Genomic DNA, 72,089 nt, shown 5'->3' with positions numbered 1-72,089 from the left:
AGAAGGAATCTCAAGTTCAACATACATACAGAAGGTATCTCAAATTCAACATACATAGAGAATGTGTCTCAAGTTCAACATACATACAGAAGGTATCTCAAGTTCAACATGCATACAGAAGGAATCTCAAGTTCAACCTACATACAGAAGGTATCTCAAGTTCAACATACATACAGAAGGTATCTCAAGTTCAACATACATAGAGAAGGTATCTCAAGTTCAACATACATACAGAAGGTATCTCAAGTTCAACATACATACAGAAGGTATCTCAAGTTCAACATACATACAGAAGGAATCTCAAGTTCAACCTACATACAGAAGGTATCTCAAGTTCAACATACATACAGAAGGTATCTCAAGTTCAACCTACATACAGAAGGTGTCTCAAGTTCAACATGCATACAGAAGGAATCTCAAGTTCAACCTACATACAGAAGGTATCTCAAGTTCAACATACATACAGAAGGTATCTCAAGTTCAACATACATAGAGAAGGTATCTCAAGTTCAACCTAGGTGTCTCAAGTTCAACATGCATACAGAAGGAATCTCAAGTTCAACCTACATACAGAAGGTATCTCAAGTTCAACATACATACAGAAGGTATCTCAAGTTCAACATACATACAGAAGGTATCTCAAGTTCAACATACATACAGAAGGTATCTCAAGTTCAACATACATACAGAAGGTATCTCAAGTTCAACATACATACAGAAGGTATCTCAAGTTCAACATACATACAGAAGGTATCTCAAGTTCAACATACATACAGAAGGTATCTCAAGTTCAACATACATAGAGAAGGTATCTCAAATTCAACATACATAGAGAAGGTATCTCAAGTTCAACCTACATACAGAAGGTATCTCAAGTTCAACATACATACAGAAGGTATCTCAAGTTCAACCTACATACAGAAGGAATCTCAAGTTCAACCTACATACAGAAGGTATCTCAAGTTCAACCTACATACAGAAGGAATCTCAAGTTCAACCTACATACAGAAGGTATCTCAAGTTCAACATACATACAGAAGGTGTCTCAAGTTCAACCTACATACAGAAGGTATCTCAAGTTCAACATACATACAGAAGGTGTCTCAAGTTCAACATACATACAGGTGTCTCAGGTTCAACCTACATACAGAAGGTATCTCAAGTTCAACCTACATACAGAAGGTATCTCAAGTTCAACATACATACAGAAGGTGTCTCAAGTTCAACCTACATAGAGAAGGTATCTCAAGTTCAACATACATACAGAATGTATCTCAAGTTCAACATACATACAGAAGGTGTCTCAAGTTCAACATACATACAGAAGGTATCTCAAGTTCAACATACATACAGAAGGTGTCTCAAGTTCAACATACATAGAGAAGGTAAAAGCGCAGCCCTGTGACTACATCCTCTTGCCCACTGCTTTCAGAAGTGCCACCAATAGCGGAAGCCCTGAAGAGCCCGCCCCACCCCCTCCCCACCACCTCCAGAGGCATTTTTGGCCCACTTGGCCCCGACCCCCTTGAAAGCATCAGAGAAATGAAAGTGCAAGCACACTCTAAAAGCATTTCGGACAAAGTCTAGTAGGAGTGTCGATGAATTCAATGACGCCTGATGGTTGTAAAATAACGACAGTTTTTGGCAATGACTGCACTTGACAAGAGCTTGAAAACAAAGCAGCCATCCCTGAACATCGACTCATTTAGAAATGCGCGTATAGAGTATTTGGCTGTGATACATTTCCACATGATGATAAGCCACTTCGTTGAACTATCATTTGTGACCAGGTCGCTTTTGAAAAATAACTATGTAGCTTAGTGGGCCTTACCTGGTAAAATAAAAATATGTTTATAGTTTCTTTCATGTAGTTTACTAAGAGTTTGCAGATAATTTCCTGACATTTTTGTTTAAGTAGACACAAAACTACTTTCTTCCATGAATAGTAACATTGTTGTTATTTTTGTTGTTATTTCTGACGGAAATACTAATGTTGAATTCAATAATATTGTGCACAAAATCTTCTTGGCCATTTTACTTTGATGACTGCAAACGTGAAGTTAATATACTGCTGTTATTTTGCTTTAATAGTTTTGATATTTTCTTTAACCTCTACTCGTTTAGGGGAATTAATATTCAGCCAATGTAGATCGCATGATGTTTTTTGGTCTCATATTACACCCTGAACTTTTTCAAACACTCAGGATTAGGTGCAAATGATTTGGTGACGCTGCTTTGGCAGTGGTTCACAAGCACAGTTTTTAAAATAATCTCAACAAAATTGGTGACGTTTTGGGCAATGGACCTTCATCATGTTTGCAGTAATTAATAATTATATAGCTCTTTTCATGAAGGATCTCAAAGGACTGTAAAGTAAATGGGCAAGAAGATATTTGCACATTAAAGGATGTGTTTTGAAGAAGGCCCATTGCACAAAAATGTTGCCAATTTTATATATATTTGTTTTCCTTTTAAGCTGTTGTTGTTGACAAACGTTTTGAGTTATTTGTCAATGAACTGCAGTGTGCTTATTTTACGTACACAAAAGTAGACGTATTTTTTTTATCATCAGCCACCATTATAATAAATGAAGTGTCTCATTTGCTACTTTTTTGACACGACTATTCAGAAACTCTTAGAATATTGCATAAAACGGACTCGAAATCCGGAATTTGTTTAACTTTTTCATTAAAATAAAATGGGAGGTCATCCAATGGGGAAGAATGGTTCCTGCCATGGGAACATGGAATTTACACCAGAGATGAGCATCACCCTATTGCTTATTTCAACAGGGAGACGCTGTAACTTGCGCTGAACAATTTTATTTTTAAAAATCTCTTCTTGATAAACCCTGTGAGCTGATGCCACTGCCTAACGTCCAGTACAAAAGCGATCTTCTACCCCACTCCTATCTATCTCCTCCATGAATTGTTCCACTCCCGCCCCCCCTTTATTTATCCCAATGTTCCTCTTTTTGTTATGACTGCCACTCTGACGGTAGCTTGATCCACACAATATCCATCCCTTGCCAGCAACATGAGATCAGACTGGGAATAAACGGGAACAAAACAAATCACGGACAGAACGTTTTGAATGACAATTACTATTGCTCGTGGAGACACACAAATAGGTGACACAAGAGCAAATTATTTCACATTATGTAGGAAAATATATATATACATTTCTTTAAACCACAAGCAATATATTAATTCAGTAATACACAGATAACCATGGGAATTTGCTGAACCCAATTTGGCCTCTGTAACAGGTGAACATGAACGGTATTGTTTTTCTGAGCACACACACTCACTAAAAAAATCCAAATTGTACCCTCCGCACTCTGTGAGCTGCCAAGCGTGCTTAGTTACCCGACATCAAGGCTGGCACAGCGCACGAGCTGGTGATGGGCTCAGAAACGCACCCAGCCCGTGCCCATGTCGACACGCCATAGGCGGCTTACGCACCGTGAATCGATGTGAGCAAGACCCAGGTGAGGGCTCAGTTATCCGGTGGCTAAGAGATGTTAACTACCTTGCCTTGTATGCAGGAAGTCTTCGGTTAGATCCCGACCCTGATGCCTGTTATATATTTGGAGTTTGTGTGTCTCTCCCAGTGGTCACGTGGATTTTTCTCCAGGTCCTCCAGTTTTTTTTCTCCACATTTAGAAACAACATGCATTTAGAGTATTGGGCTGCTATACATTTACGCATGATAAGCCACTTTGTTGAGCGATCATTTGTAGCATGTCGCTTCTGAAAAAGAGCTACATGGCTCGGTGGGTTTTACCTGGTCAAAATAAAATATAGTTGAATCCATATGAACTCCTGTTGTAGGCCCAACGAAGGAATGGCCGGTCAGGTTTCTCTCTCTGCTCCCACGGTAGTAGGGACCGCTCTCAACCGCGTCCCAACAACCGCACACGGAAGACGGTGTGGGGCTATTTCCTCCAAACATGGAAGAACAGGGACTCCACCAAACTGTGAATGCGGTGATGTGCAAACCATCAGGGCGCACATCACTGATGACTGCCACAATACAACCGCGCGCACTCTGGTGAAACAAGTGGACGACTCCACTCAGCTCCCATCCCGCGTGCCGTGGAATGGCTCACCGCATTAACAATACAACTGTGGCCCCGCTGTTGCTTCTTTACAAACGACAAATGGGAGAAATAAAATTCATTTGAAGTGGTTTTGTGCAAGGCTGGCAACCAACGCAGGCTGTTCGGTCAGCAGTGAGGCACACTAACCGGCAATGCATTCTGGCAGCCAGAGTAGGCACAGATCTGCCCCGACGGTCGCGCTGACCCCAAGATTTAAGAAGAAAATTGCACCAAGCACTGCGCCACAATCTTTGGCTCGTACACGGGCACGTTTACACTTAATTAATCAATTAATGACTTCCGTTCACATCACCCTTTTGATTTTTTTTCGTAATTATGCGCAACATACAGCTTGCAAGCGTGGATTCAGATGTGACCGCCTTCAGCCACGATCTATCTGCTGCCCGATGAGGTCCTCCCCCTCCCCATGCTGTTGTCACCCCTAACTGCCCCCGATGCCATAATCCGTCTCACTCCAGCACGTGAACCGATCTAATCGCTCCATCTCCGGGGCGATGACCCTCTTGGGCACATTTTCTCCGTTGGTCACCATTCAATCACCAGCCTCATCCGTCAGTCATCTTTCCTCCTAATGGTTTGTCCTACGCAAGCCTGCTTACTTTCGTTAACAGTCAATACGATGTCGACGATTTGGGTGCAGACCTCCATCCGTGTGTTCTCCTTTGAGTTCCAATATTAATTCCCTTGTCCACTCATTATAAAAAAATTAAGCGAAATGTCAACTGGGGAGTGAATGTGCGTAGGCAGGTGCTTGACAACGGTAGCAATGTTCTGCATGGGAGTGTTGCCTTTGCAAGTGGACACACAGTGAGTGAAAGGACGAACACACGTGATGGCACAGTGAGTGTAAGGACGAATACACGTGTGTGTAGAATTGAGCTAATAAGCGTTTTAGTGAGTTTTGGCTTTTGGTGGACATGTTAGGTATAAGCGCCACATATTATCTCTAGAAATGTTTAAGTTAAAAGAATGCATGCATAGAAGATAAAGTCATCTATAATAATAAATGTAAATTATAACCAGGTGACACCCTATTTACACGTGACTTTTCCAGTAAAAACTTGCAACTCACAATCAGTGCCTTTCAACGGCTTCAGAACCCAGAAGTCAGTTTATAACAATTAGTTGCTGTTCCAAAATATCGGTTCCCCGAAACGTCGTCTCTTAGATACTTTTTATTTCTCAGACCGCACACTGTTTATTGACGATTGTGCTGCTATGTTTTTGTTTTACCAACACAGCAGCAGCAGGAGCAGCAGCGTCAAATAATGTTTCCAAAATCAGCAGCTTATCTTTGCCACGTGCCGCAAAAAAGCAGGATATGAGAAAAGTTTCTGCAAAATACAGAATGCAGAATATAATGAAGAATGCGAATACAACAAATACGTCATCTTACCTATAAAAGTCTGAGGTTAAAATAATTAAATATTTCCCCTGCGCTAACAATGAATCGCAAAAAAATCGAAATGGTATGGAAGCAATTTTTTTACATTTTAAAAATTAAAATATATGGCACAAAACACGTAGCTTATAGCAATCTAAGTACGATACCACGTCGTCTGACCATCTGTCGGTCCATCTGTCCCTTCATTCCTCGATGAATCAAAACAAGGTTGCGTAAGTTTGAACGTCGCTCGTGCGCAAAACGCCAACAACGACCCTGATTGAAGAATGTGGTAGTGGTGGGTCCATTGGATTTTAATTTTTAAAAGGCAACAACGATAAACGTTCTGGGTTTTACGGCGGTCTCGCGACAGGAAGAGGAGCGAAAGTAAACTGTGTCGTTTTACGGGGCAATACCGAGTGGATTTAATTCCGTGACTATTCTCAAAAAAACAAATGATAGCTAAAGTTTCAACATAGGACTGAATCACGAACAGCATTGCCAATAACTAACCAAAACATAGCTTGAAAGCACAACACGTTATACATTTTTCTGTGCGTAAGCTACGAAAGTGTGGAAACTTTCCACGAACCAGTTGCCGTGATTCTGTGGCTGAAATCTTGACCCATGGGTTCGTGGCCACAGCAGCAGAGCCACAACGGACACAGCCTTCATAGGCGCTTGCTTAAAACACGTGTCCCCAACGTCTGTTAAAGGCTATACACGGGGGATAGTTTTTTCTTTTATGTGCAGAAGATGAGTCAGAACCTGATTGGTCAACTTCATCCACACTCATTATTTTAAATAACATTTTCCCGCAAGTTTGTGCCGATGGAATTTCAGTAAAAAAATAAATCAAACTGTTTGTGAAATGGGACCCAGAAGTTGATCGTGTTACATAGGAAACGTGTAGTTATGAAGGTCTGAAAAGTCAATCAAAAGTCTAAACTGGTGAAGGCAAATAGTAAAATCACATACTGTGAGCACAGGAGGCTCGTCGTAGACATAATCTGTTATACAACAATGTCACGTATTGGAAACAAGAACACGTTCATAAAACTAGCATACATGCAAACTGATATTGTCTAAGTTATAGAAAGAGTTAACAATGAGAAGCAAATGTAAATGGTCTGATTCTGTCTGGAACAAAATGAAGAATGTAGGAATTAACTTTAAGGACGCCCCTGGGTTGCTTATGGATGAGTAAGGCCATTGGAATTTAATCAGTTTTCAGAAAATGTTGAAAACCTTCATTCTAGTCGCAACCCATCTGTTCAGAGCAATCAGAGAAAGGGAGATGCGAAGCCGAACATGTAATTTGTGCCCTTTGCAGAAAGGACATTCTTAGCTTCAGGATATGATTGTATTTAGCTGCATAGGCTACACACACACGTCAGGGATATCCATTGGTCTACAAGCAAGCTCGCATGCTCAACGTGGGCCTCACTTGAAAGCGATGACACGTCGTGCGTGCGAGAGAGTGTCACGCGCAGAGAGAGAGAGAGGGCCCTGACTCGGGGGTTTGCTACTGCAGGGGAGGTGGCAGTCCTCCCGAGTGAGAATGTCAGAAGGAACTGGACCTTCACGTTGCATGGGAAGAGTTGGGCGCTGGAAAGTCGCCACAGGGATTCACTCACTCCTGGGCAGCGTGGCATCGTGGCTGAGGACAGTTGGACCATGACATTTCACGGTTGGCCCTCAACACATTTGCTCACATCTACATCAAAACAATTCCACGTCAATGTTTCATATAATACGCGTAAAAATAATGCTTAAAATATATACATTTTTATATTAAACAAATGGGCGGGTGCAGCTGTGCTCCTCTCACACGTGTGTCTGTGTATATATCAAGGGGGAGGTCGAGAAGCCATTGGCCCTCACTTTCTTCCCCCTGCCAGGTCCCACAGCTGTCGCATACCCAGCGTTCTGGCAGAAACGGTGACAGTCCCTCCCAGCTCCGCTACTCGAGTCTCACACACGGGACTTCCCTGTAAGATACTAGACTCTGGGTGCCACTCCCAACGCCGCCTGCCTCTGTTACGTGGCTTCCTCTATCCCGCACACACGTGTCCCACCCATTACCATCAGTGGGTGGGATACCTGCGACAAAGTAATCCCACTCATGTTGTGAACCAAGAAGAGATGATGCCAATCATGAGTGAAGATAGCCCCCTACTGGGGTTCGAACTCGTAACCTTAACTCATGCGAGGATGAGCCCTCTAGCCAGATCTATCTGATTAGTATGGTTCCAAAGTTGTTGAAATAGTTACGACAATTGTGATGATGAGGTCAGCCAAACCCTTCTTCAGGAGTGTTTGGCGTGTATCAAACTGTTTTAGCATTTTAGACCGTGTGTTTTTTCAGAATGCACGCGTCAGTAAATGTGTCGCTGGACCCATCCCACACTCACTTGAGTGGAACTGTGAAGGAAGTGCAGAGGTCCACGTGTAGCGATTGGGGGCAGCGTGCCATGACCCCGGCACGCTTACAGAACACACAAACGTAGACGTGCGCCGGTGGGCGCAGCAAGACGATGCAATCCGTGCCAGCACACGGCAGCTGGGCACATCCGATCGCCAACACCACAACGCGAACAGGTGTAATCACGCACGTGTGCATGCAGTGCAATGCGAGTGCACGCAACACGTGCGAATGCCACGGCCGGCTCTGGATCCTCTCGGATGGGGTTTGGGGGTGGGGGGGCAGTCGAGCTGCTTTGTAGGGGTCCACCATGGCATGTATTTACCACCAAGGAGAGTGAACCTGGGTAGTGCCAAAGGGACATTTGGTGGTGCAGGGTCCCACAGAAGCACCACCCAAGCACGGCCGCCGCTGAGTGTTCTTATTTGACATGTGCAATAATACCGGAGTGATACAGTTCTTCAGGACTGATTCCTGTGTTTAGTTTCTTCTCCTTCCCCCGCACCTCCAATTAGCACGGTTGGCTACGTACGGTGCGAAAGAAGTTCAACATACGTACATACGGCCGACTTACCATGACGCTCGATGCACTTTGCTGCCCATAGAATTATATTCATGTCATCCAAAGACTACGAGCACAATATCTCCACCATAAATACTATTTTTCAGCAGTTAAATATAAGGCCATGATATCGATGAAAGCACAATATATTTTAAAAGGCAAGTGTTAATTAACCGGATATTACCGTTATTAAAATATAGCCCTTTGTCCTGAATTATTCCCTTTCATATACTTGGGTAATGTGTGCATAATTAATGCGAAATAAAATTAGAAAATGTACTTGCTTGCTCAAACACATATATGCGTAACATCGTGAGTAAAGACATAAAGCATTTTTACTTTTACAAGTTGATTAAAATGCTCCATGGTCACGAAAGACAGATAGAAAATACCATGCTGAATGCAATATATTTCTTATAATTTTGGTTGCTACAACACATTTACTTTAAAAAACTAAACCAAAAGTGGATTTTGTATCGGAATATAATACCGATGTCTGATATAGCTCGCCGTACGTTATCCGTCAATTGCGTATCACGTGGGAACTTGTGATGGATGTCTGAACGTATGCAACCCTCAACCCTCTGCTCGAGTTCTATACAGAACGTGTCCACGCGTTATCCTGTCCACACGTTCTCCCGTCTTACATTCCCAGAATGCTGCCATCGGCACGAGCAAGACTCGCGCACACATTTGTACCACGAAGTCCACGTTCGTACCCGTGGATATCTCTGCACTCGGGTGCAGCAGAGGGCGGTGTCAAACCTGGGCCTCCATAGACACTGCGGGCGGTTGGTGACACTGCGTGCCAATGTATCCAGATTTGTTGTTGTTGTGACGCACGCTCGGAATCCCGTGACCGGGAGGCAGCGTTGATAGGGCACGCGTTTGTTGTCTGTGGGACCCACCTGAGGCAAGGCGAGGGAATGTTTGCTGGAGGCAGCACAGTAAGTAGGTTGCTGACGCGGCTGTGGAGAGGAGAGTTGAATGCCCTGAGTGGAGCTTCTCCACGCACTCAGACTTCTTTCCACATGTAATGATACGAAAACAAGATATCACAATTAACCAAATGTGCAGCAGGACCCTGTTGAAAAATGTAGCGATATACTCGGTGAGCTTTCCCCTATTTGAGTAAAAAAAAAAATTACCAAGATTTTTATTTTATTTACAAACATGATCAGCGGCATTCTCTGAGCTGAAACGTTGGAGTACTGAACGCTGCGTCGTGTAAGAGGAACGACACGTACCGCGTATGCGCACGTGCAAGCCACGTGCACAACATAAGATAGGCTTTCAAACAACACTGTTACTGAATTCACCTGAGTGCGACATTGCACTCGCTCAACCCTAAGCCCATGCATTAGCCGCAAATGTTGCGTGTGGAAATGCTTTGAGGAAATGTTGATACTACATGCAGGAATAAAAACGAAAAGTTGAATGCATACGCGTTCAAACAATTTTGAATAATTTTAGTTGTAATAATTTTATACTTGTGTTTTGTATAGCACAGTATATAAAACAAAATAATGCTTCTTAAATTAATCAAATAAAACACAACGTTTAATACCACATACTAATGTTCCGCCTTACTGTATTTAATGAATGTGTATCATTTTATACACGAACCAAGATAAAGATTCCCGTATGAACTGTTCAGATAGTTGTGGCACGTGCTGTCAGCGCCCAGCTATTTAGCACGTAGAGTGGCCAGCACGACACCTTGGCTGTCTTTGTCTCTCCCGTGCTGACGTTGTCACATGACACTGGGTCTATATATCTCAACGCTGAGGGCCAGGACAAGGGCAGATCCCACTGCTGGTGAGCACCAAGGCCACAACCACTGAACCCCAGGCTTCCTGGCCTGAACAAATCATTCGCCACTCTGGCGAGATGTTAACTACCTCGCCTGGTATACAGGAGGTTGTGGATTCGATCCCGACCCTGATGCCTGTTGTATATTTGGAGTGTGCGTGTTCTCCCCGTGGTCATGTGGATTTTTCCCCGGGTCCTCCGGTTTTTCCCTCCAAATTAAGAAACTTGTGTTTAAACAGTGTTCGGCTGCGATAACTTTCCACATTATAAACTACTTTCTTGAGCTATCATTTTGTGGCCAGGTCGCTTCTGAAAATAAGCTTACCTGATAAAATAAAAATAGTTTTAGTTTATACTCAGTCACCACTCAAGAAAGTTTAAATGTATACATAAAATAAGCATACCTCCTGTCTAGTATAATCAACTGTATGGGCAAGTGCTGTTTTTGAGCACACACATGTATATATGTATACTAGCTTTACTACCCGGCTTCGCCCGGGACTTGGATTCACCACGCCCGGCCGCCTTTGTCTCCCCAGTGGCGATGTTCACACACCACACCAGTTACTCGTTTGAGGCTGAGACGACCTAGGGGAGGCCCAGGACCGGTTCAAATAATCGTCACCGGTGGTGGCCGTGAAGCGGGAATCGAACTCGGGTCGCCGGGTTCGTAGCACGGCGCGCTAACCACTACAGTACAATGCGTTATGCTTCCACATGCGCGGGTCATATGATTTGATGTCACAGTTCACTTGCCGTGCAAAAAATATAAGCATTATTGAGCTCCCCCCCCCCCAAAAAAACACAAATGTGTATTTTTATAATTTTTGCATGGTGTACAGTCTGGAATGTACCCACATGGCAAATTTCAAGTTTGTTGCATGTCGGGAAGTACGCTAAAAATTTTGAACAGGACACACATAATCACAACTTTGCCTTTTATATATATGGAGATCTGCATGTAGTGTAAAAATAAAACCTACAAAAGTTACGGTATAAATGTATCCACTGGCTACTGCCTAAATATTACCATCATTACACTGCTGAGACTTTGGCGGTTGAACAATTTTGAGGAAAAAGCTGCATTGTAATTCAAAAAAACTAAAAGTTTTCTTGCTCTCGCAGAATTTTTTTCATCTGGAACCCAGCAGCGAGGAAAACATCAAGTCGAGAGAATAAAAAAGGTTTTTACCATCATAAAAAAAAGATTGGTGCAAATTTAGTGTGATGGATTTGTCATCGAGTCTCATTAAAAAAAAAGATACAAATATTTCCCATCGTAAAATGACTGCGCTCATGAAAAATGAACGCACCGTATTTACTAAGTTAAAGGGTGCATGATAGCAGCACATTCATGGAAATAATAAATATGCCTTAATCATGTCTGTCTTTTTTATGGGAGAGACAAGGGGTCTCTCTCTGCCCATAATTTATCCGTTTTCCGTGATAGTACAGTGCTGTAATATGATTACCAAAAGAGTGAAAAAAATTACAATTGACTGCAAGTCACAGACGAGGCACACACACGCGCAACGCGCGCGCACACCTCAACACCTCAACATATCTTCAGTGGGAAGATCGCAGCAGCAGCGGCAGCGGTGGTAGCAGCGGCGGCAATGGTAACGTAATTAAGCTCCATGCTAAAACGGGATGAGCGTGGCCGGCGCGCTGCCGCGCTGCGGGGCATCGCGCGCTAATGTAACGTTAACCAGCGTCGCGGATGCGAGACGGTCGACGGTAGCGGTGGCAGCACCGGGGTCACGGCATGCAGCCCCGACGCCTCCCTCCATCCCTGCCTTCCCCCCGATCCTTCTCCTCCAAATCACCATGGTGATGCCTGAAGGACACCGACGTCTCGTCTGGTCATCCCTGTCACAACTGGATTCTGTAGCAAAAAAGCGATTCAAGTGGCGCGTTTGTACGTCCCATTAATGCCGGGCATCACTGCCTCCGCTGCTGCGGCCTTTGTTCAGCTGCCGCTTGCCACCACCGCGATCGCCGCGACGTGCCGGGGCCGATTGGACCGCGGGAGGAGGAGGCGGAGGAGAATGGGGGGGCGCCACGGGAAATGTTGGCTACAGGTCGTTTCTTGAAAACGCGCGTACCGCTCCCTCCCTTTCCGCAAATGTCGGCTTCGCAAACGGCGCACATGAGGGAGACGTACGTGGCGCTGGGGGGGGGGAGGGAGCCGACGTGATTGTCGGGGCGCAGGGAATGTGGAGTGCCTATCCCGGGAAGGAATGTAACGTGCTCGGAGCCATCCGTTTTTCTGTTCCATGCGGAGCGATAAAAACATCTTTTGTCTGCTAGACAAGAGGCCACGGTTTCCGCGTATCAAATGCGCAGAAAATGAAGCTGTTAATCGTGCAAAAGCACGTACAAATTAAATAACACGGCGCTAAATCGATGCAAAAAAACATGTCTCGACAAGCATTAACTTAGGATGATGATGATCACACTTAATCAATAAGGTATAAAACATAGGCCTACACTCTGTTAATTCCCATTATACCACATGCAGCACTTATCCCTAAAATATTTCACACGAGGAACGAAAGAGTGGTGGTAATCATCCGTCGGTTTTCTTAAAACTCATTTAAAATGCGTTTGCGTAAGATGCCGAGTCGTTCCACCGAGCAATGGTGTGAGCCTGTGTCATAATAGTACGATTTTAATGCTATCATCATTCACAGTCATTATCATCGCCATCATTGAACGTGCAATTCACAACAAAAGTCTTAGAGCTGAAACTACAAAACACATTTTCAGATGTATTTTATGCTTTGGAACCTTTTTTTGTGATTTAAGAGATGAATATTGTTTCAAACCACTACCAGTGGCTGAAGCAAAACAAAACGAGAATAAAAAAAATTAATGCAAGAAACAGGAAAATAGAAAACCCTGCAGCAATATATCTTGTTGGGGATCTGATAGAGAGACAGGGATACTTATAGCCACGTGGACTATGTACGTTGAACTTCTTTCGCACCGTACATAGCTAACCGTGCTAATCGCAGGTGCGGACCAGCACTGCTCCCCCCACGTATTTCAGCCGTTTTGAGGACGGGCAAGGAAGCTGCTGCACCCAACAGGACATGTTGCGCTCCACCCGCGTGGCATGATGAGAGACATGTGCAGAGAGGAGTCGCAGGACTTCCGCATGGCACAGGAAAGCACCGCTACCACGCAGTGGGGAGAGAGAGAGACACCGATATTGACAGACAGCTGAACACCACAGTGGTCAGCACACTCGGAGACACGCCAGTCTTCATCAGCGCAAACACTTCCGATTCCCTCTCAGCTGCCCAGTAACTTCTGCTGGGAATTACCAAACCGGCGCCATTACGACTTGCAGTGAACGTCAGAGGCGATATCATTTTAATAAGTTAGGCAAATGTGCGTTCCCGTGCATTTGTCAAGCTGGAGAATCACATGCAATAACCGACTCATAAATAAAGACCCTTGCCTCCTGGGGTTGCTGAACATCCTGCGAATGAATGTAATACCGCTGTGGGATCTACGCAGCACAGACACGTTGGAGTGGAAATCAAATAAATAGTTCGTGCATCCATCGAGGAAGAACCGAATGAGATCGTGTGTGTTTTATATATATGTACTTTCAGCCTGGGCAACTGCGCTTTTTACAAAACTCTGATTAGCAACGCGAAGTATGGTTTATGAAAGAGATACGTTTGGAAGAGGAGTTGACGCCCACCAACACCAGATTTACATTACACATTAATCCCACAGAGCCAGTAAACTCACCAGGGATGTGTTGCCATTGAGAGAGGGTGTGGGGGCGGTGTGAATTTGATAATTTTGCAGGTAAAAACATTGGGGCCAAAACCAACGTGAATATTATTGCTCGGAACTCACGGTGGGGCGTTGCTTTGTGCATCTGCTCAACGCAACAATTAAACCAAAACGTCCTTAAACTCCACGGGTCTCTTTGCCCTATTTCTTCTATATATTTTGATGCATTTTTACAAACAACTTGAGGTCTTTAAACGTATTACTGTGTTAGACAATATATATAATGAAAGAACGTCGGATATTTAATAAAATTTACACCGAGTTTATACGCAGAGCCGTGTGGGAGATATACGTATGTATTTGTGAAATATTCCCCCCCCCCCCCCCACCAAAAAGACATTAGCAATACAAGCATTGAATAACAATAGGGCACCCATGTCTCCCCTGAAAGAAAAAAAATCGTGCAAATGCTACAAAATGTATTAAACGGTCGGCAGTCCATAACGTAGCACCGAGACAACATAACCTGCTGTATACTGAACATAGCAAACTATTATTTAGGTGTAAGTCAGGTAGACGGTGTAATTTATGTTGTTTATTAAACATCTCTGTTTATATAGAGAGAGAGTTATTTAGGATGCATTGACTTCTTATTTATTTGGACGTACGTACACCCAGTGCTGAAAATGCTTTCTTAATGTGAACGCTACAAATGACATACAGCCGATAAGCCAAACAAACTGGACATCTCCCTGTGTGTCCTATATCCAAATGACATTTATTAGTTATTTCAACCTATTGATGCCATATATATATTTATTTGTACACTTACTATTTTTTTTACAATATTCATCCACGTTACGAAACATCCACCTTGAGGTCCGACATGATGTCGGCCCTCAAGTGACAGCTTCAGAGAACATCCCAGAATTTAATGGCTCCAGCCCTAACAAACGCAGAGACAAGACAAAGATCCCCCTCATAGCCTTGACAGACGGTAGGGGCAAGTGCTGTTAGCAAGCGCCTATGAAGGCTGGCATGGCACATAAGGGGGTGGGTGGCCAGCACCATGCCCGGCCGCCTTTGTCTCCCCAGTGGCGATGTTTACACACCGCACCAGGTACTTGTTTGAGGCTGAGTCGGCCTAGGGGAGGCCCAGGACCGGTTCAGATAATCATCACTGGCGTTGCCCGCGCGCAGGAACCGAACTCGGGTTGTTGGGTTTGTAGCGTAGATACGCTACCGCTCCCCACACATACACGCACATGCCCTTGACAGATACCTAACCGTGCAGCTGCCACGGCCAAAGCACACACAATTGGCGCCTTCATTTCTGCACATGGAGACAAGAGGCCACTCGCACATTTCGTGACTTTCCAACGAAGGCACTGCTCTGACCCGGTATACGTGGCATGTGCTGTGTTTTGATTTTTATTCATGTCAGAGCCACCCCATTCTTGGCAATTCGGATTTTGACGGCGCACACTGTAGGCCCACAGCAGCGAGCGCACCGCCGGCTGCGAACGACGGTGACCGTGCGGGCGCGCGCGTCCCCGCGCGTCCCCGCGCATGCGTAACGCGCGCTTGCGAGCTCGTGCACGCGCGTGTGCGAGCTCGCGCGTGTACGAGCTCATGCGTGTGCGCGTGCGCGCATGTGCCACACTCGAAAAATGCACGCATGCGCACCGCAAGCACGTGTTGGCCACGCACAAATCAGGGCTGGAGAAGCTGTGGGTCCTGCAGATTTATGATAAATTCATGGGTTCAGCTTGCGCCTGAGTGGATTTTCCTTATTATTATCATTCGCTGTGCGGGACAAGAGATAGTGGAATAATTCTGCCTGCGTGGGACGAGGAGGCTGCAAGAAAAACAGCATGGGTAACAGTAAGCGTGACACGTTAAGAGAAAATGATTGCGGGAACGCGCGATGCTTCACACGACGCAAAATGGAATTGGAAAGTACAGAAATAATTTGTTAGCTTAATGTGATATTACAATAAAGAGAAAATCACTATGTTACAAGCGACCCGTGGGATGTTGTCATGTTTATATATATATAAAATAGCATTTCATTCTCTTCCTATGACAGAGGGGGCTTTTAACAGTATAAATCAGTATAAATCTGGCATCTATTGTTTCGTTTGTTGTTATTGTTTTTAAATTTTCTCACACTACCCCACTCAATCTGGTTTCCACTGCCATCTCTGGCCAAATCGCAGTGACCCGGTCAAAAAGCGGCTGCTCCTCGGTCACTCGCCGTGGCGGTACCGCCGTGGACTGGTGTCATTTGCAGGCTGCCATTGTCATAACCCCATCTCATTCGCCACAGAGCCGTGGTCCCCTCACCCCGCTCGTATATACGACCGCTATTCGTGATACCCTGAACGGTCTATCCCCTAAAACCCATCTTTCTCCACCCCCCACCATCACCCTCCACTGCATCCACCCTCCCCATCTCAACACTCACCACAAACGCACACCCTCCTCCCCTTACTTAACCATGGTGCAATCTTGCTCCAGAATTCACCTCTATCCGTTACTAAGCAGCCGGTTTTCGCTCCCTGGATCACGGCCAGTACTGCTTCACCAGCCGAGCACCGGCTCCCACGTGAACGCCGCAGTTACAAAATACGGTTGCTGGAGGTTTCGGCTAAATCGTTTCCCACTGAAAATCCTCGGAAATGAAAGGGCGCGCATTTTATTTCTGGCGAACCTACATCCCGACCAAACCGCTCGCCCGAATGAACGCCGTCGCTCCTCCGAGTTTTCCGAACGAAGCCGGCAGCAGCAGGGCCTCGTGCCGCTTACCTGCACAGGAATTGCTCAGCCCCGGAGAAAAAAACGGAAGAAAAAAAATATCGGTCGTTTCTCGACCACGGCAGGTCCAATCAGCTGGCGAAGGTGGGCCGGTCGACCACTCTCCCGAAGAAGCAACTTGGGCCAAGCAGGGGCGGACGGCTGGTGGAACGAGGTGCAGGGGAAAGCGGGCGGTATTTCGGCCACGAACACAGAGTAGAGACTCGTGCAGAGAGAGAGAGACAGCGAGCGAGAGAGAGAAGCGCGCGTCTGGATTTCTATGCTACTCTGTAATACGCCGGCCCCCCTATTTCTCCTGCCCGAGTTATTATGGCTTAATATGCTGACGTCACGTGCGTGCACTTGATGATGAAGGCTTCGCGGCCGCAAGGGGCTGGCGGGTTAACTAAGTAGCCAGCTTCTACTGAGGGATTGGAGCCATCGGTAGTTTAGTTTTTTTTGTATTTTTCACCGGGATACAATTTTTTGGGTCGGTGAGGGTGACTGAAGGAGTGGGGAGTGGGGGGGCGCGCTGAAACCTTGCGTTGTTATCTACGAGGGTGATCCACACCGAGGGGGGGAGGGATTCACTCCGTCACTCATCTTCTGATTAAAATGAAGAAATACACACCGCTTCGAGGCGCGTTCTGGTATCAACAACTAAAATGTGCACGTTTGAATTGACGGACGGGGAGAAAAAAACCGAAATAAGGCAATCTCTTCACCACCAGGTTTGAATGTACACAGTGCACGCATTTAATTTTTGCGTTTGCAGCTGTTTGGGCGAGCGTTTGTTTGGGTGTAAAAATATCACGACGGACCTCCACCGTGCGTTTGGCGCTGTGCCGGAGCGGTTTGTGCCGGAGCAGTTTGCGCCGAATGCTCCTCTTGAACGCATCTCCGCTTCCACGGCCGCTCTTTCTGGGACAGGTGGAGCGCAAAAGTCTTAAACGTCGTTACGGCGAGAACATCGCTTGCTGTGGCTACCGCGCTCATGCAGGGGGCTGCTTCGCCGTGTGTTTGTGAATGATCCGTATTTTTTAATTAGGAATATTTCCGTATTTCCACGTTTTGTAATTTTACATGCCATACTGCCTTTACCTATTTTTTTTACGAAATTACTTTGTTTTAATGTTCACAAAAAAAGTATACAGTCTATATATGTTTTTAAATTATCATACAAATCTGGTTATATTCATGGCCATAATTTATTTTATTGTATATCTCTGTCTATAAAACATATACACTAAAGAATGTATGAGTAAATGCAAAACCACGGTACGTATATAAACATATTTGACGTTGCACCCATGTACACACTAACGCATTGCCATTCTGAGAATAAGAAACTGCGAACATTTTGAGATTGACCAGCAAAGGCATCCACGTGTTTGCTCGCTCTCCGGTTTCTCAACCTGAACCCAGTGACAGGAGAAACCTCCGTGTAATTGCCAACGCACCTACTGAAAGTGTTTACAGAACCTGCGCCGTCATACTACATATCGGCGATACACACAAATGTATCTTTTTTGTTGTTTACATTTTTAACACCTCCGAGATGCGCTTCAATTTGTATTTTTTCTTACGGTACGTTACGTGCACGTTCAATGTGTATATTGATATCATATAATGATGTCGATAATGGAATAAAATTGCATCGAGCTGATGCTGCCTGCTGCGTGATTCAATCTGGGCTTTCAGATTTCAGGCTGGTTTTGCCACGCAGTTTGAGTTTGAATCCCTCATCTGGGCGCTGTCAGCCTGCCTTGGCCGGTACGCGCACGGCCACCAGGGTGACAGTCCTCTTTTTCCTCTCCGGCGACACATTTTTTGTTTATTTTCTTTCTTTCTCTCCCTCTGCACGTGACTGGAATCTTCCAAAGCCTCCGGAGGCTCCTCAGACAGCGGTGGCTGGAACTGAGATGTAGACGTTTGTGTTTATTTTGCGGTGCGCGAGAGAAGGGGTGCCCCGATGGTTGTGCGGAGTGTGAGGCCGGTGGGCTGAAGCGTGGGGGCAGGGGGGGCAGGGGGGGTGGGGGCAAAGGCGCAGCATGGGCGGCATAGCCTCTGCGTCCCACCAACCCTGCGGCTCTTCCAGGCGCGACACAAATAAATTAAAGATCATCGTAAAACCTCGAGCAGCTTACGATGCATCGCGCGTTGTAACAGAAAGAAAACATTTTAAACCGATTTACACTATGAAAAACGGTCTAATCCACGGAATTCATCAATAATTAAAGACATTATTACCTGCGATTTTTTTTTTCTCTCTTATAACATTAATATTAAATGTCTTAAACTTTGGAAGGGGCGTGCGTGCGTGTGCGCGCAATATTTATTTTGCAACACGCGTTATCAAAAGCAATGCGATCGTTGCCGGCGGGAAGAAACCCCCCCCCCCCCCCCAAAAAGAAGACGGAGAGAGAGAGAGAACGCCTCGCAAAATACGTCAGGCCGGGGGTACAACGCCGCTGAGCACGCCATCACCCCAGGAATAGCGTCGCAGCACCGCTGCCCGTCACCGTGTAAGGAATATGCACGCGTGACAAGGAACACCAACATTAAACAAAAGCAGCGCTAATTGATTTGAATTGCACGGTGCTCGCCATAGCAGACCCCCACCCCCCCGCCCCCCCCCCGTACCTTCATAGAGCCCAGAGTGATTGGCTGTTAGAATATAATTACAAGGTGCCTGGTTATGGCAGACAACCCCTAGCACCGCATAAAGGCCATTACTGCCCGAATGTATGGCCTTACTGATCCCGTTAGGCAGCACACACCGTGACAGGGAGAAAAAAAAAATGAGCGGCTCGTTTCCGCGTTGTGAAATGCCAGGGTTGTTGTTCCCACCGATGCGCGCTGGTCGAGTGTCCGCGGGTGACACAACACAAGGGTACGGGTAAGGGTGCATTGCTTGGTGTGGCCATTTGTGTTCGCATCGGAATAAACTGGTCTGCATAAACAACGAGGTCCTCACTGGTGCAAGCGGACAATTTCGTGGGGTTACTGCATCGCCCAGCTGCAATATTCGTACATACTGCTGTCTCGGCTCACGCGCGGATTGACCGCCAGGGTGGTGGCAAACGGTGGGGAAGGAATGCTGAGTGAACCCATCCTCGAGTGGACGGCTGTCACTAGGAGGACAGGAGTGGTTCTATTTGGGCCAGGTGAGGGGACGGCAGTTATACCGGCGAACTCTTACCTGTGGCAATTGTGGGGGGGCTGACATCACAGATCCCATTATCCACGGGGCTATCTGTGAACACACCCAAGGGGATGTCTGCCGAGGAGATGGAGCGATGAGGTCAGCTCATCCGTGCGCAGGAGCTGCAAGAGATGGAAACAGCTTAATGGTCCATCGTTCAGTAGCAGATAGATCATGGCTGCCAACATAATAAAGTAGTAACAAATTAAAATATTCAGCGTGATCCTGATGGTTCGGTATCAGATTTCCTGTTCGATTGTGCTCAAAACTGAACTGCGCACCCCAAGTTGCCACTCTCTGACATCTCCCAGAAAAGAAAAAAAAGTATCTGATTGCAACTTACAGTGATGTTAATTCCAATTCTGTCATAAACATTAACTCGATAAACCGCCTCACTCACAATCTCCTAAACAGGATTCTGAAATCGAATTACAGGCCGCGTGGCTTTCAGCTTGCTTTCTTTCCCAGCGCTGCCGTCCCCCCCGCACCCCTTCCCCTCTCCATCGGCCCCCACCATAACCTGTAACGGCAAACGACCCGGACGCGTGCCGTGGGCTCCGCTCAGAGTCACCACGCGGCAGCAGCGAACGCTGCCCCGCACGTTTGTTTGTGGCGCTAATCGTGAGCGGCAGAAAGGGCTCCCCACCCACATTACACCCGTGCGTAACGTGGCGATGTAAACGTTTTGTAATTAGTGCTGTGCGAAGCACCCGCAATCCGCAAATCCGTATAAATCATTCAAAATTGATGAGAATTAAGCATTCACGTGAGCGTCAATGAAAAGGGCTAGTGCAGACATTCAATAGGTCTTGCTGGTACGTGTGTACACGTGCATAGTTAATTTAAAAGCTACAAGAGGCGGTGTTTTGTAATCCTACGAAATGCTCCTGGAGCCAAATATAACCACGTTTCAGTTCAGACATGACCGCAGCCGGGATGAGTCACGTGCATCCATCGTAGGTGTGGGACGAACGCACGAGTTTGTGAAGGTGTCCCCGAGCCATCCCACGCACCCTCCAAGCTCACTCCAGGCTCTCTCCTCACGGGAACCATTCCCTTACAGTCTGTCTCTGCTTGCACCCTTTCGCCCAATCTCCTTCCCTTTGACCTCCTTGACCAATGGACGGTAAAACCTCTTCACGGTGGACGAATGGAGGTGAGAGACTTTCCAGTTATTGGGGGATGTTGAGCGTACTGCAAATAATGAAATAGATTTTAATTAGCACCTGTGGAAAAGTAAAATTTTAGCCGCTACGACACGTCATGTTCAATAGGCAGGTTTATATTTGCGGGGTGATGCTGGTCACACGTCGAGCGTTGCTGATCGCGGAGCAAGAGACGGACAGAAGTGCTCGTGACTGTGAACAGAGCTTTGTCATTACGTTTGTGGTATAATTTTCGTGGTTGCACTTGGAGTTGATATCGAGGAGTTGTATCTGTTGTGAAACCCTCCTGAGTGAGGTAGCCACAGGGAATAAATTACACAACACACCTAACAAATTTCATTTGCACAGCTTCATGACAATAAACTAAGTATTTACAATTTTATAACATTTAATGTGACTCACCTTCCACCGTGAAGCTGAGGTTAAAGGCCAAGGTTCACTGGAAATGATAGGCTATGCGATTTTCTGATGGGCGTAAATTATTTACTTAAAATTTGAAATAGAGGACCTTATGCATTGCAACTTCTATTTACTGTGATTTTGTAGTGGATAAGTGGAATTGTGCAGCAAATCCATCCTATTACTGGAAATTATCTAAGGGTATCGAGCACCCTTACATCCTCACTCCTATGATTCACGAAAAGTGGACTAACACCGCAGATAATAGGAGTCGCGAAATGGGCCGCCCACATTGCCATGGACAACAGAAGTTCTCCTGGTACTCTCGGCACAGCGATTCATTTAAAAAACGTCTTTTGGGAGCAAGACCTTAAAAGCGATCCAAAGTATTTGATAAACAAAGAATGAACATCTTCAATCGCGTCGGGCATTGGACAAAGCCACATGTTGTTGTTGCTGTTGCTGGGAGATGGGTTAAGCCTTTTGCAGTGGCATCACTCTCGGTACAGACGTTGAGCGCAACGTAGCCGAGCAGCAATTCTATAAAAAGGAAAGCACTAGAACGCTTTGACGAGGCGCTGTTGTCGATCCGTGCCTCAGAAGGCGTAGGAGCGGCGGCGCCGGGACGAGCTGGGGAGGGGAGCCCTGCCCCTCATCGCCTTTCTTCCCCCCCTCATGCCTGTCCAGGGAAAAAGCCTCGCTCTCATTTGCATTTCACTTGTAGGTGATATTGCGCCGTGTTTACCATTCTACAAAGAGGCTTGCGGCCTTCTAAAGTGAGGCTCATCCACATGATGGCAGCCCGAGGCAATGCCGTTGCGTGTCAGTTTAAACACGGCGTCGGCTTCGTAGCTGCACGCTGCATGTTAGTGTTAACTCACCGCATGCGATCAATCGTACGGTTGTTATATATATATTATATATATATAAATATATCTTTTCATGGATTTACTTTCCATGCTGTCACACAACAAAATACAGAATTTAAAATATATATATATTTTTTGCATTCCAGTTGCATTTTCCAGGCAATATCCGCAGCGGCCGGCACAATGAGAAGGAAAAAAGGAACATTTCTGAGACTCTGAACTTGGCTAAAAGTCACAACATTTATGCAAAGCTGACCTCAGTTACATAAGATATTCATTAAGCTGTCATGCGTCAGGAGAGAACCAAATTTAACATCCAAGAGAAAAGGTGGTTAGTCTGTGTCTCGCCTCAGGCCCAAAGCATAAGTTAAAAGAGCCATTTTTAAAATGCAATTTGCTTTAATTTCAAATATTACTTCTCAAACCATGACAGGACCACTACAGCAACATATATCTTTGTGTTGAACCCTTATGTCTGTGTTCCTCTCTTCCCCGGCAGGTTAAGGCAATTAATTGGCTCCCGTGAGAGGTGATTAGGCCTACAAAATCCAAAATATCCAGAAGCTGTTGCCATGCTGCTGGTTTAGGCATTTCGGACACTTCTAAGATGTGCATCACACCAAACCAGGGCAGTGCGTTCAAGGCCCCTTTCCAGCAGCACCTTTTGCGTCGCTGCAGCCGCGTTCGTGCGGTTTATTAGGTTTACTTGACAATTGCTGCGAGGACAAATGCCACTGCCGGCAGAGAGAGATAGAGAGAGTACAGTGTGGGTTTCATGAAGACCACAGCAGAGGACACTTTTAAGTCACTGAGAATTAACCTGATTCAAACCCTACTGCAGACCTGACCTTGTCAAACTAGCCTTTGTGCCAGTGCCATCTGGTTTATGAGGAAAGGAGGTGTAAAGGAAGGGGGCTGGGCGATGAATAACAGGCCAGGCTTGGGTTGGGGTGGGGGCGCTGCAAGACAGCATATGACAGAGTGTGACAGTGAGGGACAGTGCACGGCAAACGGTTAGGGAGGTCAAGGGAATCATTGTATTTAATTTTTATTGGCCTCTCTGTCCCACGGCAAGCCTACTCTATTGTCAAGAACGGGGGCCAAGGTCTGTTGAATTATAGTGGGCGTGGTCATTAGTTGATTTATAAACAAAGCAACTGGATTAGATTCTTTTCTTTCAATTGGTGCATACAAATGTTTCATTAACTCACGTTGAGTTATCAGATTATGGGGTAGGCCGCAGATGTTAGTCTTATATTCTTATTTAAAATGTGCGCTCTGATTTATCCTCTCAAATCTGTATCCATTTATCTTATTAAGAATCAAATCCAAGATGAAAAAAATTGAAAAACTGAAAAAGGCAAATGCAGTTTACTGCATCATTGTAACAAGCTACGAATTGCCGTGTTATTTTACTGTTAGCAGCAGTAGGGTGGTGCATGAAGCTCGATCACGGCCGTGTTAGGTGAACAATAGGAAGCCTCTCGCAGGATGTGTAAGGCCTCTTGGTTTTATTTGCAAAATGAGATGACTCCATTGGCAGTATCCGATAAATTGCATATACGTGTTATTCTCATTCCCAGTTCCTTGTCAACAAGTGTGCTTTAGACCAGTGTACTGAGTACAGAGTCATTGCACTGGAGATCCATTCTACATTTTTGAATATTAATCAAAACATAAAAAAACTGAACCTAGATACTTGTGATCTAGAAAAATATATTTTGGACTGATCCGAAAATGTGACATCACAGGAATTGGCATTATCCCCACTGTGCCTCTCCCCCTGCTTTCGACATTAAAAGTGCTGTCACGTCATTCTGAAGATACGACTTGCCACGTTCATTTAAATTATTGTAAGAATACAATGTTTACGTGAAAATATTTTTTTTTACGAGTGGAACTATGTAAATAAAAATACGTTAACATTACTACACTAATTAAAATAACTTAAATTAATAGTCTGCACAAACATGGACAGCGATTGAAATATCATATATTTAAAATCCCAAAAATAAGAAAGTAATCTAAATATATGAAAATTTCATATCCCAAAAAAATTAAATCCAAAATGTATCCCCTTACAATGTGCAGTCGAATGCACATTTAAATGTGTGGAATATGCATCCCATGTGAAAATAAGTATAACCCGTAAAAACAAAGTTTTTCACTATAAATCCTTTATATGCGTGGCAGCGAACTTAATATAAAGGATTTAAAAATATATTCGCCTGTGGAGGACGCGGGGATCGATCCCGCGACCTTTGGCATGGGAAGCGAGGGCGCTACCAACTGCGCTACTCCGCCACGGCCTGTGGAGGGGTTACGCTCTGGGCTCTTATACTGTGACGTTCAGCCAAAGCGATGAATGAGTTCTATTTGAATATAAAAAAAAAAAATTTGCCTAAAAAGTGTAAAATTTTGGGAATTTGTTTTCACGAACATTAATTGTCTGGCACGAGTCTGTGTGGAAAATGTCAGCTCGATTGGATCACGGGAAGTGGGTTAATAAACGAGCGAAAGATGTGCACGGTCCTAAGCAAGCAAGCAAGCACGCAAGCAAGCAAGCACGCAAGCAAGCAAGCAAGCGAACTTAATATAAAGGATTTAAAAATATATTCGCCTGTGGAGGACGCGGGGATCGATCCCGCGACCTTTGGCATGGGAAGCGAGGGCGCTACCAACTGCGCTACTCCGCCACGGCCTGTGGAGGGGTTACGCTCTGGGCTCTTACACTCTGACGTTCAGCCAAAGCCATGAATGCGTTCTATTTGAATATATGTAAAATACATTTTTTTGCCTAAAAAGTGTAAAATTTTGGGATTTTTTTTTCATGAACAATAATTGTCTGGCACAACGAGTCTGTGTGGAAAATGTCAGCTCGATTGGATCACGGGAAGTGGGTTAAAAAACGACCGAAAGATTTGCATGGTCCTAAGCAAGCAAGCAAGCACGCGAACTTAATATAAAGGATTTAAAAATAGCGAACGTGCCAGTGGCCCCATCTGTAGAGCTGCAGGTAAACGAGGCCCTCACCAGTTTCTGGAGCGTCCTTTCCCTTTCCTTGCCTCGCTCCTTCGCCCGCTACATTTTTGCTGGGCAGCAGCAATAGGCCACCAGCCGGGCTGCATCTGCGGCCTCCGCTTGGGAAGGCGAGATGCCCGCGAAAGGTAATTTGCGGCTCAGTCTGCAATGCAAATTAGTCTCAAAAGAACAAAAAAACACAGCCACCTGGCAAAGTAAAACTGAGCGGCGGGGAATCTGCTGAAACACCATTAACAACTGCCCGGTGCTAATTGCTAAAATTTCTGGGTGTTGTTTAGCGCAATAAATAAGTGAGAAATTTAATTTTCTAACAGCGGTAGCTCGCATTGGGACCAACACACTTCACACACCTCCTTATTAATTATCGGATTAAGCAGGATAACTATGTGGAGTAACACGTTTCATAATGGTTGTTTAAACGTATTGAGAATAAACAAAATTTTTTCGTTGAGTTTGTTTGCCTGCTCACATACATATTTATTTACTTACTGCCCATTCTTTCACGGTGCGCTTTGTATATTAATATAGGCCGTACTTTACCAGTTGTTTATCAATCCTCTGCTGGATGAAGGCCTGCCCATGGCCTGTCAGTCAAGGTGGCATTGTGACCGTGATTCACAAACGGTACAGTTGGTGTAGGGGTGCCCCAGGATCGGTTCAGATATGGCTTGCCACTGGTGTTAGCTGCTGTTATGAATCAATCTAAAGTCACTGGCTTGACAATGCAGCAAGCTAACCACCGTCACCGAGATTTAAATCATGTTCAAACTTTAATTAAACAAAGAAAACGCATACGTACTAAATGTTCCGCTGATGAATGTTGTTTGTCGTGATTAGGCAATGTCTGCAACATGAACTTCAAAATCCATGTCCACCGGCCCCTCCAGTCTTCAGAGAGTGGCATCCTGAGAAACACCGGGTGAGACATTTATAGATACCCCATTAAATCAATAGGAGGAAATGAAGGAGAAAACAACATTATATTTAAGAGCCTCTACCATCTCCCACCGATCTCAATGTATTTATTACACATTTTAACACTACCCTGTGAGATATGAAGCCATCAGTTTCACAGAACTGTGTTCAATTACCATGTTGTGTGTGTGTGGGGGGGGATATTTGACCATACCTCACTATGCTGGTCAGTGCAAAATTGGTGAATGTGGGGAGTAGTATTAACAACGCGTAAATATGTGCGTAACCACCAGTTCTTAAGAATCGGTGATTGGTTTGTCATTAAGTTTATTTATTTGCGTGCTGTTAATTCTATTCATTTTCCAGCCTGCGGTAAATTTTCTGTCGCGACAACACGTGTGTGCATCGTACGTTCAATCGCTATCCTGGCCAACATTCATCGCAGATGTAACAGCACCGTGAGGTCGGATATTTGGAATTGAATGCAGAGGACAAACCGTGCAGTGTCAAGGGTTTGTTCCTTTTTTCAGAGCTAATCAATTTAAAGTGTGCAACACACCCGGGCACCAGGAAAATAGATGCTGTTTACAAAAATGTAGCTGAATTCACCTTCACCCTTTAAAAAATTGCACTTTTACGTGTACGTACACTACACTCCTGTAATATACGTTTACCATCGATACCTGTTAACACCGAGTAATGTATTGTCTTTTCACTGCTGGATGACGACCACCCCCTCCCCATCCCTCATGGTTCTGCGACGCTGCCGTCTGTTACTCCTGCTCTATGGTGGACACCCTCGAAGGCACATTCTCTTCTTTGGCTCCCGTTCCATCATAAGGGGCACCACTGTGGAGAGATGTTAACTAACTCGACTGGTATACAGGAGGTCATGGGTTCGATCCCAACCCTGACGCATGTTGTATATTTGGAGTGGTCACGTGGATTTTCTTCTCCAGGTCCTCCGGTTTCTCCCTCCACATTTAGAAACATGTTTTTAGAGTATTTGGCTGCTATACATTTCCACATGATAAGCCACTTCATTGAGCGATCATTTGTGGCCAGGTCGCTTCTGAAAAAGAGCTATATAGCTCAGTGGGCCTTATTTGGTTAAACACATTTTTTTTTATAGTAAACCGTTTTATTTATAAGTCTTGTGCATTGGCAATCGCCGCCGCTAGCGATGATGTCCCCTGCTCCAGCGCATTTGCTTTCCTTACCACTGCATTCAAACACGACGCCCCTGATTTGTGTTTTTTGCGTGATCGACGAATTTCCTCGCCGGTGTAATTCTGAGCACGCGTCTCAACACGTCTTTGCCTGCTACGCCTCCTGTATGCATCCAGCTCGCCTTTCATTTTATTTGTGCCAGTGTGTCGGATACACACGGATTGTGACAGTTGGCAATGTTTATTGATTTCACACTTGCGTTTTCAGGTTCCTGTTCGTGATCAAGCTTTGAATTAAAATAACAGTTACAGGTGACAAGCCTTCTTCAATTGCATGCAGTTATAACTCAATGACTCACTGCTGCACAACCAAGACGTGCATCACAGTACACGACGCCAGGACTGGCTATTACAGGGAATTTGTTCTGTTTTGTAAATTAATAGGCAATTAAACTTATCATGCTGCGATTAAAAATAATCTACGCTTCGAGTTTCCTGTCTCACTGCTGGCTGGGCTCCTGTCACCCCAACAATAACGTTGTGGCATTCGGCTGTGGGCCATTACCACCCAAGCTAGCTGCTAAATATGTAACAAATAAACATTTATATTCTTGGTTCTTTCGGTAAAGTCACATAGAAGGGAAATAATAAAATTATAAAAATAAACAAATACCTTCTCACGACGTTTCGATTGCAACACAAGCAATCATCATCAGGTGTGAAAAACCACAGCAAGAAAATTTGAAAAAAGTGGCGGTTTTTCTAAATTTTCTTGCCTGTGGGTTTTCACACCTGATGATGATTGCTTGTGTTGCAATCGAAACGTCGTGAGAATTTAATTGGTTTCTTTTTATTATTTCCCTTCTACGTGACTTTACCAAAAGAACCAAGAATATGAATCCCTGCAGTCACGAAAGCTTTAAATCGAAAAATAAACATTCAATTGATTTCAAGGTTGGAGCACCGGATACAGACGACAGACAACGATTCATGTAAAATATCTCTAACTTTTTTACATTTGGCCTCATATTAATGTAATTATTTCACCAGAATGTTCTTTACATCCTAAAGAATATAAAAAAACAACCTCACAATACATATGCGCTTGACATTGTATTATTAGGGAGTGAAGCAGATTACTTTTAGCGTTCCGAGTACAGGAGGACTGTGCAAAGAGTATGCCAATGACAGCTGTCACTTAGTTTCAGTTGCAGAGCAACAATGGCTTCTCTCTACTCATTTGAATAAGAAAACTAAAATGTTGATTCAAATAAGTTGGATTATTTTTTCTACTTTATAATGGGAAGCCAGTGCGTGGGGGGTTTGGCTTCTGTGCGTATGTAGGCCCCCGTGCATGTATAACTTGCATGCAGCCCATACCTGTAACATCTCCTGTATGAACAGGAGAGTCCATGAGTTAGTAGAGCCGTTAGATGAATTTTAGCCGATTCGTTTGTAAAAACCCTTGCTTTGTTTTTTCCAAAAAGTGGAAATCCCATGTGTAAAGTGAAGCTCTAATAGATTAGAAAATGTAAAAAAACGTAATGAAACGGAAACATTTAGTTAACCATGTTTAAGCAAAATTAAATAGTTCTCATCTCCGTCGACAGAAGTTATTCACATCTCGCGTTGAACAAATGAAATGTATCTCTTATTGATTTTTTGTTACAAGCTGAAGACTGAGGTGCCCAAGATTCCAAATATGGCATTCTCCCATTTTCAAATGACATGCAATTTATTTGTATTGATTTTGTAGCTGCACTGTAATAGCGTTTTCATGTATATGGTGTTGAATAGTCGAGCCGTATGAGGCATGTATCTGGAAAAAAACACAGCACTCTTTGTTTTCAATAAAAGTAGCTTCATGTTCAGATACGTCCAAAGATGTGTGAACTCGTGTTCTGTACTCTGTAAAATATATAATACATTCTTTAAAACCTCTCACATCTGTGAACAAGCACGAATAGACTTGAGGATTATACAATACAGAAAGATAATCCATACTCTAACCAGCTTAGCAAATGTATAGAAATACTGTAACCCTTACTCAGGGACTGTTCTACACTCCCTTGGTTTTGGTTTCGTCATTAATTTAACTTGCCTCTTTGCAACATGCTTTTTTCCCTAAAAGCCACAGATCACACCAATATTTCTCTCAGTCCTGCGAGATAGAATACGCTTAACGTGAGCTCCCGTCTCACCTTTAATGGTGAAGTGTGGCAGGGCACGACTCAACAAGTGTGCCACCTGAGTCAAGAAGAGAGGCGGCCCTATGAATTTCCAATCACACAATAACCTTTTGACATATACACATAATTATTTGTGCAGGATAACAACGCTTGACGAACGTTACACAAACAGTACGAATATAAAGGACACTATGCTTTGATAACAGTACGAGAAAGACTAAAGGATGGTTTAAAATGCACGTTTTTCACAGCCGCTTGTAATCCAAGTGCGGATTTTCTCATTGGGCTATGCGTGGAGCATTTCATCTCTCGAGCTTTCGCCACGCACTAATGACTACGAGCATCTCTTCGAATTCAACACGTTGGTGGTCAAAACTTCAGAAGAAATTATCAACGCCCAGGCCAAACTGGAAAATCATACTGGGACAAGACGCCGTAGTTTCAGCACGCAGAATATAAATTGCTTCTCACATCAACTGCTTTATGTGTTTAGTTTGTTGTCCTTCCCCCTGCAGCTACGATATAGCACGGTTGGCTACGTACGGTGCGAAAGAAGTTCAACACACATACATACAACATACATACTTCATCTATATACTTCACACAGTTCACCGTGGGGTAGTTTATGGTTTTTTAATGTAACACGTTGCCTCAAGTGATGGCAGCACAATATGGATATGGTTGCAGACCACTGCATTGGCCACGCAGGCGATTCTCTCCTGGCCAGCTGTGTAAGTTACGATAAATAATCCTTCGTTCAATGGGACCCCGAAATAGAACAACGCTCAAGCGTTGTGCAAACTTAAAAGAGAACATTCCACCAAATGAAACTCCACTAAACTCTTTGACACGGAGTCCAATGGGTTTATTATTTTTACGATATATAATTAACCTCAGGCTCGATTCATGCGGAGTGTTTGGCAATCATTCCACCACATTCTGTGAGAATGACGGGCCGCTTTTTCGGCAAAAACTTTGCCCCACTTGCAACCGATTGCGCAATAGGGAGTAGCTCGCTGACGTCACTCCACTCCATTGGAACGACTCAAAGTGGGCAGGGTGAGGACAGAGCTGAGGCAGAGCCAAGTCACTGCGGGAAGGTCTTCACCACCGGCGGAGTTGCATCAATTATTATTTGGGGTGTGGCCTCTGACAGGAGTGACTCTCGTTGTGCCCAGTTCTGGCCGCTCACGTACCAAGTTTTAACCAACATTCCAAAAATCTGCGCCAACTGTCATCGTTGTTGGATCGTCTAGATCAGTGTTCTTCATTGCAAGGTCCCGTGGGCCACTGGCAGCCCCTGGTGGCCTTTAGTGCGGCCCCTGACGTGCGGACCCCGACAATACACGAATGTGAAAACACCCCATCATGCTGTCAAACCTAGTAGTTTCAAATGGCTGGCGGCCCTCACACTGATGTCTTATCGGCGAAAGTGGCCCCCCTCTGAAAATTAGTGAACACTGATATTAATTTTGGGGTTTTTGGTTCATGAAGAGATTAAGGTTGGTGGATCACATAGAGATTCGGAGTCGGTGTATTACAAAGAGATTGGGCTTGGTGGATCACATAGAATCCTGTTGGGACAAATTATCATCAGCATTGTCGTTTTTTGTGTGTGAAGCTGTAGATAACGTCTGCATCTGTGCACATGCCCCTCCAATTAGCACGGTTGGCTGTGTACGGAACGAAAGAAGTTCAACATGCATAAATACACAGGAGCTTGATTGGTCACTTTGGGTCTGTGAGCAAGGCTAGTGGGCATGACACCATGATGCCGTGGCATTAGGCCGCTGATTGGCTGCCAGCGCTTGTGCCAAATAGGGCTTTGCCCATCCTGTCTGCCAATATTGCACTGAAAACACGAGCCAACCATGGAGGGATGACTTTGCTTGGAATGTTGCGGGTGCAAACATTTTACGAGTATGCATGCAGCACGGTCCCTTATGCCTTCATATTACGCTGTTACTGGCCAGTGTTATGTTGATTATACAGAACACATCTAGACAAATTCGGTGGATGATTATGGCCATGTGACATTGTATTGGTGTTATTGACACGTGCAAACAATTACAATTGTTAATGCGTAACTATCGTTATGCATGTATGTATGTTGAATTTCTTTCGCACCGTATGTTGACAACCATACTAATCAGAGGTGCAAGAGAAAGACAACCAACTAAACACAAAAAAGCAGTCACGAATAAATTAGTTTTCAATCTAAATTTAAAAGTGCATAGCTCTAGCGGGTTCCTAATATCGGAACGTTATGCGTGTCTCTCTTGCGCAAAGTCCATTCACAAAATGTGTGCTTGCTGCACAGACGCAAAAACAATCACTGAAACATGTATTCTGCGATATTTACTTTAAAACGCGATGGGAGGTCATTCGTCAAAGAACCGATGACGACGTGGTTTCAGCAGACACCGGCATATTTTGTTTAACACGTAGCAGGCTTTCGCGACCAATATTATTCACAATAAAGGTTTTTGGGTTAGATGGCGTGAGTATAAATGTGTAGTAACCCTCTACCACCCAACATGCAAATCCCCCGATGATCCTGGATGTAATTACCAGCGAAACGTCGTATTCAAATTGTAAATGTTGTAGATTTACTCTCCAACACACCGGTGGGCTCAAGTAGTAACTAACTGGCGCGTTGTTAACGTGACAAACCTTACCGGCTGTGTCAGGTGGTGGAGGGTTACGACACATTTATACTTGCGCGCTATCACCCAAAAACCTTTATTATGCACCGGAATATTTTCATTGCTAGGAAATTGTGGTCATGGGTATTGATCAGAAAAGTTAATAAATTTAAATAAAACAATACCTGTGAATGTTCCAAGAATGGTATATAGCTATCTCACATAGTAGAACTCCACATGTCCACTTGACGTCCTTTCATATCTGCAGTTGAGGGCGCGTGTAGTTCCCTAAATTATTCACACACTGCCCTGTATTTTGTTGCACTATCTGCTATATCACAGATAGTAACAAGTCCTGGATTATCAGTGGAATACATGGTGTACATACCAACATTTTCATCTTGTCCATGATATTGAAAAAAAGATAACATCACTCCTCTAGCATTATCTCGCTCATCATCTCAATGCAACCACAGATGATTTCATTGCTTTCAGGAGTCCCATTTGCGACGTTAGACGACACAAAGTGCCGCGCCACATATTACACGACATTATAAGATAACATTGGTCGATGTGCGGTTAATATATTTGAAGTTACCTCTTTTAGCGCAGAATTTCGCAGAGTAGACGATAAATGTGTTTCTGTACACACAGATTTCCCTTCATGCCACAAGCTCATCTGAGAAAGAAATGACAAAGAAAGTTTGGCTCACTTTATGCAACGATACCAAAAATGTTCAACCATGTAGTGCACACTTTCAGTTTTTTCTCAACGTTTTTTGTCACTTGACCCCAATTTCATCCTGATTGTACTATCATCTGTTTGGAACTCTCGCTGAACAGCACAACCTTTCCGTGTTAGGAAATGGATATCAGAGAGCTACCTCTAAGATCCCCCCGAGTGACCTCTGGTCCACACATTTGACACCTGGCAGTCACACCGATTTTTAAATCCTCAAAGCTAGAATTACGCCATCTAATTAACATAGGAACACGTGTAATGTGATGGGTTTCTATGCATAGCCATTGGTGACGAGGCTGAGAGCATAAACTGCACTTGAAACTACGTACTATTTTTATTTTACCAGCTAAAGCCCACTGAGTTATATAGCTCTTTTTCAGAGGCGACCCGGCTACAAATGACTGCTCAACGAAGTGGCTTATGATGTGGAAATTTATCGCAACCAAATACTCTAAATGCATGTTTATAAATGTGGGAGAAAAATCCACGCGACTATGGGAAGAACATGCAAACTCCAGATATACAGTGTCAGGATCGAACCCATGAACTCCTCCATACAAGGCGAGGAAGCTAACATCTCACCACCACTGATTATAACATCATGCCACCACTGATTATGCTGAAAATCAGTATGTATGAACTTCTTTCGCGCCATTCGAAACCAACCATGCTAATCGGAGGTGCAGGGGAAGGACAACAAACTAAACACAAAAAACAGTTTGAAAGAAATTAGTTTAACATTTACTGGTGTGGTCTGGATTTGAACCAAGATTCTCAGCGGTGTCAGCTCAACGCTCTTTGACTTCTTAGCTACGAAGTAGCCCACTTACACCACGCAGTGTACAACAAGCTCATCCAGAGCCTTTTTGATGCTGCAGAACTACACAGATATGTGACACACACTCGTCTCGCGATGCACAATTCCGTATTTTAGAACTAACTTAATTACTATTGTATTTCATTAAGCCTCAACACATGAAGTGCTAATAAACAATCAGTAAATGCACATGAATTGGACACTTCTGTTTTTAATCACACTCACATGCTCTGGTGTTCAGTAAATTAAACGACTTCCAAACATCAAAACAATAAAACAACACACCCGTGCAAATTAGTCGTTCACATTAAGTAACAGCTTCGTTTCCACTGGCACACCGTGGCCAACGCACACCTCCCACGTTCATGTCGCACAACAGTAGCACTTCGGGAGGCGCTTCCGCTCACCTCCAGCCTTGCCGGCGCGCTCGGCGAAGTCCGGCACTGCACACACCTGAGGGCCTGTCAAGGTTTGTGGAGGGCCAGGGCCCCCCCTCACCAGGGCCCCCCTCACCAGGACCCCCCCTCACCAGGGCCCCCCTCACCAGGGCCCCCCCTCACCAGGGCCCTCCCTCACCAGGACCCCCCCCTCACCAGGGCCCCCCCTCACCAGGGCCCCCCCCTCACCAGGGCCCCCCCTCACCAGGGCCCCCCCTCACCAGGGCCCCTCTCACCAGGACCCCCCCTCACCAGGGCCCCCCTCACCAGGGCACCCCCTCACCAGGGCCCCCCCTCACCAGGACCCCCCCTCACCAGGACCCTCCCTCACCAGGACCCTCCCTCACCAGGGCCCCCCTCACCAGGGCCCCCCCCTCACCAGGACCCCCCCTCACCAGGGCACCCCCTCACCAGGGCCCCCCCTCACCAGGACCCCCCCTCACCAGGACCCTCCCTCACCAGGACCCTCCCTCACCAGGGCCCCCCTCACCAGGGCCCCCCCTCACCAGGACCCCCCCTCACCAGGGCCCCCCCTCACCAGGGCCCCCCCTCACCAGGGCCCCCCCTCACCAGGGCCCTCCCTCCCCATGAGCCGTTTGCTGCCAGCACTCATGCTCCAACAGAGGTTGCCAATGTATCCCGATAACCCAGCTTACCGCAATCAGAATCTTTATTTAGACTGCATAGGGAATCCAATGAGCTATAAATCTCTTTTTGTTTTACAAATGCGCAGTATGGATGGGTCAGCAAGCTTATATAAAGTTCAACACAGCGATTGAGTTCAACACTCCGGTAGTGGTGCCAGATGTCAATAAAGTTCAACGCAGCAGTAGCGGTGCCATATCACGTTACAAACTCATTTCTGCCACCCCCAACATGCAGATGACAATGCCCAAACCGTCCGTGCCTCGATCGCGGAAAGGTGGCAAACCCACGCTCTAACCACTCCACGCACTGAAATACATTTCGTAAGAAAAATCCTCCACGTTGATGAATGGCACGCGCAAACCTGCATACGTGGTGTGAGCAGGGCCAGCTGTGCCAGCGTATGACAATTCAGACATAGCTCTTTGGGCACAAAGCATTCTCAGTGTGCCTGCCCTTTTGCGATGAAATGTAGTGAAGATGATCCTCGGAGAATAAAATAAATAAGTAGACAATACATCTCCTTCCCATATCTACTCAAAACATTTATATATATTTGCGCACATCGCAAAGTTGCTTGTATGTATGTTCAACTTCTTTCACCACCATATGTAGTCAACCGCACTAATCAGAGTTGCGACCTTCTGGAAGACCATAATTATGGCGGCATTAGTCCACTCCAAGCAAGAACTCTGGACCGGTTTCAACAAATTCAGTGTCTCATCAGCAGTAATACTTGGTATGAACCTTTTATGATGTTTGCTGCTTTGATAAGGGCTAACACAATACCCTTTCCTGACGGGACTTTCCCTTGACGGCCTTTTGCACAAAATAGAGCCTCGCCAGATGACAAACGGGCTCGATGCCGGTAATTGAGACCAACGTGCACAGTTACAATTGCATCTCAATCAATTAATCCAACAAACGGTAGTGAAAGGACACTGACAAAGAAAACACCATGACGTTGACGTAGTGCTTTAATTTTGAGGTTTTTAAAAGAAATAAACAAATAAATAAGCTCGTAATCACGCTCGCGATTGCAGCCATTTGGCAAGCAAAACAGCAGGGTGGCTGTTGGAGTGGCACCATCGGAGGAGAGTGACTGCTGATGCTGCTGCTGCAGTGCCTCTGGCTCAAACTCGATATCCAGAGCTGGAAAAAAATCTAAAATAAACGACAACATGGATTGCATTGATGTACGGGCAACCGCTCTTTGTTAGGATTTAACCCATTGTCAATTATTGGCCACACAGGAGTAACGTGACAACAATAATACAACCGTGCCTGTACACGGAGCCAGGAGCGCCTCGTACATCAGGCTGAAGCATTTTGCACGACTGCGCTGCGGAACACAGCTACACGCGAGCGAGATATGAAATTCCAGATTTTCCATCGCTCAAAGAGAGCACAACAAAGACAATCGGGGATCAGCTGATGTATGTTGAACTTCTTTCGCACCGTACGTAGGCAACCGTGCCAATCTAGGTGCTGTAGGAGACACGTGTAGTAGAACGGTCAGGCGTAATGTTTAACAGACATTGCCAGCGGTCAAGTGGCCGGTAGTCCATGAGCCCACACCAGATATACAGTGTCACTCGTCGGCCCTCATCCGAGGTAGCATCAATGTCGTCAGTGGTTCTAGTTTCTTTAATGTGGCCAACAACTGTGAGTGATGTGAGGGGGTTATCGAATAATCAACCCGTATTCACCGTGTAAATAGATCGCTACGTCGAAAGAGTTTTGCCGTCTTGGCCCATGGACTGACGAGTTGCTAAGGTGAGATATGCGTGGGGTTCCAGCGTTCCGCAAATTACTAGCTCTAAATATACGCCGTAATTAATCGTTCATAACACCCAACCAATTAGCAGAGAAATTCCATGAACATTGTAAATAAAACCATACAAATAACAATGACTGTGTCGCACATAACTGTACCCATATTCCAACCCCCCGTGCGTGTCTAACCTAAAACAGTGTAAACACTTAACCCTCGGGATTTCGTATGTCCCATTGAGCAGCACAATTTATACCAAGAGAGGATGGCAATTTGAGACAGAGCACGAGTGTGTTTTCTCTATTTGGCTCAAAATGATGATGATATTTGGTCAAATGACGGCGGACGTAATTTTGCAAAAATTTATCATGAAAACAATAATGTACTGTCTTTAAGACAAAGTACTTCAAAGCATTTTGTGGGAAATAGCCCTAGGATTGTGCCACATCAGCATGTAAATGCAATTGAGTTATCCCTCTAAAGTGTTAATTTGATTTCTACGCTAAATTGGCCACTGTTGGATCATCTAGATAAAGGTTTAATTTATTTAATTTTTATATTAGAAAATGAAAAAGGGTGGGAGTGCCAGGAGTGGCTTGTGGGCCTGGGGCTGCACGTTGGGCTGGTCTGCTGCTGTGGGCTAGGGCTGCACATTGGGATGCACTGCTGCTGTGAGCTAGGGCTGCACATTGGGATGCACTGCTGCTGTGAGCTAGGGCTGCACATTGGGATGCACTGCTGCTGTGAGCTTGGGCTGCACATTGGGATGCACTGCTGCTGTGAGCTAGGGCTGCACATTGGGATGCACTGCTGCTGTGGGCTAGGGCTGCACGTTGGGCTGCTCTGCTGCTGTGGGCTAGGGCTGCACGTTGGGCTGCGTGTGCTGGGTAGCACCTAGAGAGCCTCTAAGATATGGCCCAAGAAGATCAAATGTCCATACAGCCTGTTCTCCTATAAACGCATGTTGTTTTCATAACGCCAATTGGATATAACACGATGAATGTAATCGGGAACACGTTTCTTTACAACGCCGATGCGAAATGGATAGAACGCGATTGAGTGATCAGAACTATGTCGCGTGGGTAGGAATAAGCGGTTGTGCGGCTGTGAAACATCCTCGGACAAGGCGGGATGCTGCTGGATGCTTCTAGATGCTTCTAGATGCTACCTTCGTGCCTCAGTCTTTGTTCAGCCTGCATACGCATCTTACGTGTTATCGGGGACTGTGCTTGACCCTATAATATACATATTATTTATTAGAACGCAATTTTTACATAACGCTGTGTTCTTCAGGAACACAACTACCACGTTGTAGGAGAACAGACTGTATGTATGTTGAACTTCTTTCGCACTGTAGTCAACCGTGCTAATCGGAGATGTGGGAGAACAACAAACTAAACACAAAAAACAAACCAATGATTGTGTCGCATATAACTGTACCCGTATCAAAACCCCCGTGCGTGTCTAACTCTTTGGATTTTATATGCCACATTGAGAAGCACAATTCATATCAAATGGCATGGAGGGATGCAGAGAGTAGGTCATTTCCCAGCAGTCTGTGAGAGCTGATTCAACAGTGAAATCAAGTGAAGTCACCTATTACTCGAGGACACCTTTGGGTTGAATTCTTACCTCCTTGAAAAGGTACGCGTGGAGTGTGCTATTGGTGCAAATGCTCGCCCGAGAGCTCGGGTGCAGATTGCCAGCATGAACTAAGTCACCAGGGTAATGGGCAGAAATTAGCCTTGAACCTTAATGTTATTGAATGAAAATGTGTAAGGCTTAGGTAGTCACACTGACGTATACTTACACATAGGCGGAAAATATAAGGGACTTATGGTATTGCATAGCAATGCAATTTCGTACGTAATGAAAAACTGTTAGGATTTTAAATTAAATAAAATCTCTTGCTTAATATTCCCTCAAGTGAGTGATTACACTGTACCTGTCACATATAGACTCACACAAAGATCCACACACTCACAGAGACCCATAGACTCACACATAGGCTCACAAAGACAACTACAGACTCACACAGTGACCAATAGATGCACACAGAAACCCACAGATTCACAGTGGACATGAGTTCACGCTGCACTCCACTTTTTGTAGCGGTGCAACGCAGTCGCATTTGGCGATTTTGCGGCTGCTTGTGTTGTGGCCGAAACGTCGTGAGAATTTTTTTTAGAATGTTTTATTGTTATTATATTATTATTTCCCTTCTACGTGACTTTACCGAAAGAACCAAGAAGACTTTTCGATTTAAAGCTTTCGTGACTGCAAGGATTCATCTTCTTGGTTCTTTCGGTAGTCACGTAGAAGGGAAATAATAAAATAAATAAAATAAAACATAATTAAATTTTCACGACGTTTCAGCCACAACGCAAGCAGCCGTCCTCAGGTGAAGAACAGGTCTGTCGGAAAGACAGCGTCTGAATGAGCACCACCAAGCTTGGCAGCGTATATTTAAGCTGGGTTAGAGGGGGAAGGGCGCCTTGACAAAGGAATTTGCATATCAAGAGGAATTTAGCATATTTATGGAAATGCAGCTGTGGGATTAGTCACTACTTGTGGAATGTGTAGGAGGTGGAAGGGGTCTCAAAGCCATATTATGCCCGTGCATTATGTAGGATTAGCAGCATCAAAGGGAGGGAGTAGGGTTAGCAGTAATAAAGGGAAGGAATTTTAATAGTAAGGAGCTGCAGCAGCAACATTTTTCAATCTTTGGAAGGACGTTAATCAACCAGGTATAGTGTTAACTGTTGTGTTGGCCGACTCTCTGAGTTGCATTACATTTCTAAGTTTGATATTTTTTTCTTTTTTCTCTCTATCACCTTGTTCCCTCTGTAAATTTCATCCCCACCCTCTCGCCCGTTGCGGCAGCCCCCCCTCCTCGGATTAGCCGAGGTCACCCAACCCCCTACCCTCTCTGTGATTACATTGACTTGCAAATTCCATCCCTAGTCCTGCCCACTTACCCTTGGGTTGTACCCACCACAAACGTATATCACATTTGGTTGCAGTAGCGCTCTCACTACATTTACTCTTCAGCAGTCCGCCTGCTGTATTGTTTCACCTGAAGACAATGGCTTGTGTTGCTATCGAAATGTCGTGATTTAGTTATTTTTTCTATCTACGTGACTTTACCGAAAGAACCAAAGAGTATGGATCCTTGCAGTCACGAAAACTTCAAATCTAGAATATTAAAAAAAATTTTTACCAGGCAAGGCCCACTGAGCTATATAGCTCTTTTTCAGATGTCACCTGGCCACAAATGATAGCTCAACGAAGTGGCTTATCACGTGCAAATTTATAGCAGCCAAATACTCTTAATACTGTTTTGAAAAACACGAAAGGCCCGGAGAAAAATCCACACGACCATGGGCAGAACACGCAAACTCCAAATATATAGGCATCAGGGTGGGGATTGAACCCACAACCCTCCTGTATTCCAGACAAGAAAGTTAACATCTTGCCACCGTGGCGTCCATACAGGTACGGGTAAACCCGGGCTGAGGGGGTAGATTTGTGCCACTCACAAACCTCGTCGCCGAATTTCAGCTGGACATCAACGCACCTTGAATGCCGCGAGTTATAGAGCCAAACAGGCAGGAGGTGCTCAGCTGTTGGAGTAGACCGGCACGGGCGGTGTCCCAGCATGTCCGAGCGAGTTTCTAAATCAGATTCAGGTCCAACCTAAACCACATCCACTGCACAAACTATGGCAGATGCAGATACCTGATGCACAAATGGAAAATGAAAAAACTCTTCAGTGTGCGTCTGTGGTAATCCGAACAGACAGTACAACATAAAACAATGAAATGTCCAATCCACAAATACGAAGGAAACATCACAGCGATACACTCCGCTGCTCCTGACGCGATTATCTTGCTTGACTACCTGAATGTGAAATTGTCATTGGTTGCTCTGCATCTACATCAGCCCATAAGGAAGAAGAAGCCTCGACTTTTTAGCTTGCCACCAACGTCCTCCAGGTGTTTTGGGAAGGAGAGAGAGGTCCAAGTGTGGTTTCCCAGACGCGTTGGACTATAGACGTGCTCCGCTTGAGCCCTGCAGAAATTTGCGTAAATGTCCTTCCCGCCGGATGAGCGTTGAGGTGGAAGGCTGAGACCATGGCCTTGCTCGGGTTCGTTCGAAGTCACCGGAAATGATATCTGGCTCCCATCTTCTTGAGGTCGTTCGCGAACATTGCCTCTGCCTCACCGAAGTCCGTGTGCTGTGTGGCCAGAGCCATGAATTTGATACGTCATGATTCGTTATGTCTTTGTGATCAAGATGTTACCCGTGGCCAAAGCTGTTGATGCCACCACACCTTGTCAATGTGTAGTGACATCGGGAATGTCACTGTATGGTGCCGGTCCAAAAGGGACGTGCCGTTTGATGTTCCTACATCGTGGACAGCACCGTGTGGGTGGCTGTGTGTAATACCAGCCCTAGCGGGGCTTGGTGAGCACTGGGATAGTGCGGGCACCACGCACAGCATGTGGTCGGGGGAGTGGTTGAGTGTCAACCCAGGGGCAGGGTTGCCCGGGATCATGGCACTCTAGTTGACCCCGTAGACACGTGATCCGAAGTGTCCACACAGGGGGCCCCAGGTTGGGGGGGGCTAGTGGGTGATCACGTGTCCGGGGAGAGCTCTTGAGAAGGATCGAGAGGGAACGAAAATGCTCAATAAGGCGGGCGGGGCCGAGGGCGGAGCGGCGCCGACCATAGGGGGATATAAGGCGGGTCCCTGAGAGGGACCGGGGTCTCTTCGTTCTACAAGCTGGAAGCTCTTTGTCTCAAGCGGGAAGCTCTTCGTCCTACGAGGAACCACGTAGTTGGAGACCCGAGTGTGGGTCCGACCCTTCGTAGCAGAAACTCCTCTGTATAGAGTAGTTATCTGGGTGGTCACCACCCTGGGTTGTATCTGGTAAAGGGGCAGTTACCCCTTTGTGTTACGGTGTTACAAATAAATGTGTTGCCTCTAAAAGAAACATCTACGACTCAGTTGGACTCACTACAAATGCAATCTACTCTCCTCCAGATCGCACACCTACTCCACAGGAGCCATGCAACCTCCAAAATTCACGCTGATAAGTCTGCCAACATCTGGCCATCTCCTGTCTTTGAACATGCCCCACCCAGCACACCCAATTTTGTAGGAGCAAATCTACAACAATCACCTGCCATACTCTCTTCTGCTTTGATCATTATCCTGTCTTTCCACAGAATGTCTGGCATCCATCTAGGACATGTCAAATTTCAACAGCTTCTCTTCTAACTATTTAGTTGTAGCCCAGCTCTCTGATCCATAGAGTAATACAGATAGCACGATCACCTTAAAGTCTTTGCTTTTCACTAAAATGTATCTCTTCTTCTCTTCCACAGTGGTTATCTGTGAAATCGTATAAAGTGATCCCTCGTTTATTGCGGTTTATGGGGACCGGAACCCCTCGCGATAGGTGAAAATCCGCGAAGTAGGATTGGCCCCCTAGGAATTTCCGAATATGTGGGTGTGAGTACCAGAATGTTTAAAATATGTATATTTATACTTTATATATATATTTACTTAAATCTATTTAATTATAAAACCTTAATATTATACATTCACTCTCTCTCATACGATACGTATTATGGTGTTCTACACTCACCAATGACAGTAGTATTTTGAGACTTGACTCCAGTAATGACGACGACGACGATGACAATGACGATGACGACGATGACAGACCTGTGCAGTTCGATGAATGTGATGATGAATGATGATGATGGTGTTACTGCACAGGTATAATGAGGCCTTTAAATCAGTTCGAAAAATCCGCGATGCACTGAGGCCGCGAAACTTGAACCGCGAAGTAGCGAGGGATTACTGTATAAACAAATTTAACCAACAAATAGAACGCATGACCTCCTCGGAAGTGTACTCATGAAGGACCTCAATGGTGCACCTCCCTATGAAGGAAAGGTATACAATGGTATCGTTACTTTTATGTTTATCTGCTTCGACACTGTAGTCACATTTTGAGTGTTCGGAGATATTATTTTTCTGGATCACCCCGAAATGCCTGTGTTTATTTACCAACGAGAGTACGTGCGGTTTTATTAATGGGTTATGTTGCTGTATTATGCTGTATTATGGCCATCGTACTGTATTATTAATACTCGCTCAGCGCTTGCCCAACCGTCTTCTAAGGTAGTGGGACCCATGACTTTGAGACGGTCCACAAACCTGGCAATACAATAAACCCTTGTTAATTTGACACATATGGGGCTCTGGCCTTGCCAATGATACAATAATTCCAAATTATGTACAGTGGTACTCCCCAGTGCCTCCTACCTCAATAAAAAAAAATGTTTTCCAAACTCTTTACACAACATACGCATTGACACACACCCTGCATCAATTATATCCAAAACTTTGTATTTGTCTCGCAGAGTAAGGGATTTATACTTCAGTCCCTTTCTATTACTTCTTGATGTATGTGTAGACAACATTTCTGAGAGTGTTGGCTTGCACAGAGTGCATAAACAAGGTTAAGTCCAAAGCAACAGGTCTGCACTAATGATTACCATGCGTGCCGCCACTAGAATGAGTCACTGTTTGGTCGTGGCGTGCGGCGTGGCTCCACGTGTATGCCGAACTTGGATAATTCGGTACGGCAATTCGGCTCGTGGCGAATTACTAATATTGTATATATGATGAAAGCGCGGCCATGCTAAAATATCCCATATTATGAATGATCAAATACCGAAATAATGAGGTTTTACTGTACTGTGTTAATATTCTTAGCACTCTCAGCCACCTGCAGTCATTCAAGTACCCACACAGTCAATGGATCACAGTCCTCGCGTGATCAAAGTTTAGTGTCAACTAATGTGTGGTCGCACGCCTTAGTAAGGATGAAATTCCTCAAGATTACCAATGATCACAACAGGAGCACAGGAGGAAAGAATTGTATCCCCATTACCTACCCTCCCTCAGGCCATCGAAACCCATGTCTCATCTTCCAGGTTTGGCCGCGTGTTGAACATTCCGTCCGTCAAGCTTTCACCACGCAGTACAAGTAGTGCGTGGAAAAAGCTTGAGAGAAGAAATGCTCAAAAATCAGCTTAACTCAGAAGGCCACACTTGCATTACATCTAAATTATTTTGATTTCACCAGGTAAACTCAACTGAGATATTAGATCTTTTTCAGAATTGACCTGGCCACAAATGATAGCTCAACAAAGTGGCTTATCATCATGTGGAAATTTACAGCAGCCAAATACTCTAAACGCATGTTTATAAATGTGGAGGGAAAAACCAGAGGATCAGGAGAAAAATCAATACGACCACGGGCAGAGAGACATACAGGAATTGGGGTCAAGATCGAACCTACAACCTCCTCCATACCAGGCGAGGGAGATAACATCTCGCCACCGCTGTGCCCCATGCTAAGTTTGATGAGAGTTGATTCACGGAGAAAGACCATTTTTACATGTTAGTGATTTTTGAAAGTGCACATTAGGCTGCCTCCCATAGCACGTGGTTCGTGCGCTCATGATAGATGCCAATAACGTTGAACGATCGCTAACCGCCTCCCCGTGTCCACGATAACTCTCTCCGTTCTCTTACTCGCTCCACCTTACCCTCCCTTCAGCCTCCAGGGCCGCCCTGTTCTCTCTCGTATTACCCCCATCCTCCAGACTGACAAGAGACGGCTCTCCACTCTATGGCAGACAACTCCTGCCCTTCGCTCCCCTGCAGTGTGCACGACGCTTGCAGAGTGCCTCTTTCACAGTTCACACACAGCAGAGATTTAGTTTGTCTCGTTGGAATGGCATCAGCTCTCGCAACCCAAGGTGATGCTGAACAGCAAAGGAGTCAGTGGAACAAACAAAAAGGAAAGATCATTGCAAGGATGACACTCTTTAAGAATCAATGTGTAAGTGAAGGAAAACGATACTAAAAAAGTGCAACAAAGAATGTGTTGCAAGATAGGCATGCATGCTCCTCTAACATCTGCCATTAAAATGTGACTATTCATTCTGGCATGGTAAATGAGAATGTGAAATACAGTACAACTCCACAAACTCATCCTCCAATAAACTACGAATTCTAGTATTTGCAATTCCTCCGCAATATGTGACAACTCCCATAGAATGCGGAAGTAAAAATCCTAAAATTTGTTTTGTGGATTAAAAAAATAAAATCCTGGAGGGTGGCTACAAACCCTAATAGACAAAAAAAATTGCGTATTATAGCGGCTAATTCATCCTAATATTCGTGAGACACTGTGAAGGTTTTCCGTATTTTTGGAGTAACATTGTGCTGTGCCACAGATTACAGGGTTGGTGATACTGGAACATCACCACCGAGCTTTGGAGGTTCTGCTGCTTATACGTTGAGAGGCCATCACGTGTGTAGCACTCCCACCTCCTCTGACTTCATGCTTAGAGTTCACACATGCACGAACTGCAGGCATACTTTTTACTGAATTAGGTAAGAAACCCCAAACAAATGACAGCATTCCGACTGCTGATGTGGGGGCCAAGAGTGTCTTATTTATGTAAAAAAAACACACCTCAAGAGTGTGTACTGAATTACTTACACATTGGTGAACTTTGGAGGATGGTAGTCGAGACAATGCACGTGTAGGTTCAAGAATCCATCAAGAAACTGCCATCTCTTAGCCACCTCACACAGCCCAAGCCTAAAAAGCATTCTAGTAAAAATCTCGGTAACCCAAGTCTGATTAAATTAGATTCCCTCTCCTGCTTAATCCTTCATCATTGTCACCATCATCAATCGCATAAGCACCACCAGCAGGAGCAGCATTAGAAGCAATATCATCAGTAGATTTGATACCAAAATTGAGAAAGCAACGATTATGAATGAGGGCGAGTCATCACGCCCTCTCAGTAATCCACGGCAACATGACAGACAACTTCTGTTTACGTGCAGTTCCCGATTTACGAACGGGCGCCGTTCCTGAGACCCGTTCGTAAGTCGGAACACAACAGTGTACCGTATTTAATTGTAGAGGTAAGCGTTATAAAATGTTATGGTTCAACAAAAAATAAGTAATCTTGTACGTTTCTATGCAATACTGTATAGTAAATAAAACGTAAAATAAAGTAACATGAAAAGAAAACCAATCAGATTGATTTTATCTTACCACGAGTCCTGATTCTGGCCTGCTTGTCTAAGAGAGATGGATGATTAATTTGAAGGTGATAGTGATGCAGGTGAGGATGATGATTACACCACTCCTTTGCTTTGTAATTGCTGAATGGTGGACTTCATAGAAACCGAGCCCTTAACATGTTTGCCAATTCGAGCTTTGTCCTTTATTATTATTCCTATAGTCGACCAGTTAAGGCCTAATGCACGTCCAATGAGTGGGCTGGAGCCAGCAGTAGAATTTCACATTGTTATGGTCGGGGGCCAGTCTAGAGAATAACCACTGCTTTGATCAGATGATCGTGGACCAAGTCGACCCTGACTGGGCCACGAAGCCACCAGCGGGAGACCACAAGTGCCACCCGGTCACCCGCAACACCAGGCAGCTACGGTACGAGTGAAGCCAGCCGCGAACTTCACACGGGCGATCGATTTTGCCAAAGAAAACCCCACGTGCCGCACACCGATTAAGTCACACATTTGTGCCTATAGTTCTCTGCGATCACCAGTGTGATTAAAACACAGGTTGGTAATGTGTTTTATTATTTAATCGCACAGAAGAAAATAAACGGGTGCTCCATCTGCGAAGATCAGTCGGCTTTGTATGAAGTCATTCACGCGCAAACAGCGGGTACTGGACGGCATCCCGCGCACATCTTACCACTGCCAATGATGAGAGATTTGCAAAAGTAGTTTAAGAAGACTTAGCAGCATATTTGTTTTGATAAAATACATGCAGACTTGCATAGCTTGCTGGATTATAGCAGGGGACCCAGGATAGTTGCATTTTGTCAATACACTTGCAGAATATATAAACGGTCTGCATAACCGTAATTACATTTCATTTAACATGGTTGAAATAAGGTTGTGTTATTAAATTGCATTTGATATGCATTTTAGTGAGAACATTTGAGCATATTTAATTTCAAATAATGCGCTTATCAGCACAATTGTCTGCATCGCTGCATGTTTTTCGCAACAACATTGTACATGCCCGTGAACAAAAAAGGTTCAACACTGATCCAATGCACAAAAGTGAATGTGGCCCGTGCTGGACATCAGTTTGCAGACAAGAGAATATGTAAACAATTATGCCTCTCAAACTATAAACTAAACTACTTTTCATTTATCCAGGGAAGGCCCACCGAGCGAGCTCTTTTTCAGAAGCGACCTGACAAGAAATGATAGCTCAACGAAGCGCCTCATCACGTGGAAATTTATAGCAGCAAAATACTCAAAAACGCGTGACGTTGATTCTAAATGTGGAGGGGGAAAAAACCGGAGGACTCGGATAAAAATACACACCACAGGGAGAAATAACACGCAAACTCCAAATATACAGGCGTCAGGGTCAGGATCGAACCGACGCTTTCCTGCATACCAGGCGAGGTAATTAACAACTTGCCACCGTGGTGCAAGAAGAAAACGAGGTGGCACCATGCCCACTTGGAGAGTGAGGAGTGAGGGCATGACTTCAATTTGACAAGAAGTTGATGGCTGCTTTCGCAGCCGTGCGAAGCACCAAACGTCGTCGTTGTCCGGGTGCTGAAGGGTCGGCCTCCAGGTTTCCCCTTCCACTGCTGGTCTAGAGGTGAAGCTCCGACATCGCTCCCTCCAACCAGCCGCCCAACCTCCAATCAACACAATCATCGACTCTACCTTTTATGTGGCCGCTGATGGGGTGATTTGGCACGGCAAACCCAGCTCCCATCGCCCGCGGTGAATCTGCCGATAAGAGGAGTCAAATGGAGGTAGCGATTAACCACTCCCGTTATCCGTGTTACTCCGCGGCCGTCCGCGCACCTAAGAGGAGTTGTGACCTTGTCAGCTAAACGTGGAGACGAGGATCCGTGAACTGCGATAAGCGGAACTCTCCTGGAAGCGACGCCATGAACAGACGTGTACAGTAGATGTGGGTCAAGTCGATGTCTGACTCGTCCAATTAACCGGAGAACTGCTCTTTATGCAAACTTGCGGATAATAAGCAGAAAACCAACATCGCTATTTATTTTTCTAAATTCGATATATATGGACCGTAATTAGTTTCTTTTGGGTTATATCGGGTTAATTTTATCATTTATAACCCTCCAAAACGGGGTCACGTGTGATGAAAGCATTGGGTGGGGGATGCACAGTGGAAGGGAGGGAGGGGGCTACCGAGGGGAAGTGCGGGTGAAGGGTGCATGGGGGTCCATGGGGGCACGCGCGGCAAGGGGGGGGGGGGTGCAGGTGGGTTGGCGTGACTGGGGGGGGTATGTGGCGGGGGCAGCCCTGAGGGTTGTCTTGCGCGGGAGGGGGGCAACCAGAGGTGGGGATGTGGGGGGTTTGGGGAGCACCGTCATTAAACGACGGGTACTTTTTTGCATAAAAGTTTTGCTGGCTGGCTGGAGGGAGGGATTTTTGTTATTTCAATTATTTTAAATCTAATGTTTATTGTGCATTATTAAATACGTATAATTGTTTGTTGTTATAACAATAAGCAAATAAAATCTTGTCTGTGATTTCTGGTTGCCTGGGTCAAAAGTGGGCGATATAGCCTTGCCCAATCCTGACCAGCTGGCTCAAAAAAATAAAATAACAAACAGCTGACATCATCATCATGCCATACATTTGCCAGCATGAAGCTGTGAAACAAGGGATGAAAAAAAACGAATGCGAAAAAGCATGCTTGAAAATGTACATTGTGCCTTTGAGTTTAATAGGTTACAGTACTACATGCATTGAGCCCACACTGGTGATTCAAAGCGCTTCCCCATTAAGGGTCTAACAGAAGGAGAATGAGTCTCTCATGGCAAGTTTTCAGATTGTTTGAAAGGCCAACGATTGGTTCACGTCTACTAATTTAAAAAAAGATGGATTTATTTCAACCGCTACTCGGGAATTCATAAGGGCTCTATTGCAAGTGCATCGTGTGAATAAATCAAATCCACATGCGCTTGTCTTTTGCAACATTCACACGCAAATGATTGCCAGTTTTGAGAAAAAATGTTGCAGGTGGAACTTAATTAGTACCATTTACTAATTACTCCCCAACGGGGGTGGGCGTTTGTTTGCGGTGCTTTAGCCGTACGTGATTTGCCACTAATCGCCCGGGGAGTCCCCGTCTTCATAACCGCAGCATAGAAACTAAGAGGCCCCTAGGCCAGGGTTTTCAACAACAAAATAGCAATATTTTGAGAATAAAGAAAACATCCACTTCGATTGGATTCCAAGCAGACTGATGAAAAGCTTTAGCAGATCAGAGGCAAATTTATAACATTGGAGCTGACGCTAGGAACCCCGGGGATCCGCTAACACATGCACAACAATAATTATTAACACCGCCAGCATTTGAAATCGCTCCAACGCATTATCTTATTAATTTCGTAGTGCATTGTAAATGTATTACAATCCTTACATTATTTACTCCTCTCTACACGATGCTCTATTGTGTAATATTCTGTGTGTTTGCTTCTAACCTTCTAACAACCAACCATTGCAGAAAATAACAGCCTTATTGTAATCCATTAAAAGTGCTTAAGGAACCTCTTGCCCTTTCTGAGACACTTCTCGGGGTAGTGTGATCGAGTTACAATTATCACATAAGCAAATCATTACCGAATACATATTTTAGAGGACCGACTTTTCCATTGCAGAGACATTGTGATATCCTGTCAGCATCATGCGAGGGCGTGGGGTGAATTGGGAAGCCACACTCATGCCACATTCCCATGACAACTGAGTAGTTAGAAGTGAGCTTGCCTGGTTCATGAAGAGGGCAATTGGGCTTCGCCAATATTGGTTGGCTACGTCCAATGTGAAAGAAGTCCAACATACAGAACATAGTTATCCCACGGAAGCATTATCGGGCCGAGCTGGCGTCAACCGGGTCGTGCCGCCCATTTTGGTGGAGCCACCGTGGCTCCTTCTCCTCGGAATGAAGTCACGGGGTCAGCGCAGGAGACGCAAAGTCAACGGCGTCTACCACTTCCATCAACTTCATAGGCACGCTCGTGTTTACAAAAAAATTAATACAGCTTACCCGGTACAAAAACCGAAGATTTTTGCTTGGGAAAGCATAACTGAATCCAAGCATACATTACACCGATTAGTAATATTATTTAATCAAACGCTCCCTCCAGCTGCAAGGATAGTGGGGGTGGGTTAGAGAGGAAGGGAGTGAGCCCATGGAGCCACACGTCTCCTGAAGCGTCGCAGGAACCCAGCCGTGCTGGGCTGTGCTGGGCTGTGCTGGGAGCGGCTCGGCTCGCCAATGGCGGTGGAAATGCAGTACTTAACCGCTCTACGCCTGCGTCGAATATTCGAGGTAGCCTCACAAAGGGCTGGTTCCAATTCTGCATGGAACGCTATGTCCTGGAATCCACCTCACTCGTGCAGAAGGAGCATAAACCATTATGCAAACTCCGGTCATCCTCGCAGCTGCTTTTGGCTAACCATCGAACAAAGATGGTCAATGCACCACGAGCTTTCAAATGCCCTTCCGCGGCAATCTGGAACGCTCTTCCTTCCGATATTAGGAAACCGCTGGAGCTGTGCACTTTTAAATCATCTAGATAAAAAATGTATCTCTTTAGAACTGCTTTTTGTGTTTAGTTTATTGTCCTCCCCTCGCACCTCCGATGAGTACGATTGGCTACATACGGTGCGAAAAAAGTTCAACATACATGCAGATGTTGAATAATTTTGCACGAACCTGCAGTTATCAGACTCTGTGACGAATCTCTCTGCCAGAGTCTCCCAATTCTTACAATTGCAGGGTTGTTGAAACGGTTGCTGTAAAGTGCCGTGAAGCAGCTGACGGATGTTTTGTTGTAGAGAGCGAGCTGTAAACATGAAATAACTGTGAACGCCGAGGCAGCGGGGTGTCAGCAGCCGAGTGCTCACCCACCACTGTGAGTGCACAATTTGAACATCCGACGACTTCATTGCATGCACGGTGCCACAGGGCAAACATTATGATAATCACGACGCGAGTTATCTTTCAAATGAAATACAAATCCCACTGATGAAATTTTAAGAATGCCAAAGCAATTTTCATCCAGGGACGTTGCTGGGTTTTTTTTGTCGTGGAAAAATAAATATACCAAATACTAAAACCTAAATGCCTCAAAATGAGAACACTCTCAGAGAAATCGTATTCACCCAAAATGGTTATGCTTGCACATATATCGGAGAATGTTTTTTAAACATAATTTCGATGTATTCTTGCCATGGAGTCTCACTATCATACTTGTTGTAGTCTATATTTGGTCTAAAAATTGAAAGTTGTCAAGGCGTATTATACATTAGGAGTTTTTGTGACAGGGCATAAAAAAGAGAGGTCAATCTCCTTGGCATTGAGCATAATTTTCCGCTAAAGAGAAGATTAATTGAATCACATCATTAATGATTAGTTACACGGTAACAAGATTTGGCCGTGATTTAGAAAGACCAGACCACTTAATGCCTGACTACTGCCGAGATGGCTTGCTTTTTACCAAAGGCACACAATAACTGTACAATTCAGAAATACATATTTGCTTTATAAAACGAATTTGTCTTGTCAATATGCAGTATACAATTATTCAGATGCTGAACTTATTCTGATATTAAATACGTTCGTCAAAAAAACATTGTGTAGTTATTTTCCCAAGAGAAAAACTACATTGTATACACAAGGTAACCTAGTTTAGGGTCGCTCAAAAAAAGAGACAGTTTCAACGTAATTTTTTTTATACAATAAACCAATAAAACTATAACTTTACAGCCACTTGCCAATTTACTGCTGGATAAAGGTCTCTACCACAACCATTTCTGTCATGGGTGTTGCTTGACCATACTTCACCATGCCGGCCAGTGTAGACTGATGAAGGGGGGTAGGGCCCAGGACCAGTTCAGAAATTACTTGCCACTGATTTTAGCCTATGAATCCGGCAATTCAGATCGGCTTATTGTAGCTCAGTTTGTTTACTACTGCGCCACCACTCCGCATGATGTAGAGCAGCTTGATATGGGAAATCTGGCCAAGTGACAGCGTTATCAGATTCACATGATTCAAATGCCAGATTAGAATTAGACTAAGGCTATTGGACCTCAAAGGTCGAGGAGTACCACTTTGTGGATAATCAATGGAGGTTGCCTGATAGATTTGGATCAACAAGAAACACGTGGCATATCCCGAGCTGATGCAGGGTTGTCGACAATAGACATGGTCACATTGGCATATACAAATGTCTACTTTTGATAGGATAAATGTATACTCTTGTACCAGTTCTATACACTACCATTTTAAGACTCATGTCCAAACTAACTCTCCAACACAGTAACATCCAACTACAATATGTTTAACCATTCATTGTTAAAACATTTATACTTGCAAATCCTTACCGCAAAATGAGGGCTCAAATTCGATTGAATCTACAATTTTCTCTGCTCTACCTAGCAACATGCCTTCATTCAGTTTAGCCGGGCACTCGTGGTTTACGCCCGCCGGTAATCCGGCACTGTGGAGGCATCGAGGGTTGGTGGATCACACGAAAATTGTGAAACTCCCTTCCCGTGGGTGTCAAGGAAGTGTCGTACTCTGGCTTGCCAGGAGAAGGCAGTACAACAAAAATTTGGACAGCACCTGTTCCGTTTGTGTGGGATAGAGTGTTTCCCCCTTGCATGGGTAGGTTTTCTCAGGGTACCCAGGTTTCCTCCCACATGCAAACACGTATTAATTGGTCGACAGCACCTTAATACATAAAGGTCCGCAGAGCTTGGACGATTATTGACGCCTGCTTGTCTGTGGTTCCTTGCTGATGTACGTACGCATGCTTTAACTTATTTCACACCGTACGTAGCCCACCGTGCTAATCGGAGGTGCATAAACCATCTTGCAAACTCCGGTCATCCTTGCAACGGCATTTGGCTCACCATTGAACAATGACGATCGGTCACTGCATCGCTCACTTTCAGATGTGCTTCTTTGGCCATCTGGAAGACTCTACTATCATATTTTTGTACTGTTTGTTGTTGTAACATTCTTACCCGCCCCTACCGGACATGTGTAAAAAAAGATATCTTGATAGCTCATCCTCCAGTATGAATAAATATTATGATTCTGATTCCTACCGATATTGGGAAGCCACTGGACCTCTGTACATTTAAATCCAGATTGAAAACTAATTTATTTAGAATTGCTTTTTTGTGTTTTGTTGTCCTTCCGCGACACCTTCGATGAGCATGGTTGGCTACGTACGGTGTGAAAGAAGTTCAACATACATACAAGTGTAATGCGAGCATAAATGGGGTTGCTGCTGGACTCTGGCCCAATCACACGACCCGGGGTATTGGGGGCGGAACCCGGTATGGGGGGCGTGTGAGAGGGGCCGCCGTTCACCTCGGCTCCAAATGGGAAGCGAGGTGAATGGAGGTGGAGCCAGCAGGGCAGGATGGGAAGGCCGGATGTGACGATCCGGAAGGGAGGAGTCAGGGTCACGTGGGAGAGAGGTTATAGAGGGGAGCCCGGAAGAGATCGGGGCCAGTTGATGGAGTGAAGAAGCGGGACCACGTTGGGTGGCCGCCGCGCCATCAGTCACGTGGCTGATGGGGCTTCGGCATACCGTCGGCCAGCGGAGTGCGGAGCGGGCGAAGGAGCGGACGGAGGAGCGTGTGGGGCACGCGAGAGGAGCGTGCGGAGCACGCGAGAGGAGCATGCGGGGCACGCGAGAGGAGCGTGCGGGGCACGCGAGAGGAGACGCTGGTCCCTTGTCAGGACCAGCGGGGTGTAAGGATGAGTGGAGGAGCTGAGGAGGAAGCGCGTGCGCGGGGCGCGCGCGAGACGATGCTGGTCCGTGGAAGAGGCCAGTGGGGGGTGCGGAGAAGAACCTGAATAAAAGACAAACGGAGACCAGCAGTGCCTGACGGAGTCAATTTTTTACACTGGAGTCAGAAGTGGAACGAGATGTCGAAACATCTCAAGAAAAAGAATATACCTGCACCATCTTCAGAAGACGAAGAGGACCTTCCTCTGGAAGTGGGGGTCCCGACCATGGAAGGGGGGGGCGCCGAGGACGGCTGGCGACACGTGGCAGTCCAGCTTGATTCGCTGCGGGCCGTTCCGCTGGATTTGTCATCCTGGTGGCGCCAGTGACGATGCCGGATCAGCCACGGAGCGGGCCTTTGAGCGGGGAGCCTTCGGGTGGGGCCGAGCCGTTCGCCAATGGGGCCTCTGCGACGCTTCCCACCCTCTCCGACACGCGGCAGGACGCCACCATCTTGGGTGTGGTCGCGGACGAACGGCGGGAAGCCGCCATCTTGTCGCCGCCGCGATTGTTGTATGTCTCGAGCGTGCGGAGCGCGGGTCGGGATGTGTGTGTGTGAGGATGGACGGACTGTCTGCTTGTGTTGCTCTGTGTCAAATAGTGGTTATGCGTTGCGGCATGGGGATGTTATCTTGATGGCGAGGTTAATTATTAGTTCGGTTGCGTCGAGTGTCCCGCGCTGTTACCATCCCGTGGGTTGCTGTGTGCAACGTGGTTATTTTGATGATTTTTTTTACTGCACGGTGCGACAGGGTTAACGGTGTGTTGTCTGCCGCAGCTCTGCTTGCGATTGTGCATAATGTACGACCTGTGTGGAACTTTGCTGCTTGTAATCGCGATATGCTGACTGCATGTACTGTATAGACTGTCATTCTGTACGGATACGGAGTGTGGTGCATTGTTTTGACCATTGGGTTCGGGATTGTTATTAGTTGTGCGTACCTGTTCGGAAATTAGTCAATTCGGGGGGGACCCTAAATTTTGGTTGTATGGGTGTTCGTGCACACGAGATTGCATGTGTGTTCATAGTAAATTGCGAGTGTTGAGGGATGGGGCCGTAAATTGCCGCCAAGTGGCGTCGCTCTTTCCGTTGATTGCATGCGGCCAGGGGTTGCATTGCGAGTTGGTGTGTATGAGCAATGTGTCTTGGTCAACTATGGGTTAAAAATTCCCCCGATACGACTGCTGTGCGCAACGAGCTGCGGCTATGCGTCCTATCGTTGGGGGTTGTTAAAACGTGACAGGGGATGTGTGTTGTGACCCCCAGCAAGGGACAGCTGGGGTGCAACCACGGGGGAAAACTGCCGACGTGGTCACACGTTGGGCCGCCATTTTGGCTAGTGCGGGAAATCGCGGGGATGCGCTTGGCGAAGGAGGCCACCATTTTGTGCGCGCGTGGGAAATCGCGGGGATGCGCTCGGCGCATGGGGCCGCCATTTTGAGCGCGCACGGGAAATCGTGGGGATGCGCTTGGCGCAGGGGGCCGCCATTTTGAGCGCGCGGGGGAAAACCTCGGTGGGGCGCTTCGTGCGTGCCACCACCATTTTGAGCATACACGTCGAGCCGCGGGGATGCGGTTATGGATATCATCCCTTGACTCTCGTGTTGTGCTCTAACTTGTGTGCGTGCATTGCGTGTTGTGCGCAATGCTGGCGTGTTGGCGCTCATCGGGGTAACAGGAGCATAGTGGCCCGTGTCTGACTAAGGGGAGGCGTGTCATTGCACCCGCATTTTGGGACAGAGATGCTGGCTGGGTTCTATTCTGGGGCAAATATTTCACCAGTATACGCCTGCCATTGTTGAGTGGGTGATGCACGAGTTGTGGTCACATCGGCCTATGGCCGATGGCTGACCTGACAGCCCGGAGGCGAGACACTCCGTGGTATGTATCAAACTAATGGGCCGTGTGCTCATATGGCTCGGGGAGTCGGGGTTCCGTCGTGCGGTGGCAGACTGTGAACCTGGTGGGCCGGGGGCTCACGGAATTCAGAAGTAGAGGTTGCGTTACGTGGCAGCAAACGGGGAGACCTGGCTAGCATGGGGCGGGGATTCCCCTTGCAGGTCCTCCAGCGGGAAGGGCCGCGGACTTGTTCCGCTCTGGGTTATGACGTTATTGAAAGTATAAGGGAACATTGCCCCGTGGGGGGATCGATGGGGTTTGGCCTTGCCAAGGGATGAACCTTCCCTTGTCTGTAAAGCGTCAGACTATAAGATGCTGGGGTGTGTCCATTGGTGATGGGATAGTACGGGATGGAGCGTGGCAGAGTCGTTGCGATGTGCCATTGTCTCGTCCCCGAAATTGCACTGGCCGAGTGTATGGCCAGTCGACGTTGCTGTGGTTGGACGACCACGCGAGGGTGTGCGGCTGGGGGCTGTGTTGAGAGTGACAGTGGCTAGAAGCTGTGTACGTGAGATGTCTGTGCTGGTCTTTAAGGGAGGACTGCTGATGGGCAAGAGCAGAAAAAATTGTTGTCATGTGTAAATAATATTTTTAGTTAAAATGTAAATACTGGGGCGTCCATCGCGTCGATTTTTGGGTATTTATTGCGGTTCTCCTTACGCGGGGCGGATTTAGATCATCTCCACTACCCTGGGACCGGGTAGCTGTCGTGTACGACATGCGGATGTGCGTTTTGTTGTGCTGTGCCTCAGGGGGTTGGGTTCTCCTTCTCGTCACAGATCTTCGGCGCCTGCCACACTGGGTGTTACCGGTTGTGCTAACCGGATGTGGACTTGAAGGGGGAGTGGTGCACCTGTTCGTCACTCCTGCTCTACCAGTTACTCTCTGAAGTTGGACTTGAGCCAGGCAGATGGAACAGCAACACGGACACGCTCTAAGACACCGCATTCCTGGTTTATGCGCGTCGGCCGTTCTTGCGTGTCGGTTTCCGTTGTTGTGTATTGCTTTCCATTCCTTAATTCTTTCTTGCTTGTTGCGCGGAGGACGGGCCGGTGTTCCGTACCGGATCCAGATCCCTTCCCTTTCGTTAATTGTGTTGTCGTTGTACTCTCCGTTGTCTGGGGTGATTCCTGATTGTGATGCAGTCACTCGCATTATTTTATCCTATTGCAGCCGGGACGGCTGGATTTTTCATCAGGAGGGGGGGTCATGTAATGCGAGCGTAAATGGGGTTGCTGCTGGATTCTGGCCCAATCACACGACCCGGGGTATTGGGGGCGGAGCCCGGTATGGGGGGCGTGTGAGAGGGGCCGCCGTTCACCTCGGCTACAATGGGAAGCGAGGTGAATGGAGGTGGAGCCAGCAGGGCAGGATGGGAAGGCCGGATGTGACGATCCGGAAGGGAGGAGTCAGGGTCACGTGGGAGAGAGGTTATAGAGGGGAACCCGGAAGAGATCGGGGCCAGTTGATGGAGTGAAGAAGCGGGACCACGTTGGGTGGCCGCCGCGCCATCAGCCACGTGGCTGATGGGGCTTCGGCACACCGTCGGCCAGCGGTGTGCGCAGCGGGCGAAGGAGCGGACGGAGGAGCGTGCGGGGCACGCGAGAGGAGCGTGCGGGGCACGCGAGAGGAGCGTGCGGGGCACGCGAGAGGAGCGTGCGGGGCATGCGAGAGCGTGCGTGGCACGCGAGAGGAGCGTGCGGGGCACACGAGAGGAGCGTGCGGGGCACGCGAGAGGAGCGTGCGGGGCACGCGAGAGGAGACGCTGGTCCCTTGTCAGGACCAGCGGGGTGTGAGAACGAGTGGAGGAGCTGAGGAGGAAGCGCGTGCGCGGGGCGCGCGCGAGACGACGCTGGTCCGTGGAAGACGCCAGTGGGGGGTGCGGAGAAGAACCTAAATAAAAGACAAGCGGAGACCAGCAGTGCCTGACGGAGTCTTTTATTACACAAGTACATACATTATCTCTACGAGAGCGAGCGAATCCTGTACAACGCGTTACACGTTGAACTCATTACACTATGTAACACGATTTTTGTCCCTGGGTCGTAAGTGTTATTTTTTTAATTGCTTATACTTAAAAAGTATAGAAAATGGCTATTATTCCCCACAAACTTTGCTTTTGTGACCAGGACTTTACGTGAAGGAATGACACAAATGCACACGTTTTCTCATTGAAAATAGGTACATTTCAAAATATCACTGTCCTGGTCACAAAAGCAAAGTTTGTGGGGAATAATAGCCATTTCATTTTCTGTACTTTTAAAGCATAAGCAATTAGGAAATAACACTTACTAACCAGGGACAAAAAAAAGTTGTTAGTGTTATTAATGGTGTGGATTATTAACTTTGCGTTTGTGTCCTTGACACAAAAACAAAGTTTGTGGGATATAAGCCATTTTCTGTACTTTTGAGGCATAATCAATGAAGAAATAACACTTACTACCCAGGGACAAAAACAATGTTTGTTACGCAGTGTTATCTTCACGCCGATTATGCAATCCGGTCAAAGATGCGTTGTCTACTTCTGCTGACATTTAAAACCCATTAACTCCCTTAGAGCATAAATTGAACGTTGAAATAAACAAATCTCGATGGACTTAAACCAAAAAAATCTACAAACTCAAATGGAACATAAGCCACTGCATGCATCATCAACAAGTGTCCCGTGACGCACGCTCACTTCATGGTTGCTGCATCGGGGTGGCATATAAACTCCATCCCACATTAAGTTCGATCAGATTGTTGCAACAAATTTAAGTGCAAGAGGGAGACAGATATGGGGATCCATCTTTCCATGCGAGAGTTCCGTAGTAGATGAGGGCTCCAACAACTGCCTTAACAAAGGACTTAACCGCAATGCAGTATTTCGCACGAGCTAATGTATTTATGAGGTTCGTGGAACTGTTTTGGCTAAAACGTGAAAAAATTAACGTCGTCCTTTGTAACATTTATAAGGAATCCTCGTAAACCTGCTTTCACAACATCGCTTTGTGCAGCGTTGGCCGCACTCGCCCTGGGCACGTGGAATGGGCTCAATGGGTGAATATTCAGGGCGCACGTGTCCGCTCCACGTGTTTCTGTGTAATTAGGAGTGGTGGGGGTAAGCACTTCGTATTGTGAGTGATGTCCATATCTAAAACTAAACGATTAAGCTAATTGTTATTTTGCCAGGTAAGGCCCACTGAGTCATTTAGCGCTCTTCTACAAGTGACCTGGCCACAAGTGAAAGCTCAATGAAAGTGGCTTACCGCATGGACATTTACAGCAGCCAAAAACTCTAAAACGCGTGACGTTGATTCTACACGTGGAGGGGGGAAATCGGACCCGGAGAAAAATCCACGCGACCACGGGGAGAAAGAGAGACACGCAAACTACAAATATACAGCAGCAGCAAGCGTCGTCAAGGTCTGGATCGAACCCACGACCTCCTGTACAACAGGCGAGGTAGTCAACATCTCACAGCCACCCCCCCATGTTTGATTTACTCACGTCGCTAGTCGGCAGCTTGGTCAATCGTTGAGGCTTTATGATAATTGCCAGCTCAAGAGGTCGGGACGCTGACTGCGACCTCGCCAATCAAATGAAGGGGGGGAGGCGCGTCACGTGATTACTCGATCCGTGGATCGATTGAGAATGAGTCGACACGGCGATTAACCCGCAAATTACGATTAACCCGGCGTTTTTGATGTTTAACATAATATGGATTGATAAAATTAATCTCGAGTAATGATCCACAATGACCATATATGGGGAGAGGGGCAAATTTGTGATCGGTGATTTTTGCCTCGCTGCAAGTGGCCGTTGTCGACATCCAGCCAATGGGAGGCGGTCTCTTACCTCGCGCGCTCATTGGCTAAGTATGGGGTGGGGGAGGGGCCTCGTCGTCCAATACGAGGCCAAGTTCAAAGTGGGAAGATTTACTGGTAGGAACCTCCTGGTTACACCAGCCCACAGGGGATTATTGTGTCCGTCCGTCCGTTGTGAAGGGAGGGGCTGGGTGGGGAAGGTGGGGTTGGGTGGGTTGGGTGGGGAGGGGCTGGGTGGGGAGGGTGGGGCTGGGTGGATGGTGGGAGGGGTGGGGCTGGGTGGGGAGGGGCTGGTCACACCGTGGTGCCCTTATAAAACTCAACGTTTAACCTACTCACGCTTGCTTGTGCCCGCCCTCACAGTCGGGCATATTTACGGAATACACCACGCCGCCGTTGACCCTGGCCATTGACCGAGCAACCCAACGTTCCTACCAGCTCCCTCCGCAGGAATGTGTTCTCTATCCAGGCACTCCTCCACTTACGCAACGGGTTAGATTCCTGAGGTCTGTTCGTAAGTCGATTTGTTCGTAAGTCCCAACCTTACTCCTGTCGATTCCGAACACGTTGTACGGCGTTTACACTAAACACGGGGAATGGCTTGTCTAATCTCCTGTTAGATGTAGATGCCACTGGTGTCCTCACGTTTCGTAGATGTAGATGCCACTGGTTCTTTACGTTCTGTAGATGTCACTGGTTCTTTGCGTTCTGTAAATGTAGATGACGCTGGTTCTTCATGTTCTGTAGATGCCACTGGTTCTTCGTGTTATGTAGATGGAGATGCCACTGGTTATTCACGTTTTGAAGATGTAGATGGCGCTGGTTCTTCATGTTCTCCAGATGAAAGCTAGCCTTCCTTGTACTCAGATTGATTTCTTATTCATATGAAGATACAGAGAAATCATGTAAACAGCGATATATACTGTGAGCAGATGATCTAAACCAGTAATGATGCCTCCGTATCACTGTTCTATGACTAATACAATGATTACTCTTCCCGTTCACTCGTTGATTCCTCCATCCATGTTGAGAACTCCGTCGACCAGGCTGATTCATTTCATCCATTTATTTATGTTCAACCACCACACTGCAGGTCACAACAACTCACCCACTCACCACATTGCAGGTCACAACAACTCACCCACTCACCACACTGCAGGTCACAACAACTCACCCACTCACCACACTGCAGGCCACAACAACTTACTCACCACACTGCAGGTCACAACAACTCACTCACCACACTGGAGGTCACAACAACTCACCCACTCACCACACTGCAGGTCACAACAACTCACTCACTCACCACACTGCAGGTCACAACAACTCACCCACTCACCACACTGGAGGTCACAACAACTCACCCATTCACCACACTGCAGGTCACAACAACTCACCCACTCACCACACTGCAGGTCACAACAACTCACTCACTCACCACACTGCAGGTCACAACAACTCACCCACTCACCACACTACAGGTCACAACAACTCACCATACTGCAGGTCACAACGACACTCACCCACCCACTCACCACACTGCAGGTCACAACAACTCACCACACTGCAGGTCACAACGACACTCACCCACCCACTCACCACACTGGAGGGCACAACAACTCACCCACTCACCACACTGGAGGGCACAACAACTCACCCACTCACCACACTGCAGGTCACAACAACCCACCCACTCACCACACTGAATATCACAACAACCCACTCACTCTCCACACTGCAGGTCAGGACATTTCTATTTCTGTTCGTTCCTTCGTTACTGCTCTACTTTGGAGTTCCCTCACATCGTCTCTTCCCCCAGGCTCTCATAGCCTTTTTCAATTCAGTGAGCTTGTTAGCGCTTATCTATTGCAACTTTCACAGTGCTGTCTGTTGCTGGCCGTTTGACGTTTTGGACCTTTGTGCCCTGTGCTCAGCAACTCTCTATGAATGTTTTAATGACACCAACAATAGCGACGCACATTATTGACACACACTTTCTTTTCTCTCATAAAAAACTGTAGTGCATGCGGTAATGGGGAGCGTGTAAGTGCAGCGTTTTTCACACCTGAGTTCAATACCTGTCTGTGCGGCTAACATCTGTGGCTCGAGATATTAAACCAGTCCTGGGCCTCCCCTTTTACCAACCAGTCGTGGCTAGCGGGAGTGAAGTATGGACAAACATGATCGACGTGACATGGGGAGACCTTTATCCCCAAAGTGGGGTTGACAGAGGGCTGTACATTTATGATGTTTTACTTGCAGGGCTTAATGAGATTCATTATTCAATACTTTACGGTGTTTATACCGACATAAATCAAAACGTGAGCAGATACTGACTGGAATCGCGATTTGAAACAACAGATATGAATCAATGATGCCAATTTAATTTTCAGATCAAATTAGAAACTGTAAATGCAAAAAAATTATACGTTTAGCACAAACACGTTTATCTTCCGCTAATGTGAAGTCAATATATTTAATGGCAATTGTTTTACCACTAGTTTTATATATTCCTCATTACTCATGAAAAAAGAAGTATTGTAAAGTTGTGTCGTTTGCACACAATTGATTAATTGAACTAAAACTACTAAAAAACACTAAATAGTAAACCATTGTAGTCTGTGCTCCTCAAACAAAGGATTAAAACCACATGAACTCAATCCTGAAGCCCTCTCGTCGTGGCTAGCAGACCTCAACATCGGCATTTTACTCCTGAACATGCTGTCATCATATGCAGTAGAATTCAACTAAAAGTCCTATATATACATGTATGTTATCGGTGCTAGATGACATTGACTGTCATTTTCGCCTTTGCAGGGAAAAGTTGACGCATTACATTTTCAAAAGGAGCGGTGTTTTATTTATCTTATTGTGGATCGTCTTCACACGTGGTAGAGGGGATAATTGCACCAGCTTCTACCAACCGTGTGCTCGCAGATGTTGAGTTTGATGGGATGGGGACTGTGTTTTCTTGGTGAACGTGCCTCACGTGGCAGACGTCTAATCACCTTAGCACATCGGCTTTCGCTACCAATGTCTTTTTTTGGGTTAGAGCGCGTAAATATACGTCTCGGGTGGTGGCGGGGTTAACGACACATTTCCATTTAAGCGATCTAACCCAAAAAACTCGCTTTATTATGGATGTAATCTGCACCTGTAAACAAACTGGTTCAGTGGCCAGCGCTCAACACAAGAATATGTGGCTATAAAATATCTGTGAAACTGGCACGTGCATTATTTATCTCTTCATATAAAAAAACATACTTTGGAAAAAAAAATGTTGATGGACATAAATGTTGACGATTGCCCTCGCCCCCACCGTCCATCAATCCCAATGCGCCACCGTGTATGGAAAGCAGGAAATAAGGGCAAAATGTCAGAACTAGGGGGTTGGATTTTCAAGACAGATCTAAAACACCAATGACTCATTACCAAAGGCAAAGCAATCTATGGTCTGGGAGCAGCACTGGCAAAAGCCCGATCACTCCAGGCTCAGCCGACTACGTGCTTTTGTCCTGCGGAATTCACTCCAGACAAGACCAAGATTTCCACGTGACGTCTGGCCCGCGTACGGCACGTAAAGTACGCGCCGCGCCCATGCAAACGATCGCCCGTTCATCCCGCGTGATACAAAAAAAGCGCAACAACAGGGTTACCCAGACAATGCACGGAGCTCCTTCAAAACGGACACGGAAGCACGGCTCGTCGCGTCCTCTCAGAAACACGAACTGCGCGCACGCGTGCACTCACGCCGCGGACGGCGGGGACGCGGCGCGAATTACGAGCGGTGCCACTCCGCGAGAGGGCCACGCGCGCCGGTCACAGTCGCGGGGGGGGGGCAAACAGCGAGGTGCGCGCCAACCCTCGCACTGCTTGCTTCACGGCTTGCTTCACCACTCGCTCCACCGCTTGCTCCACCGCTTGTTCCACCGCTCGCTCCACCGGTCGCTCCACCGCTTGCTCCACCGCTCACTCCACCGATTGCTTCACCGCTTGCTCCACCACTCGCTCCACCGCTTGCTCCACCGCTCGCTCCACCGGTCGCTCCACCACTTGCTCCACCGCTCGCTCCACCGATCGCTCCACCGCTCGCTCCACCGATTGCTCCACCGATCGCCACCTCCTGGGTCGCTCCGTCGCACTCCGCTCGCCGTTTCCGCCACTGTCATTGCGGACGACCGACTCGAAAAAATGTACACTCGACGTATGTCAAATCAATTAATGTAAGGGCGCGTTAATTTGCCGATAATATAACACCCGAGTATATAAAGAGGACCACACAGCTATAAAAATACATCTCTTGCATCTGTTTTTATATGTTAAGTATGTGTGATGCAAAAGTAGAGAATGTATACGCACTGCCTAATTTTCACACGCTCGTGACAATTAAGTATATCTGTTGCGAACGAGTGCACAATCAACGTGTAAACAAGACTGGGATGGGCGATTGTGGCGGCGGTTAAGACATTCGAACCTAGGCCATGCGAGTGCGAAGCACCAGGAGGTGCGTGGCCCGGGAAACACGAGGAGCAAGCGGACCCTTGTTCTTTAGCTGGTGGCGAGAGCTCCTGAGAGACCCTGCACTCCTACAGGCAGGGCCACAGATGTCAAGGAAGCGAAGGAGGTGAAGGAGGCTGTATTTTACTGAAACGGTGCCCGTGAGCCAAGGGGGTTGGTCGGTACCACGTGGGGTGGCAAACGCTACCAGTATCCACCATGGGCAGTGTCCACCACGGGCAATGTCCACCATGGGGAGTGTCTACCATGGGCAGTGTCTACCATGGGCAGTGTCCACCATGGGGAGTGTCTACCATGGGCAGTGTCCACCACGGGCAATGTCCACCATGGGCAGTGTCCACCATGGGGAGTGTTCACCATGGGCAGTGTCTACCATGGGCAGTGTCCACCATGGGCAGTGTCCACCATGGGGAGTGTTCACCATGGGCAGTGTCTACCACGGGCAATGTCCACCATGGGGAGTGTCTAGCATGGGCAGTGTCTACCATGGGCAGTGTCCATCATGGGCAGTGTCCACCATGGGGAGTGTTCACCATGGGCAGTGTCTACCACGGGCAATGTCCATCATGGGCAGTGTCTACCATGGGCAGTGTCCACCATGGGCAGTGTCCATCATGGGCAATGTCTGCCATGGGCAGTGTCCACCATGGGCAATGTCTGCCATGGGCAGTGTCCACCATGGGCAGTGTCCATCATGGGCAATGTCCACCATGGGCAGTGTCCACCATGGGCAGTGTCCATCATGGGCAGTATCTTTCACGAGCAGTGTCCACCATAAGTAGTGTCTACCATGGACATTATCTACCATGGAGAGTGTCCACCATTGGCAATGTCCACCAAGGAAAAATAGATCAGTGTATCTACTGTCTGCCTTGTCTTATTTTTTTTCATAATCCATAAATGTTTTGTATCACATCTTTTTTTTTCATAAGCAATATTGCATATAAAACATCCTACAGTTTGCTTCTTTAATGCCATTGTTGTCGTAGAAAGCAACCATGGTGACCGCTTTATCACATGTGTTTATGATCTTGCGATAAAATGCTGAAATATCATTGTTAGTAAGTGCCGCCCTGTGTGGTAGTGTAGTGGTTAATGCGCCGTGTTATGAACCCGGCGACCGAGTTCGATTCCCGCTCACGGCCAACACCAGTGACATTTATCTGAACCGGTCCGGGGCCTCCCCTAGGCCGACTCAGCCTCAAATTAGTACCTGGTGCAGTGTGTAAACATCGACACTGGGGAGACAAAGGCGGCCAGACGTGGTGCTGGCCACCCACCCCCTTGTCGACCTTCATAGGTGCTGCTTGCTTACAGCACTTGCCCCAACAGTCTGTTCAAGACTATATGCGGGATGTTTGTATTTGGTACCGATAAGCTGCCAAATGCAGTCTGGAAGGATTGTGTGGGCTGTACGCATGGTAACATTTGTGCATCACAGCCACGGAGGGTCTGTGTTCGATTCCTGACTTGGGCACCTTTCTTCGTGGAGTTTGTATGCAACCGGTATTGGCCAAACATCCCCAATGCTGAAAACTTCCCTGAAATTTACTCACTTGGGAATACACGCGGCAACATCGCCCCCTCTTGCAAAAAATTAGGAGGACCCTCCTGAAAATGTGTGTTGTGACTCAGTGAAGGATTCCTGGGTAGACAAGCGTAGTTGTAATCATAAGAAGGCGCGTTGAGACATTAGTGGCAGGCGTTTTACAAACAAATGTAAATTATTATATATGTAGGGCTGTTACAGAGAGCCCGTTATGCATGGCAGCCTATGGTAAACAAGCACAGTGGGCGGGGCTACGTCAGTGCACGGGCAGGTGCCCTCTACGACGTCCGCGCTTCGGACGTTACGATCCCCCGGGGCCCCACCCCTCAGGGAGGGGGGTGTATAAAAGGGGAATGTATCGGGGGGCTCGAGAGTGTTGTGTTAGCTAAGAAGAGGAGACGGAAGACGTCCTAGATAGAGCCCTGGTCTCCCCCTGGCACGCCGTCCTTATCAGGACCGCGCAGGCTCGAGCCAGTGGCGTGGTACCAGAGCCAGAGCCAGTGCTGGTCTGGACTCTGGGTACCGGGCCCGACTGACCAGTGTCGGGCCAAGATAGCCTCCCCTAGCCCATTAGAGGAGGACTCAGAGGCAGGCTAGGGTTAGCCTATAGGTGTGTCGTCAGATAGACGGGTGAGGGGGCCGATACCCCCTCAGTGTGTATGTCACAACGTGTGGTGTTAAATAAACAAGTGTGCCTCCAACTCCGGCGTGAACGAGTCATAAGCGTTACTACATCTGGCGTCAGAAGTGAAACAAAGTACGAACATGGATACACGCCGGACGACTCGAGTCGGGGTACCAGAGGCAGAAGACACCACTGCAGTCGGAGGGCCCGAGACGGCTGAAGATGCCATCGACCAGCCGGGGCTGGGCGCATCCACGCCACAGCAGCTGGAGGAAGGGGAGCCGTCGATGGAGGGGCTGAGGGAGGCGCACGCGAAGCTGACCGAGCTGCTGTACGCCGCAGCCGCCATGCTCGACACCATCACGCAGCTGGGGGCTGCGGGACCGCCACGGGGCAACGGCAGCCGACGATCACAGCGCCTTCCCGCCATTTCCACGGAGCAACATTTTGAAACTCCCGCCATCGCCGCAGCTGCTGTTGAGGGCGTGGCCGCTCTAAGCATCGCGTCCAACGGCGGGAGTACAGTACCTGCCGCGTCACCACCAACGGGCGGAACGTCACCACGGGTGCGACCGGCGATGCCATCGCTGGTTCGTGCCGACGCTGACTTGAGTGAGGCGGACGAGGGAGTGCGTTCTTCCTCTGCAGCCGCTGCCTTACATCAGCGGCTACCTCCACTCAAGGAATTTGTGGGCGAGGATGGCGACTGGGGCGGCTTCCAGCGGCGCTTCCTCGCTCACCAGGAGATGGCACAGTGGACAGACGCCGAGGCTCTCCGCGCGCTGCCAGCACTTCTCGACAGCGACGCCCTCGCCACTCTAACATCGGCTTCGAAGGAGAGGCGCTCCACGCTGCGGAAGGCGATGCAGGTGCTGTCGGCGGTATATGGTCCACCATCGGACTGTCGCCAACTCTTTTACGATCGCCAGCGAGGGACGAAGGAGTCGCCCCTGGCGTACCGCACAAGCCTCCTGGCACTGGCGAAGGAGGCCTTTCCACGAATGGATGACGAGGGTGTCGACGCCATGGTGACAGAGAAGATACTTTTGCTGGCGGACGACTTAGACATCGTCATTGTCGCACAGGACGATGCAGAGATGTGCTCCCTCCAAGCGGCCCGTCTTCTCCACGCAAACCTGTCCTCTCAACGACGGAAGGCCAGCAAGGCGGCGAGCGGGCGTGCCGTCGCTGCAGCCACCCTCCCGGCGGAAGAGGTTTGCGCCATCGACCATCAACGGCAGCATGGAGCGGGAGTACGGGAGGACCGGGCCGGTTCAAGCCGTCTACAACATCCATCGTCGTCACCAGCGCTTCCACGCTGTTACAACTGCGGCATCCGGGGCCACGTCGCCTCGGGGTGCCGCTCTCCTGGGCAGCGCAGGACGACACCTCAACGGGACGCTGGCCCTCGTCACAAGCTCCACCATCATAATCCGGCGAGTCGCGGCACCCCTCATGCTTGGCCCACGCACACGCCCGTCACACACTCAAACACCGCAGCGAAGGGGGGGCCAATATCGCGTACCATGGCACCAACACGCACCGCTCTGGGTACTCACATTGAACCCAGCCAGTGGTCCGTGTTGGCCCATCGGGTTGTAGCCGCGTCGTCGGGGTCGTCGGCCGTTGTGGGTCACATCGATGGGGTGGAGGTTCGCATCTTGGTCGATACAGGAGCATCGGCGACCATTATTTCGGAGTTGATTTATAACATTCTCCCTGCCCAGAGCCGTCCTTTGATGCCTGTTAATGTGCCATTCTTTGCTGCTAACGGGGGTTCACTTGGCATCATCGGACAAATTCGAGCCCAAATTTGTGTCGGGGATATTAAATTATCTGGGCCGATTTTTGTTTCCTCCTCGCTGGCGGTTCCGTGCCTGCTGGGGACGGATTTCCTGGCCAAAATGCCGATTAGGATATTAATCGACCAGGGATGCATTGAGCTCCCATCGGGCCGACGCATGGCGTTTTTGCCATCCCCCGCTACGAGCCGGACGGCGTTCGCGACGGTGCCGGCGTTCGTAGATAGAACGGTGCGCGTTCCTCCGGGGGCGCAAATGTTAATTCCTTTGAGACTTCGGCGGCCCTTCGCTAAGGGCATTGGGGCTCAAGGGGTTTTGCTGGGACCGTCTAGGGCCGGGGTCAGTGGACCTAATTTACTCCCGGCCCAGACCATAGTGAGAGGGGATGGAGAACCCTTCATCGCGGTCCTCAATGTGGGCTCGCAGACGGTGGTGGTCCCACAGGGGACCGTGCTTGCTCACGCAACGCCGGTGCCCTGTGAGGAACCCGTCGCGAGTCATGTCGGCGCTGCCCCTGCACCGCGACCACATTCAGACAGCGATGAAGGGTGGCTCGAGGCGCTTTGCGCGGGATCGACGGACCTGTCAAATTTAGAGCGCCAACGTCTTAAGACACTACTGAGGGAATTTTCCGACGTTTTCAGTCGGGATAAATACGATTTGGGCTGCACTCATCTGCTGCGTCACCATATTGATACGGGTGACAGCGCGCCAATACGCCAAAATCCTTTTCGGTTGAGTCCCGCCGAAAAGGACCATGTCAAATCGGCTGTTGATGACATGCTAGCCGCCGACATAATTTCTCCCTCCAACAGCCCTTGGGGAGCGCCGATCGTCCTGGTTAAGAAGCAGGACGGTTCGTTGCGGTTTTGCGTTGACTTTCGGCGCCTTAATAAAATTACGGTTGCCGACGCATACCCGCTCCCACGGATGGACGAATCGCTTGACGCCTTGGCGGGAGCGCGATTCTTCTCCACATTGGACTTACTTTCGGGATTCTGGCAGCTCCCTCTGGACGATGATTCAAAGCCTAAAACTGCTTTCCGTACTCCGCACGGCCTGTTTCAATTCAACCGGTTGCCGATGGGCTTACACTCAGCGCCGGCAACTTTCCAGCGGTTGATGGAATTGGTTTTGGCTGGATTGCAATGGGAGTCGTGCCTGATTTATTTGGATGACGTCATTGTCTTTGGCAAAACTTTTGAGGAACATCTCCAGAGGTTGCGGGCGGTTTTCCTAAAGATGCGGGCTGCTAATTTGAAATTTAAGCCCCAAAAATGCCATTTGTTACGCGAGTCGGTGCGTTATTTGGGGCACATCGTGGGGCGCTCAGGTATTTCTACCGATCCCGCCAAAACGCAGTGTGTAAGCTCCTGGCCGACTCCCACCTCAGTGGGAGAGGTTAGGAGTTTTATTGGGTTTGCGTCGTATTATAGACGCTTCGTCGCTAATTTTGCGACTATCGCCAAACCCCTACATGCTTTAACATCTAAAGGGGTTCGGTTTTGCTGGGGTCAGGAGGAGGAGGCTGCTTTTTGCTCCCTTCGGGATGCTTTGGTAAACGCTCCTCCCCTGATTTACCCTGATTTTTCAAAACCGTTCTTGCTCGACACCGATGCGAGCAACACGGGTATTGGGGGCGTGCTCTCCCAGGTGGTTGACGGCGTGGAACATGTGGTTGCGTACGGCAGTCGGGTGTTGTCTCCAGCGGAGCAACGGTATTGTGTCACCCGTAGGGAACTGTTGGCAATTGTCCATTTCGTCCAACAGTATCGCCCATATCTGTACGGTCGGCATTTCACCGTCCGCACAGATCATGCGGCACTGCAGTACGCCCTGAGGGTCCAACAGCCATCGGGACAATTGTCCCGATGGTTGGAGGTCCTCCAGGATTACGATTTCCAAACCACATACCGTAAGGGCGTTCGCCACACCAACGCGGACGCTCTGTCACGCTTGCCAACCACCTCCGAGTGTGCATGCCTCCTGGGGTCTGGACGTTGCAGGCCTCCAGGGGACACATCGGTACCTGTCTTGGCGGCCGCCAACGACGACGATGCAATGGTTCCTAATTCGATCGAACAACAGGGCAAAGATTCCCTGTTGGGGTTGCCCGTCATTGAATGGGGGCGCCTCCAGATGGAGGATGTCTCCCTCCTCGGGTGGCGACGTCGCGTTGGCGGTGCGGCGGGGGGAAAAAGAGGTGGTTCCGACGCATGGGAAATGTGCCAAGGTCTGCTAATGCATTGGGACGGGAAGTCACGTCGACATCGGCTGGTTGTCCCTACTGGGTTGCGGGGTAGGGTGGTATGGGCCGCTCATGAGCGCCTCCTACACCTGGGGACCCAAAAGACTCTCGCCTTGCTGCAACTTGATTTTTACTGGCCTGGCATGACGAGGGATGTGGGGGATTTGTTGGGATCGTGCCCTCAATGTGCACAACGCAAACCGCCGGCACGAGAGTCTAACCCGCCCTTGCAATCGATCAAAGTGTCCAGGATAAACGAGCTGGTCGCTCTGGACATTTTGGGACCATTCCCCGCCACCCCCAGAGGGAATAGATATTTGTTGACGGGTGTCGAGTATTTTACACGCTGGCCTATGGCCTGGCCTTTGGCCAACCAGTCGGCAGCAGCCATCGTGGAGGCCTTTGTTCAGGGTTATGTCCTGGACAAAGGTGCTCCGGAGAGGCTGCTGACCGACCAGGGCAGAAATTTTTCCGGTAAACTACTCAGACAAGTCTGCGATCTCCTGGGCACAAAGAAAATTCGGACCTCCCCATATCACCCACAAACTGACGGGATGGTCGAACGTTTGCATCGCACCATCTCGTCCATGTTATCATAACAAGTTTCGGACTCGCAAACGGATTGGGACCTACAAATTCAGGGGGTCTTGGCGGCGTACCGGATGGCACCCCATGCGGCTACGGGGTTTTCTCCCTTTTACCTCATGTACGGCCGAGAACCAGACCCGCCTGTTCGTGCCCAGTTGCGGATCCCCGTGCCGCAGGGAAAAACTAATCTGGCTGACCACGTTAAATTTAATCTGGACAAATTGACCGAGGCACGGGATGCTGCAATGCAAAACTCTGACCTCCGTCAGAAGGCAAATGAGCGCCTCAGATTGAGTCGAGCGCACATGCTGCAGTGGAAGCCGGGGGACAAGGCATGGTTGCACTGCCCCCAGGTGCCACTGGCAACCTCCTCTAAACTTGTGCGGCCGTGGCGGGGCCCTGTGGAAGTGGTGGAGGTGTTACGTCCGCAGTGCGTGCGCATCAAGTGGGGGAAGCGGCGATGGTTCGTGCACCCCTCCAGATTAAAACCCTTCGCTGCGGTACACGACCCCACTTCACACGCGCGTGGCCAAACATGTGGGGGGTCGGCCGACTTGCTGGGTCCGTCTCTGTCGCTCTCACCTGATGCCTTGCCGGCTGTGCCACCTTCAGGAGCATCAGGAGTGACGGGCTCACGCCCGATCACCCCTCCTGCGGATACCGAGGGTCACGCGGAGTCAGAGGAATGCTCACCTCAAGACGGACAGTCGCCACCTGATGGTCCGCCACGCGGGGTTACCCCGTGTGAGGGGCCCGCTGCAAGGACGCGCGCTAAAATGCGCAAACTGTTGTGAGGCCGGAAAATGTGTACATAGCTGTTGTGTTTATTGGCTGTTGTGTGGATGGTGTGTTTCCCGCTCCTCGGATGTACATATGTTGGGTTCACCGTTTGTTGTGTGTGCGGGGTGGGTTCCCTGCTGGTTGTATATAAGCTGTTTTTTTTACGGAATTCGTATTTATTCGGGGGGGTGCGACGGGTTGTTTCTCATCTTGTTGTTGTGTCTTGTTCTGGTTCCTGTTATGGTTCAAAAATAGTGAGGCACACGTCAGGGGGTGAAGGCACCTTTATTGTCAAATTTTGTATGTTGGCAGCCGGGACGGCTGCATGCTATGTGGGGGGGAGTGATGTAGGGCTGTTACAGAGAGCCCGTTATGCATGGCAGCCTATGGTAAACAAGCACAGTGGGCGGGGCTACGTCAGTGCACGGGCAGGTGCCCTCTACGACGTCCG

The 72,089-nt window shown here is 47.3% G+C and overlaps 1 long non-coding RNA gene across 1 annotated transcript; it reads right to left on the bottom strand.

Moving 5' to 3' along the window:
* Window positions 1-25,915: 25,915 nt before the first annotated feature.
* On the bottom strand, window positions 25,916-59,294 carry LOC144723424 (uncharacterized). Its single transcript, XR_013586176.1, has 3 exons — window positions 59,212-59,294; window positions 33,053-33,133; window positions 25,916-26,441 (listed from the first exon to the last, which is right to left on the bottom strand). It is a non-coding gene; the product is annotated as an uncharacterized LOC144723424 (long non-coding RNA).
* Between the last annotated feature and the right edge of the window lie 12,795 nt (window positions 59,295-72,089).

This window comes from Lampetra planeri, chromosome 17 (assembly GCF_965212315.1).
Source record: "Lampetra planeri chromosome 17, kcLamPlan1.2.h2, whole genome shotgun sequence".
In the NCBI taxonomy this organism is placed as follows: domain Eukaryota; kingdom Metazoa; phylum Chordata; class Hyperoartia; order Petromyzontiformes; family Petromyzontidae; genus Lampetra; species Lampetra planeri.
The sequence above is the reverse complement of the archived record's forward strand: the minus strand, read 5'-3'. Positions and strand labels throughout refer to the sequence as shown.